This window comes from Phaseolus vulgaris, chromosome 10 (assembly GCF_051622355.1).
Source record: "Phaseolus vulgaris cultivar YP4 chromosome 10, ASM5162235v1, whole genome shotgun sequence".
Classification (NCBI taxonomy): domain Eukaryota; kingdom Viridiplantae; phylum Streptophyta; class Magnoliopsida; order Fabales; family Fabaceae; genus Phaseolus; species Phaseolus vulgaris.
Window position 1 is genome coordinate 42,406,461 of NC_143507.1, and position 72,089 is coordinate 42,478,549.

Sequence of the window (72,089 nt, forward strand, 5' to 3'; positions counted from 1 at the left end):
ACCAAATATATAGTTTTTTTTCTCAACTCGATAAATTAATAATTTACACTACAAGAAAATATGAAATAGAAATCAATTTTTAGATACCAAAATAATTAGTTGTAACAGTAACTAAATTAGAAACCATTTTAGAGACTAAAAAAATTTTGATTTTTAAATTAGTTTTTATTATTGTTAAATAGTTTCTAAATTGGCATCTAATTAATAAAAAATGTTTTTTTATCCAATTTAAAAACTATTTAACAATAATAGAAACTAATTTAAAAACCAAATTTCTTTTTAGTTTTTATAATAATCTCTAATTTAATTACTATTGCAACTAATTATTTTAATTTCTAAAAATTAGTTTTTATTTCATAATTTTCTTATTTTAGTGGTAATTCTATATAAATTTGGCTTCCATTCCATCTTATATATTACATGTGGTTTTAATTATATATGAACTTCAGTTTCAATTCCATCTTATATGAATTTATTATAAAAGTATTATAATTAAATTTATTATTTTTAAAACATAAAAACTTGGAAAAATTAACAGAAAAATAAGTAAAAATAAAAACACATTTGATCTTATTTTATATCACCTTTTGAAGACTGGTTGTTAAAGGGGGCATAACCTGACCTTAAACAAGAACTTGACCTTAATGAAAATGAATTAAACGATTCTCAATACACTTTTGCTTAGTCAGTGTAATTAGTTCAATATTTTTCATTATTATTTTCCTCCTTTTAACTCTTTTTTTAAACTTTATCTTTTCACCCCACCCACCCTTTGTACTGAGTCAATAATTTGATTCTATATTTTCAAAGTCAAATTGTTGTTATAAAATATCTAGGTTAAATTTGTATAATATATTTGATATTAGGTTACTTACGTCACTAGTCCTACAACTATGCTATGACATTTGGTCATGTAATTATAAATTAATGAATGTAGTATCATAATTTGAGTATATCTTCTATTTGTTATTATTTTCTAAGTCTTCTAAAGTACCAAACTTAAGCTGAACTGTGGAAGATTGCTGATATTTTGAGATGGAGTAGGTTTTCCAAGGTTCTTAAATGGAGGCAAATTAAACCATTTCAACCTTCGTATGGCGTCGTCGTTTTGGACAACCCTAAATTATTCCTAATTAATTACTGTATTAGTCAAGATTATGAACTTATGAAGGATCCCAGACTTTTCATGGGTGATAATACGTGGGTTTTCTTTGTCCTGAATATAAACCACAATCTTATTAAAAAAATATTTAATATGATTCATGTTAATATATATTACACCTATCTGTATTTGATATATATACGAACATACATATAATAATATAAAAATTTAATTTAATTAAATGCAATTCAATAAGATTGGATATAATCTAATAAATCATATGTAATCATATCTCATATTTATATATATTGTGATGATCAATGTATATTTTATTTATTTTATATATCTTTTTTATATTATAATTTAAGTATAATATCAATTTTGTAAGGGTAGTGATTTAATTTTCATACTTACTTATATATTTATAGTTTTCTATATTCTTATTAATTTGAGTATCAAAAAATCTTTTATAGGTAGATCGCTGGACGACTTCTTTGATAAACTCGATAATTCTCTCTTCGAGTCATAACTTAACTTGCAAGGTAAATCACCTTCGTCCACCTCAGGAGACTGTTACTCTTTTTTTTTTGTAAGAATATTTGACGTCCTCCATAACGTTAGATAAAGTTTTTCTCGAACCACAAGTCTTATGATATTAACTATAAGCAAAATGGTTTCCTCCTCATCAACAATCCTCAAGATGAATTCACTAACAAATGCACGAGATTTTTCTTTGAAAAAACGAGGAAAATCTCCAAAACACTATAACTAGAATGCAGAGCAAGTTTGATGAAGACCTAGAACTTTTAAAGGAACAACACTGAGCCAAAATGTTGAAAGAAGAAATAAACTTTTCTATGGATTCCCTAAAAGTAAAATCGGAAGGGTAAGCAACTACCTCTCCAAAACCCAAAAGTACTTGAGGTCTAAGATTAATGAAAATTTGTTTTTTTTTCTTTTCCTTTTGACAGGGAAGGCCCATCAATGTCTGGTTCCTCACAAGAGGAAACCTTCCGTTTAATAGCCTTAGACTGGGCAACCACCATCATCCCTGTCGGAGGAACGATAGGAGACAACAAAAAAGAAACTTCCTCGGTGACATTTTCCTCTAGAAATGAGTCGGTGCGACTTGTGACGAATCCTCCCTAATACTAATATCTTTCTTACTCACTAAAGTGTTATTCATAGTGAAAGAATGAGAAAATGAAGAGAGAAGGACAATGAGAATATACCTAGGTAGAGATGGCAGGAAACGACAATGGAAGACGATGAAACACTAGTAGAAGCTTGAATACTTAAAAGGATGGAAAGGAAGAAATGACGAGACAAAATGTTGGCCAAATATAAAAGCAAAATGAAATTCTTCAAATGTTTCACAGGAAACAGTGACACTTGAATTGTTGCTACTTAAGGTAACATATCATGAGAAGGCAGAACGTCGACCATCAAAATGATGAAACACCTAGAAAAAGACAAAAAATCATCATTACTATTAAAAATCCCTCATTAATGCATATTGAAAAACACAATATTATGAGTCATGTCATACCGACTAAAAAAGCCAAAGCAAACTCGACTTTACAAGAGTCTTGCAAACATTAACCTTAACAATTATCTTTGAAAAATCCAAACGAGTTAAAACTACAAACTCGTTCATCCTTCAAAACGGTCCATTTGCACCTCTTTATGGATTTTGAACTTGGGAAGCTTATATACCTACTAGTATTCCAGATATATGGAGATACACATAATAATATAAAAATTCAATCAAATCAATTGCAATTTACTAAAATCGAACATAATCCAAACAAATATATAACTTGAATATTTATAGAGTAATAATTATTTAATGACATATTTCATAATCAAATGTATCTCTTATTTATTTTACATATATTTTCAACATCACAACCCAAACATAAAATGACCTATAAATACATATCAATTCAACAAATAATACTTACTTAATTTTTGCACTCACTTATATACTTATATTTTCTAATACTCTTACTGACTTAAACATCAAACAATTTTTTGCAAGTGAATGTTTACACATAATCTTTATAAAACTCAATAATCATAAACGTCAAACAATTTTTTGTAAGTGAAAGTTTACGCATAGTCTTTATAAAACTCAATAATCATAATCATAATTTGACTTACAAAACAAACTATTATTCACCTCACCCGATACTATAATTTGTTTATGATAATAAAATATATTAGTATAATTATTGATAAGTTTAGCGCAAGATTTCTACCAGATGAAATATGTTATTTATTTAATTTTGTTAAAAAAAATAAATGTTACCTTTTTGTGAAAAAAATATATATATACCCTCGTTTAATGTGCTTTCTTTTCTAAAAGTAAGCTATAAAACTAAAAGACAACTTTATGAATGAAAAAAAAATGTTGATTAATATGCAAAGTATTATGCGTTTTAGTCAATGATACGTTAGATTAGATTCAACAAAAACAAGTTAGATTCAACAAAACAAATATAAAAATAGTTAGGAAATGTTAATGAAGTTTAAAACATGATCGAAAGTGGAAATATATTATGTGAAACACTATTATTAAAGTGTATTATGGATTGTAAACTGGATCAAAATTAATTGTTCAAGATGGCGGCGGCGGCGGCGGCCACTTTGGGTTATGTTGATGAGTTTATCGTCCTACTCTTGCACCCAACTTGTGGAATATTAATGGTTAAAACAAACAACAAAAATACAACAAATATCAAACAAAACAGATCATGAGTGGATTGGGTGGAGTAGAAATGTTCAAGTAATCATTGCAAATTTTAAGTAAATTAACATTCATTTTAAATAACAAGTTATGCCACTTGGAACCATGCAAAATATTAGGTTGTGTTTGGTTATGATTATAAAAAAAAATCATTAAATACGTCTCTCCGTATATTATAAAACAACTTTTACATCAACTTTTTTTTATTTCTGTTTTTATTTTAATTTAGAAAACCTATAAGAAATATAATAAATGCTTTAAAAGTGATTTTCTTCTCGCCCTTAATTGGGTTCATATACGAATTAGGAACTTTTTAACCGTTAACCTAACCCACAATTTACAAATTTAGTATTTGTTTTGTTACTGTGTATAAGATCTAATTGTCTGATTCGTTTGAATTAAAGAAAATAGCTAGTTTAATTTATACTATTAAATTTGTTTTAAATTTATATTTATTAACTTATTTTTGTCATGTATAGTTTAAATGTACCATATTTATTTGTAAGAAAATCCCCATCCTTTTAATTAAGGATATTTTGATCTAAGGGTCTTATAAATAAGAATGCAGAAAATATTTTGTACTGGTCAAACTGAATTAACAGTGTTCGGGGTGAATTGAGTTAAAATTTGTAATCTTAGTTTCAAATCTCTTACTACATTATATTTAAGATAAAATAAAATAGTTAAAACATCTAAAATTATAAGTATTGTGACAACTCCTCTACGTAATTTATGATGTTGGTAGTATTATATATTTAAAAGACAATACAATAATACCATAAGGGTGTTTTGTTGAAAAAACTTGAGCACTTTTAGGCAACTTTGTTAGGCTAGTTTAAATTCTAACTCGTAATGATGAAGTGTATGTATTTATTCTGGGTTATTTTATGATAGTATACTTTTTTTTTTTCAAATAAAGATGCACAATCATTTTTATTTGAATTTTGTGATTTCTTCAAGTGTGTGACACCAAAATCTGAGTTTGAATTTTATTCCTACATTTTTTTTTCTACTAGTGTGTTCAAACTTGTTTCATTCCACTAATATGGTCTAAACATAAAACTAGTTTTTACTGATTTTATTTTACTTTTAAAAGTTAGTGTTGGAGAGAGATTTAAATTATTATTGCTATTATTATTATTATTATTATTATTATTATTATTATTATTATTATTATTATTGAAAATGTACATTATAAGAAAAATATTAAATAATAATAGATCTGGAGGCAAAAATAATTAATCATTATATTAACTAAATTAGATATTAATTTAGAAATTAAAAAATTATTTATATTTAAAATAATTTTTATTATTAATAAAAATTTATAAAATAATTTTTAAATTTATATCACCTAAATTTTAGTAACTAATATTTTAAATTTTAAATTAATTTCTAAAAGATTGATAATTAATGGTTAGATTATTAATTTAGACAACATTTTATAATTTTTTATTAATAATAGAAACTACTTTATATATTAATAATTTTTTTAATTTATAAAATAATTTTTAATCAAATAATAACTAATTATTTTAACCTATAAAATTAGTTTTTATTAATGATTTTGTTGCAAACTGGTGTCAAAAAGCAAAACGTACTTATAACAAATGAAAATCGGCGAGAGACATTAATAAGAAGAGAATGTGCTTGAGGGGAGAAGAGATGTGAGATATAAGAGGAAAAATAATGTTGAAAAGTGGTTTTTGCAATTTCTTTAAAGTATAAACAAAAACTCTTTGATTAAAAAGTTAATCATTAAATTTTAAAATTAAAGAGTATTACAATAATTTACGTAAATGAATTTTATAATTACAAAATAAATAAGAATAAAAATATCTTAGAAAAAAGAGTACGTCAGAAAATAATAATGAATTTTTTAAAAAAAAAAGTGTATAGTTATAGTTAATGAAAAACATATGGTTATAGATTTCAATGGTCCAAATTTAAAATTGTATTTTGTCTAGCAAATTTGTATCAATGATTTTTTTTTTGGATATAGTTAATATTTTAAAAAACAAGATATTATATATATATATATATATCATCATTATTATTATATACATATATTATAAAGTACATTTTATTTTAAGATCAATAATTTTTTATTTTGTGATTTAATTATGTGTATGATATTAAAATTTATATATTATGTTAATAAATAGCATTTACTAAATTTTGCCTCATATATTATCAGGTTTTGTCCCATATATTATGTTAATAGATATTTAATGGTTATACATTGAGTAAATGTTTTTCATATGGTTAATAAATAAAAAATATCTTTATTAGTATAATTTGTTTGAAATATCATTGTAAAAATTAATAACTTTATCTCGATTAGGTAATAATATAAAACATGTTTAAAAAACATATACATTGTATTTATGACGTGACTTTTAAAATTATTTGTATTTTATTATTCGTTTAGCTTTTATAATTCACAAATTTTACTCTTTAGTTATATACTTAAAACACATTTATATAACTTTCTGCATATATTATTTGTATTTTTTAAATCCTTATGCATACAATTTTTTCATTTCTTTTAGTTTCTTCCGTTTAAATTTACAAAGATAGAAAGAAAATAAAAATAACATAAGCAAAAACTAAAAGGGATTGTTTTTAAACAGATAAAGAAATTAAAAGGTGAAATTTGTATAATTCATTGATTATACTGATTTTTTAATCTTTTAAAAATAAAATTATTTTTTTAATTATGAAAAAAAAAAACAATTACAGGCTGGATTAGGATTTTGTTTGCAAAAAAAAGGTATTCCACTAATGTTTTGAACAGTAAAAAATTGCGTGAAAGTACAAATTTTATTTAAACCATGTTTTGCATGGGCTGTGACTAGAAATTGGGTCCATTATTTAACCAACGCACTAAAACGCGCTTTTATACACTTATTTTGAATTCTCGTAACTTTGTCTCTTTTTTTCTTTGTTTGGGAGAAAGGTAAACTAAAGCATGTCGGAAATCGATTTTTTTGTAAACTTATTACTCATATTTCAATTAAATAAAATACATTTTTAATGTGTTTATCTTTTACTAACAAATAATGCAAAAATATTATCTTAATTTCAGTAGTAGTAATAATAATTTACATTAATTAAAAGTATATCATGTTATTTTTTTTAAAATATTTGAAATTCTTTCATATCTTAAATATAAACCAAGAAAATAGCTATAACTTAACTAGATTTAAATCTAACATAAAAAAGGGAAAAAAAAAAGTTATAAAGCATAATATAACACTTTGGCACAATGAGAAAAAAAGACTAATGAAATGTGGTTCATGAACTTGTAAATATAATGTCTATTCTCTCTAACATTTGTTGTGATAAAATATATTATTTTAGATGTATAGTAAATTTATTTATAATGTGTAACCTAATTTTTTTTATTTAGAATATATTAAATAATACACATGAGTATGGTACATTTCCCGTGTCAACTTAGTAAGGTAAGTGCTGTTTTAATAGATTTTTTTTATTAAGAATTCAAAAAGTAAAAGTAGAATAATTTAGGTTTGCCTATTAAAAAAACTTATGCATATGTTAATAAAATTTCATTTAACTTCAGAGAAAATTAATTTGAATTTATAAAGAAAAACTTGAATAGTTTTTTTTCTTTTATTTTGTTTCTCTATAAAGGAATTTTATTGAAAAGTTTGTCGAAATGTTTCGCGTTTACCAAAAATCACTTTTAAGGGTTTATTCGATTTAGAAGTACGCCAGAAAAAAATGTTGGGCCTTCAACCCAAGTCTTTCGACTAGGTTTGATTGGATTTAAGAAAAAAGTATTGCCTGATGCTTTCTGCACCCAATAAATTTAATATTCTAGAATTGTCCTTTTTTCCAGAATTAAAAATTTAGAATTGAAACATACATTATGAAAAAGAAAATTCAGAATATAGTTTTTTTTCTTCGAAAATAAAATTCTGGAATAAATTTGAAAAATCAAAATTACGTTCTAAAAAGGAAAATCTGGAATACAAATAGAAAATATATTCCAGTAAATAAAATCCAAAAACATATTCCTTTAAAAAAACAAAAATTTAGAAACATATTTTGGAAAGATTAATCCAAAAGCATAATCTAAAAAAATGTTTCAGAAATTCAAATCCAAAAACATATTTTGGAATAACAAATTCAGAATGCATTTTGATCTCTACTCCACTTCTATTTAAAAACTTACTTCACTTCTTTAAAAACTAAAGAAGACATTCTAAAAATCTTAGTTCATAATAATAGATCTTATTATGAAGTATTGTAAAGTGAAGAATCCAAAATAATTAGAAATTAGTTATACATTACACAGTTTTGAATAATATTTTCTATAGTGTCTCTGAAATGCGTAGTCCTAAAAATTTTAATACAGTCCAAACAATATTTTTCAGAAAGGGTAAGAACTTTTTTAAAGATATTTTCTTTATTCAATTTTAATAGGGAGATGCATAAATCAATTATAAAGGTGTGAAAAGCAATTGCCAAATTCTAGTTTGTTGGGACTTTGTGGCCCAGTCCCTCATGACATGAAAGCAAAAACAAGAGATTTAGCACAGGCCTTGATAACTTGTTAACGACCATTTATTCAAGCTTTTTACAAAACTATATATAAAAATATAATTGTTTTAACCTCAATTATAAAAACGTTTAGTTTTAAATTTATATTTAAAAATTATGAAAATTAGTTTTTTTTATAATATAATATTAACTTCTTCATTGGATACCACTACTTAAAAAATCTCAAAATAATTAGAAATCTGTTTTTTTTTTTTTTTAAATTGAAACTAAAAAACTGTAAACTTAGTACTGCGGTTTTATTTTCTTGGTATATTTCCTTTTTAAAATAGTCTTTGGGCTTCGGCTTTGAAAAAAAAAAACCTTATTTGTGCAATGAATTTTAAAATTTGAATTTCTCAACAGATAACATAACCAAAAGTAAAATTCCATTTTTAATACTTAAAAATTGACATGAATAACAAAAGTACAATTCCATTTTTAATACTTCTAAATTTGACATGAATAATAAAAGTACAATTCCATTTTTAATACCTCAAAATTTGACATGAATAACAAAACGACAATCTATTTTAATACTTCAAACATATAATAGTATAACTTACTTCAAAAATATTTAACTATTGTTTAGAAATTTCTGTAAATAATTACTTCATCAAGATAGCATAAGTCAACATAAGGATAATTTTAATCGCTTAAACTAAAAGTAAAACTATTTACTTTAAACCATATATATATGATTTTAAACAACTAAAATTGAATATTTCCCATAATGACCAAAAATTTAGCATAAATACATTAGGATCAATTCCAAAAAATAATAATCATCGTATTCAAAATATTGTTTATTTTGTCACAATTTTATCTTTAAAAAACATCTCAATATATTAAAAATATATATATATATTTAAATTATGATTGACGAATTAAAAATAGTACTTACATAAACTTGGGGACCAGTTTTGTAGACAACGTTTAATGCAAGTTCTTAGAAAGTTCTTTCAAATGACCAAACGAAGCTGTGGAACGTTGATACTAAATAGGTAGTTGTAATTGTAACCAAACAGGAACATGAATTGTCAAAGTTTGAAGCACAGTTGTTGATTACTTTGTCTTTTACTGGACTTATGTTTTCTTGGCAGGAAGAGTGGTGGAACACAACACTCAACTGTCATCATCTTAAACTAATAACAACACATAAATAAAATTTCTATTTATAATAAGAATAAATAATTTAAAAATATATAAAATTGTGGAAATATTAATTTTTGATTGATTAAAGTAAAATAATGTGAGAGAAAATATAAAGAGAGAAACGCCCCCACATTTCTCTCTTTGAAGTGTTGTTGTAATAATGAGAGCATGCGTGGGGTGAGTGTCCAGCGTGTCACACATTCGAACGCACACGCTAATGTCTGCCTTGCACGTTTTTCCTAACTGTCCTCTGAAGTAACCATGCTCATATGCATGCCAATACTCATTCATCATGCCCACCTAGTCTTCTCAATATCTTCTACTCAAAATTACTAAAAAAGAAAAACTAAAATTTCTTTTTGTTATTATTATCATCATAAATAATGACATTTTATTGAGTAGCCCATTTTATAAACTTATATATTTAAAGTTTTTTTTATAATAATAAATATTATGATATATTAAAAGTTAGATAGTTTAAGAGTAAAAATTAAGAACAATTTAAATATATATTATTTTAATTTATCGAGATATTTTTAAAATAAAACTGTAATAGAATTTTGAGTTTTAAAGCTAATAATATCTAAATGATTATATTTATTAAAAAAATCATAGTAATGTAACTAAATTTAGAGACTCACTATTTTGATTAAATTATATACTAATTTATAGAAAAAAAAAAATTAGTGATATCTAACGTGGTTTCTATTATTAATAAAATATTATAAAATAATTTTTAAAGTGATATCTAAATTAAACTACCAAAGTTTTAGTTAATACTATTTTAGATTTTAAATTAATCTCTAAAAGACTAATAGAAATTAATTTAGAAGATAAGTAGTTAGTAGTTAATATTAGATATCAATTTAGAAACTATTTTATAATCTTTTATTAATAATACAAACTACTTTATATATTAATAATTTTTTAATTTATAAAATATATCTAATTTAATTAAATAGTAGTTGATTATTTTAGTTTTTAAAATCAGTTTTCATTTAATGTTTTTTTATTTTTATTTTCAGACTAAAAAATATATTCTTATTTTCTCTTCAATTTAGAGTTTTACTCAAAATTTCTCATCTATATTAGAGTATAATAGTTAATATATATTTTTTCTGTGAAAGATCTTTTCTTTTAGTTTCGAGCAGTGGAAAAATACCTGTTTAACACCATATAACCTTTTAATTTTAATTTTGAGTGCAAATGGAGAAAACTATAAGGGAGATCAATAAAATACCCCTCTTTACATATGTTTAGAATAATTAGATTGAGGCTGTATATATAATATTAATTTAATTAAGAAACTAGGTAAATTATGTTTTTTATTATGCTTATAGTTCTTTTAAGAAATAAAAGTCAACTAAATTTAAATTAAAATTAGCTCATAAATAAATTATATGAAAGAGTCATTATAAATTAATTCATTAAAATGGTGGACTTTGTTTTCATTAAATACGGTAGGTAGCTCATTTTGACAAAACAGTAGTTGACAATACGGTAGTGATGTATCAGATCCATAACCTCTTATTCTTCAAGGCTAAACTAGTAAATATAACAAAAATCAAATCATAAATACAATTTTTTAAATAGAATATACTCAAATTGAAAATAAATTGTATTTGAAGTATTAGTGTGTATTCTCACTCGATACACCATTCTAAAATATTTCTATGTTTAAATTAAGATAATTATTCTTAATATTATATGTTAAAATTATTCAAGATAGATGTTTCAGCAGTATATTTTGGTTGATTTTATTTTAATAATTAACATTTTTTAAATGAAAATTAAGTAAAATTATATATTTGTAAAAGATTTTACGAATACTTAATTTAATAATTTTTTTGAAATACAAAAGTAATTAAAATGTACCGGTTATTGTGATCGGGTTTTAACTCGATCGTGTGGATCATATTTAGGTCGGATCTAATAATCATAAATAGATTAAATTTGATAATTAATGAGGTTACATTGTTTTACTTTTTTAGTTTATTACACTCTAAAGGAAGTGCACGTCTAGTAACAAGAACGTCATATAAAAAGTATATTATGTTTATCAACACCCAAATAATGAAATTATGATTAATAAAGTTGTTATGATTTTCTGAAGAAGAATCTACGAATGTTCTACATGGGATCACGAGTTCAAATCACTATTCTATGCAATACATATTATACTTATATTTTATACTCTTATTGACTTGATCGTGAGACTATTGCTAATTCGTAAGTTGCTCTCACCTGTAATCTTCGAACAATCTATAACTAAAATTACAAAAAATTATCTTAAAAATAATCTTCAAACTTACTATCTCCATTTTAGCAAGAACGCACAATATTTAAAAAAATTAAATATTTTTTCGTAAAATAAATTTTTTAATTAACCATTAATCTTCTATTCATTATAAAAGAAATTTTAATGATAAGAGAAATCGATTGTTCTTGTCTACTATATTAATGTCTATTTTTTTTTTATATTACGAAGTATGTAATTATATATATATATATATATAATTGAAAAGGCTTGTAAACAAATTTGTTTTTATTATTGGACGGTGTTGAATACTAATTTTGGGAAAAAAATTGTGAGAAAATGTGTAAATTTGTCTTGTAGCGTTGCTGTTGACTAGGAAGAGGTGGGTTATGATAATGGTGGAGAAGGAAAGTGAGAATAGAATTGTAAGGAAAGGAAAGGAAAGGGGTGTGCCAAAGAGTTCGGAGGTGAATGGTGACGGCACCGGCACGTGGAGCGAGTGCGACATCTTGTGCTGTCACTGTGTCCACAAAAAGAAGGGAAAGGTGTAGAAGATTCATTCTTCATCTCAACTCACCCACACCCAATGCACCGGTGATAGCCGTCACTCATGACCACGTGTCCACCAACTCAATCCAACATGCTTCTAGCCCCTCTCTCTCTCTTATCATCTCCACTTCCCAATTTCCACTTTTGCCCCTCCCTATTTTTCATTCTAAATAATAAATAAAAAAAATATTATCTTTATTTACACGTCTGTTCATCCTCCATAAATTCAAATTTAAAACCACTTCTACTTTAAAATTAAAAAATGAAAAACTCGTGAAATTGAATTTTTGTATACTATTTGCACATGACAACCCTTTCTCTTGTTCTCTTGTTTCTTTCTATTATACGTTTTCAATGTGTATTCTACAAGTAAAGTCATGCGCGTCGGTGTTGAAGTACACGTAAATAGTTTTTAATCCAATATTTTTTAAAAAAAATCAGACTTTAATTTTCACCCTTTTAATATTGTAACTCAATTTTTTTTAAATCTTATTTGGTCTTGTACACACGAGATAAAAATATACCCTGTGGATAAGATAGGTATCTTTTTAATAAATAAGGTAGGCGTTTGCACGATATATTAAAAATATTATTAAGTTGGAAATATTATGTCGGACTGCAAACAATCATTATGTGCATTATGATTTTAGGTGAAATATTTTATAAATATGTATATTTTATAAAAAATCTTAATTTAATAATTTAATTTTTGAAAATTTAATGCATATAAAGAAAGCTTTGTAAAATAACTTATAATCATGATGGCATGTATGGAAGGAAGAGAAAACTGAAACATGATCTTATCATATAAAATTTGAACGACACACAATATCTATTTCACTGGTTACTTGTCTGTGTGTGGAAGTTTAATTATGATGTCTGCAACAACTGTGTGAAATTAAGATGCACATATCTAATTGAAGTGATACCAAATACAAATGTTATCTTCACACACTATGTTTTAAGTAAATTGGATCTGAATGAGTGTGCTTCACTGAGTGGAAGTCAAAGTAAAAAAAATACAGAAAAAATAATTGTGATGTTTCGTACAAAAATATAAAGAAAAAATTTAAAAAAATAAGTGACATAGAACATAAAAAAATTATATTTATTTGATAATCTAAATCTCTTATAACTATCATTCATATATTAAAAAATTCATTAAATAAAAATTAATTTTAAAAATTAAAATAATTAATTATTATATGAATTATTTTAGAGATTATTTTATAAATTAAAAAATTATTAATATCTAAAAATAGATTTTATTATTAATAAAATGTATAAAATAATTTATATATTGATATTAGTTAGATATTAAGATTTTTTTTCTACTAATTACTTATATTTTAAATTATTATTTTTTTAATTTTTTAGAAACTAATTTAAAATTTAAAATATTAGTAATCAAACCTAAGTTAATTTAAATACTAATTTAAAACCATTTTATAATATTTTATTAATAATAAAATTATATTTGATATTAATAATTTTTAAATTTATATAATTGAGTTAATATAGTAATTAATTATTTTTTATCTCTAAATTTAATTATTATTTAATAATTTTTTTAGTTATATTTCAAATCTATTATAATTAATTAAACAATTATCATTTACATTATTTAAAAATTTTGATATTTTTTTTATTTTTTTCTAAATTCAAACAATTTTTTTTCCCATTTTTTTTCCAGAAGTTTTTCTTTTCTCTCAAATTCATCCCTCAATTCAAACCACTAATTAAAACATAAATGACACCCAAAAGTTTTTAATCACAAAAGCATAAATAACACCCAAAAGTTTTTAATCACCAAAACATAAATAACACCCAATTTTTTTTAAACATGTGCATGAAGCTATAATTATAGTGTTTAATTAAACTCTTTTATGTATTTTGGTGTCTTAATCATGATCTGCCTGAGATGTTTGCTGTTTGTTGACGGTTTCAGAAGCTTCAGAAGCTCCATAAGCCAAATCATATACACTTATGGAAATATTTCTATATTTTTTTATATAAATAATTATTGAACAGTAAAATATGCAAGTAAGTAAAAAAAATAATTTGATAATTAAATATTAAAAGATATAGATTATAGAAGATAAGTACAAGATATAATAATGTTAAATGAAGAATTTGGGTAGTAGAAGATAATAAAGTGTGAATTGATTGGATATATGTCTCAGTTGCGTAATGCAGTGATAACTGTCCCCACTTGTCCTTCCACATTCATCACACTACCAACCTTCTGCAGATTTTTTATTTTCAAACAATAACATTTTCTTGCAATTTTTTTTAAATATCCTAATCTTTAGTTTAGTTGATGATGATCTCATAGTAATTTAATAAAATTAATAAATAATGACTAAAACACGTTTGAAATTTTTATAAATCGATTTATAAAGTTTATTTTTAATATTTTTTTTACTGTTCTACGTGGTGATTCGTCACAATCAGAACCATTAATTTAATTTCAGGTATAAAAGCTAGAATCAATTCATCTATAACACCAATATTTTTAATCCACTTGAGTTTAAAGTGTTTGATTGTACAAAACACTTAAGAAGTGCATGTTTAATTTTTAATTGTGTACTATAGAACAAGCTTTATTTTCGAAAGCATAAACTATTGCAAATCAATGTACTTGCACACGTTTTCTTTTGTAGGACCTTCAACTTATGTTTGGATGGATAAGAAACATATAACATTAACTTTTATCATTTAAATAGTTTTATATGAAAACTAAAATGATAATATGGTGTATGTCGGTAACACTTATGATTCTTCTATTATAATTTACACTTAAATTCTAAAGCATGAGAATTATTTTTATTTATTTTACTAAAATAATTACTTTTTATCAATAATTAAATAATGAGGTTTGGTTTTATTTTAACCCGCTGCATTTTAACTTCCTTAACATAACTATTAGTTTGGGTGTTCATTAATAAGACATCATTTAAACACATTTCTTATTAGTTTCGAGGTTGACCATTGAGTAATTCCCAGAGGAGTTAAAAATAATATTTAATTTTGAAATTAACATTTTTCTTAAAATTATATTACGTTTTAGTCAAATTTGTAGACTAACGGCTGTGGTTTTATGTTAGTAACAATTAAATAAACGCACATATACTTTAATACCAATACAATAATATTTCATAATGAAGTCTACAATAAATTAAATAAATTAATAGTATAAAAGATATTTTATACATTAAAAGAGAGTATGTAGTTTTATGAGAACAAATACAACACCCCCTTACAAACGCTAATCATTTTTTTCTAATGATTAAAATAAAATGATAAATATTCATAAAATGTGTTTTCACTAGCTTATTATTGAAAAAAATTAACTAGTCATTTTTAATAATTTCCCCCCCTAAATTTCAACAATGTTCTTTAACTAGTAATATTATTAGTATTAATTATATATTATTATTATTAAATTATCAGTTTTAATTATATATCGTATTTAACAATTTTTTTTAAAATATTTATATCAATGTTACATTAATAGCATTAAATACTTGCATGCACCAAATACTATCACACTATACATTAAAATTATTATTTTTAGAAATAATACGATTTATATATTTATTATCTTCTTCATATAGTTATATGATTTGTTTTTAGAGTCACTTTAATATCAGTCTGGAGTTTTCATTACTTCCTAAATATTAATATTTCTTAACATATAAAAAAAAGACTACTAAAATATATAATAATAAGTTATAAATAATTTTTGATACATTTTTTAGTTCTCCATAATACTTTTTACATGTTACGTACGTGCTATAACCTTAAATGCTAAACAAAATAAGGGTATCGTTAAATAATGAAAAAAAAACCTTTTATTATAAATTATACGAGAATGTATTAAAAAATATTTTTTTAATATGTTTTTACTTATAATTTATTAACTTGTGTTATCGGTTAATATTTTTTTGGATAAAAATAATTGGGTACTTTGAAAAGATAATTGTTTCAGACAATATTAACGGCAAGTTAGAAAAAAAGACAGAGAGACTTTAAATTTTCTAGAGAAAAGTATTTAGCAATAAACATTGTGAAAAATAATGTCCTAAATGGAGAACAAATTTTATGTCTAAATACTTTAAAAATTAATGTATACGATAAATACGGTGTCTTAATGATCACGTTGTTTTACTTTAATTAATTAATAGTATCAAAATTCGGTAGTAAATATTAGCGACAACAAAGAGCGAAAAAAATGTTAAAATTTAAAAAATTCAAATTGAGATATATTTTAGAAAATTAAATTAAAAAAAAACTATCATTATATATATAAGTATAAATATAGTTGAGTTAAATAACTGAACAAATTATCTGGATGTTTTTTTGTTGTGAGATTCCAACGAGATTGAAGCAAAATTAAAGATAATGATGTGTTTAGGAAAAAAGAAAATTAAGTCCAGATTTTATTGTGATAAATATAGAGTTTTTGACGGTATTCATGGCGTGGATTTCTCTGAACAAAATAACCGTCTAGATTCAATGGGGGCCGCATCAATCCCAAACTGGCCATAACAGAAATAAATATCTTCCTTGTCGACAATCTCTCATGTTCTTCTTCTACGTTAAATCAACCAAAACTAAAACATTAAAAAACACAATTTTATCTAAAACACTCCTTGCCATTCCTATAATCTTCCGAGGACAAAACGGTCATTTCATCTCTCCCTTCCTTAGCCTCTCAGCCATTCACCTCACATAAACAAACTCAGAAACCAGATTCTGCGAAAGTCTTCCAAGAACAACACCTCTCCTTCTCTCTCCTTCTTCCGTTTCTAGACGTATTTGACTCTTTCACCTTCAATCCCAGTGTTATTTCTTGTAAATTCTTATCTATTTAGGGTTCTTTTCTCCACCCCTCCATCAAAAAGTTCTGTATATAAACAACACCCATCCCTATACAAAGAAAAAGTTTTTAAATTCCTGAATTCTTCAAACCATTTCCAATTCTTTTTTTTTTTCTCTCTGTACAGACATAGGGAAAACTGTTCCTCTGTTTGAGTCCTTTGGTTCTCTCTTTTTTCAAATTGGCATCCCCAAAAAAAATCTAATTATCCGCTTATTCTTTTCTCCTTAGATTCCCCAAAGGGTACTTGAAAAATTGTGACTTCGCCATTTGTTTCTGTGTTTGGGATTCAAAATCTGAAAACCCCAATTGTGATTTAGCGACCTCTTTCTTCATGGCGGTTTCTACGATAGCGTTGTACGCGAGTCCGCCGAGCAGCGTGTGTTCCACGCCGCACCCTTGCCAGATCAACGCTCACGCTTCGTACGACTTCGAATTGGGGTCGCGATCTTCGTCGCCGGCGGCTTCGACGGCGCCTCCGTCGACGTCGCAGAAGCAGGTGACGGGCGGCCTCTCGTGCCTGTTCTCGTCTCCGGCGGTGAAACACGCGCCGTTGACGTCGAACTTTACCGGCGAGGAGGACGATTTGAAGGAGTTGGGCAGCTCCTTCTCGTTTTCTCCGAGCAAGTTTGGTGGGTCTTCGTGGAAGAGGGATCAGAGTCCTGTTTCGGTTTTTCATGGGCCTGTTTCGTGTAGTGGTAGCAGCAGAAGTTCCATTAGTTCTACCTCTGTGAGAAGTGTCAGGGGTGGGACTAGTGGGTTGTTTCATGGGTTTGTGAGGAATGCGTTGGGGTCTTGTTTGGATTATGACTTAGATGCGGGTGATTCTTCTGCCGCGCTTGTGGATGAGTTGACCTTCAATTTAGAGGATAATTTCGTGGAGGGTGGGTTTCATTTTGAGCCCTATGCTAAAAAGTTGCTGCTGGGGGCGCAGTTGAGACACAAGATCTTCTGTGAGGAGTTTGTCATCAAGGCCTTTTGTGAAGCTGAGAAGGCACACAGAGGGCAGGTACACGGAATTATGGAATGGAACTTTATTTTGTGTTTTGGAGTTGGAAGGTGTGCTACGTGGTTTTGGACTTTTGGTAAATTGATTTCTTTGTTTGTGTTTTTTTAGATGCGGGCTAGTGGGGATCCTTACTTGCAGCATTGTTTGGAGACTGCTGTGTTGCTGGCTCTGATTGGTGCCAATTCCACTGTTGTGGCTGCGGGGCTCTTGCATGATACCTTGGATGATGCTTTTCTGAGTTATGATTGTATATTTGGAACGTTTGGCGCTGGAGTTGCTGATTTAGTTGAAGGGGTGAGGAACTTGTCTTTTGTTGATTTATGAATCCACGTGGTTTAGGATTTTGGAAATTGATGCTTGTGATCTGCAGGATCATTTTGAATCAACCCGTAATATTGAAGTTATTAATAAACTTTACACATCAGATCTAATCTTAGATTTTTATGGCTTAGTGTAATTAGGCTGGTAGGACTTTTTTCACAGTTTAATGAACATTGATGATCTTGGAGAAAATATAGTTGTGTTTAGTTCTACAGGCCTTGAATGATAGTTTTGTTGTTTTGTAGGTTGTAGGTTGGTGTCTTGTAGTTGGCAATCTAATAACTTAATAGCACTCATCGTTTGTGTTTTGGTCGCTCAAATTTTATTTTCAATTTTATAGGACTCTTTTGCTATAATACCCATTTGATGCCCTGAATTCCAATAATATAGGCATATCTGATTTTTTTTTAATGGTTTTTCCTTTCAAGGTTCTAACTAATTGTTATGGCATTTTAGGTATCTAAACTGAGCCACTTAAGCAAGCTGGCTCGAGAAAATAACACAGCTTGCAAGTCAGTTGAAGCAGACCGTTTGCATACTATGTTCCTTGCCATGGCAGATGCAAGAGCTGTCCTCATTAAACTGGCAGATCGGTTGCATAATATGATGACACTAGATGCATTGCCAGTGACCAAGCGGCAGAGGTTTGCAAAGGAGACTTTGGAGATTTTTGCACCACTGGCCAATCGCTTAGGAATCTCTAGCTGGAAAGAACAATTGGAAAATTTGTGTTTTAAGCATCTCAACCCAAGCCAGCACGAGGAGCTTTCATCAAAGCTTGTGGAGTCGTACGATGATGCAATGATTACTTGTGCGATAGAGAGATTAGAGCAAACCCTTAAAGACGAAGGCATATCTTATAGTGTCATTTCTGGGCGGCACAAGAGCTTGTATAGCGTTTACTGCAAAATGTTGAAGTATGCTTTACCTTCCCTTACTTTTTATATAATTTCTGAATATTTTTACTTCTGCTTTTTTTTCTTAAATGCAAATATAGTACTAGAAATTTCTTTGAAGGTAGGGGGAGGTAAGATTGTTTGATTGAAGACTATTAATTACACAAAAATGGGTGTCATATCAAAGGCAGTTTCTGTTACGGCATAAACACACGTAAACATCAAAATGGATGTTGAGTTGTTTTAAACTAGAGATGGGACATCATCGTTGCTATTTATTTTTTCGATGATATTGCTGTGAAACTACTAATGAAGCATTCTTGTTTAAAACTACTAAAGACACAAAGTATTGCATTAGTTTTACTTGGCGTGGATTGTAGTGTTTGTACACTTCAATTTCTCACATTTCCTTATTCGTCTGTGTAGGAAGAAACTTACCATAGATGATATCCATGACATTTATGGACTGCGCTTGATTGTTGACAAGGATGAAGACTGTTATAAAGCCTTAACAGCTGTTCATCGGCTATGGTCTGAGGTGCCTGGAAAGCTGAAAGATTACATATGTCGCCCCAAGTTCAATGGGTATGTTGTGGCTCTGTAGTTGGGATGTATATTTTTCAGTTTGCAAACGCATATCGTCTGATTTTGGTTTTATAACTATTCACAGATATCAATCTCTGCATACTGTGGTGATGGCCGAAGGCAATGTTCCCCTTGAAGTACAAATTCGAACAAAAGACATGCATTTGCAAGCAGAATTCGGATTTGCAGCTCACTGGAGATACAAGGAAGATGATTGCCAGCATTCTTCATTTGTGCTTCAGATGGTGGAGTGGGCTCGATGGGTTGTTACCTGGCAGTGCGAAGCAATGAGCAGAGATTGTTCCTCTGTTGGATATGCAGATTCAGTCAAGCCCCCATGCAAGTTCCCTTCCCATGCTGCTGATTGCCCATACTCCTATAGGCCTGATTGTGGTCAGAATGGACCCGTGTTCGTTATCATGATCGAGAATGACAAGGTTTGTGCTCGTAATTTATGTAATATTCAATTTTCTGATTCTGAGTCTTCGATCCATACTCCCACTCTTAAACTATTTCAAAAGTTTAATTCAAATACTGACTACAACTCAGACAATGCTATTTGATAAGTCTTAAGCCTTCTCCACATGCATTCATAAGACAAGAAATTATGAAGGTAAAATGAATTAAAATTTTTCCACCACAAGTTAAATCAATCAACTATACATACTTATACTTTGGAATTCATGTTTTGTTGTTGTTGTGGTGTGCAATGGTCGATAAAGAGTGGTGTTAAAAATGTGGGAAATAGAACATACATTGTCATTTTGTGCAACCAAAGTTGGATAGTGCACTGTATTAACTGTGGATGTGTTTGAATGGACATGCAGATGTCTGTCCAAGAATTCAGTGCAAACTCAACCATATTGGATTTGTTGGAAAGAGCTGGTCGTGCAAGCTCTAGGTTGACAGCATATAGGTTCCCATTGAAGGAAGAGTTGAGGCCAAGACTGAATCACAAGCCTGTGAGTGATCCCAATAGCAAGTTGAAGATGGGAGATGTTATTGAACTTACACCTGCCATACCTGACAAGTATCTTACAGAATACAGGGAAGAAATCCAGCGTATGTATGATCGAGGGCTAACCGTATCAAGCATGGGAACTTCTGGAAGTACCATGGTTGGCTCAAGAAGTTGACCCCACCTTGGATTTCCCTTCTCATTCATCAAAAAGTTTAGTGACAGCTATGTATATAGAAGAAATATTTGTACATAACAACTCTGTTTCACTACTATGAACTTGCTAACTCGATTCAATTATGTGCTGAAATGGTTGATTTTATGTAATTGGCCCTCATGCATTTATTACATTCCACCCACTTCGATTCTAGAGTTTTGGTTTTATGGAGTCTTGAACTCTAGTCGTTTCTTCCATTTGTGTTCATGGTTCTGTACTTCCAAGGAACTTGTTAGCAAGAGAGAAATAAAATAAAATTTTCGAGATTTTTAAAAAAATCAGTGACTTTAACTCTAAGCAGATTCTGGTCAATAGTGTCATGCACATGGAGAATGACTTTGAAAAATTGAAGTTTAAGAAAATTGAAGAATTTACCAGTGAAATGTAAAATTAGGATGGAGGGTAATTCTTACATTACTAATAAGGACACTATGAAATTAATTGTCTTTGAAATTTTGTTTTAACTTTAACTTTCATTTTCATTAATATTTATTATAAGAAAATCATGATACATTATTTATATATTTTTCTTGTCCTTTAATATTGGATTTATCTCCTTTTTGGTTAAGTGTTGCTTCAACATCCTTTGTCTTTGATAATGAACAAGTCAACTTAAAAAGAAAACACGTTGTAATAGCGTACTGAGAGCGGCATCTACAGTAACAGTTGTTCATGTATATATAACTGTCGTATTCAATTTAAATTCCACTCTATTTAACAATTTAAGTTTTCTTATTGAATCCTTTTAAGTTATGTTGTTCAAGTTTAACTATTTTTCTCGCATTTTTTTAGTGGTCACATCTCAATAGGCAAAAAGATGACAAAAGCACATCATGAACCAACCAAAATGAACAAATTTACATTTTATTTTTCACTAGATTAACAACAATGCAAGTTTTTTTTATTAGGGATTATTGGATAAACTTTACTTGCAAGACCAGGAATTTAAAACCTAGTGAAAAACAAAAAAAAATGTGTTGGACTAAAGTATGTAAGAATATCAATTTTAATAATTAATACTTTACTTGGGAAACCAGTGCCGAATCAAGTGCCAAACTTTATTTTATATTATTGTAAAGGCCAAACTTTAACAGAAGAATAACAGTTAAAGATATGCAACTAAATATCTAAGTCTTATCTTAACATTAATCATCTTAAAATTAAGCGAATAGCACTAGGCCCAGCTATTCTTTTAGATAATGGTAGGCCTGCTTTAATTTTATTTAAATTTTTATAGAAAATACTATTGAGATCCTTGTTTAATCGATCATATGGTGAAATGGTCTTATTGTCTATGTAGATAATGATTATGAACTTATCAGTTTCATTGACTTATGTCTGAGGTTAGGAGATTAATGTTTATTTTTGAAGTTAATGAAAAAGATTCCATTTATTTCTCATAAAGAACGGATGACGTTAATTATGGAAATTGATCGTATATACGTGATGGTAATAAATTTGGAAATATAACTCAAAACAAGACCAGATACAAGAAGAAGGAAGGAGAACACTACCCTATATAAAGAAAAAGAAAAAAAGATGACCTGATAAACACAAATCATAAGATTAAAAATCACTATTTTTACTATTAAGGAGACGTAACTTTTTGACTAAAATAACTTTAAACCAGAATAATTATAATATTTTGTTGAAATATAATAAAATAAAAAATATGCAAAACAATTTTTTTTTCATATACCAAAAGACAAATCATGATAAAACTGTGTTCGGAAACTAGAGTGGTATTAATTTTTGATGACATGCAATGTGAGAATTCTGATTGTGGCATGAAATAAAATTCAACGTTAACAAGAACATTATTATTAATAATAAATGATGTTAAATACCCAAATGGGGAGTGGTTGGAAGAATCTTGAACTTGACATTGAAAAGTAAACATAGCATAAGCAAATTGTTGAGTTGTGAATATTTTTTTGGCGTGAAAGAGTGACGTAGAGATTCCAAAGCTCTAGAAACTGAATAATAATCTAACCTAACTCCACCTTCAAATTTCACAAGTCACATCAAAATCTTTTCTGGATTGGGATATTCTTTTTCTATCTACACTCACTTTCATTCCAAATAACTTTTTACAACTTAAAAAACTGTGAGTTTTTATTTATTTATTGAATTATTTATACCATATATAGTTTATTTGTAGTCTTATTTAGTGTTGAAATGCTTGTTAAATACTAAACTCATATGATTATTATTTTTTAAATGTCATAAAACCAAATTAATTGTTATAAATAAATTGGACTAGTGAAGTTCAAACTTTTTTTTTAAATAAGTCGAACTCAAGATTTTAATAAATTTATTTCAGTGTTTAGGCTAGATGGGTTAAATCATGGTTAAGGCTTTTTCTTTCTGCACCTGATCAATTAAAACCTCCACCCTATCCATTTTTGAAATTTCGTAATTGGAAATTGAGAAATACGTTCTAGAAAAAAAACCTAGAATATGTTGTTTGGAGTTTTGGAAATGAAATTCTAAAATAGAATTAAAAAATATTAAAATCTCAATTCAGAACGACAAATTCAGAGTACAAACAATACAATCGAGAAAAGATATTTCAGAAACCAAAATATGGAAACATATTTCAAAAAAAATATTTTGAAAAACTGTACTGAAAATCCTAATCCAAACAAGGTTTTAGAAATCCAAATTCAGAATTTTATTCTAAAATACTAAATTCCGTATACATTTTTATCTAAAAGAGCACATTTTTGTCATTTGACATCAGTGATAGGGTGCAAGTTTGAATTTAATTGGGTTCAAGAAAGCAAAAGCCCATGAATTTAATTGTAGAAATCCACTTCATGGACCTAACAATAAAAACAGGTAGTTTCTTCCTGCACCCCTATAATTTTGTAAATTTCGAAACTGATTCCCATAATTTTGGGATCTGGGAGTGTGCTACGGATTCATCAATTCGAAAGTGAATCATGTTGCATTCCGGATGAGGGGGTGTTCTGGAAGTAAAGTTTGCATAAATTATTGATTTCCAGATTGTTGAATCCGGAAGCCTAATTTCTATTACGGATTGGTGGATCTGGAATAATTTTTTTCAATTATGGATTTCTGAATCCGGAATGCATATTTTGAATTACGGATTGGCGGATCCAGAATGATTTTTTCAATTATGGATGTTTTGCATTTTTTTTATTTTTTGGATTAACACTATCATTCATGTACTACCGGAAGCATTAATCCAAGAGATTACCAGATGCGCCAATTCAAAAATTTACCGGAAACGCCAATCTGAAAATTTACTGGATTTCATAATCCAGAATAAAAAAAAAATGTACAGTTTATATAGGAACAATTTTATCTTTTCGTAACTTTGTGGGGTGCAGGAAGAAACTACCATAAAAACATTGCACTCTTTCGGGTCGTTGCTTCCTATACCGCATAATTTTTCCCTATATCCCATTCATAAAATGACTACTTTATCCTTTTTCTTTTATAACAACAATTTTTTTTATCGCCTAATCCAAAAAAGTCTTTTAAATTAAAGATCTTATGCAGGTGGGAGAAGAAATAGCAATAAGTAATTGTACTCTTTTATACACTTTTATTATTAAAAAGTTGTTATAGAGTGGTGTTCACAATAATTTATTTTAATTACAAAACTCCAGTTATAAAATAGTTTTGAATCTTAATATATCAGCAACAAAATGAATAATGCACTGATATAATCATAACAATAAGAAAAACTAAGCTAAAAACACAATATATTGTCATATGTAACTTGTTTATTTCTACTATCAGTTTTTTAAGATATCAAAATACGATATCAGAAGCTCAAAATTCTAAGATCATCCACTTATATACTACTATAAAGTATTCTAATCTTTGACTGATATGGATCTCGAACAAAAATATAATACATATACAAAAATGCAACACACAGAAAAAGTACAGAGTATAATCATTTCATGCTTCTATTTCCAAAAGAATTCTTGAACTGAGGCCTGCCAGTGAAGAACAAGCATGAGCATAACCAAAATCCCCCCCAAACCCCAAGAAGAGCTTCCAACTCTGAGCACCCATGAAGGCTCAGGAGATGGGAGAAAGGAGGGTCTTGTTGCTGATGATGAAGATGACACAGATGAAGAGGTTGTTCTGATGGCAATTATGAGAGCAGCAAGAAGCATAGGCAGAACAAAACCACCAGAGCTCCATTTTGACTCATAGTACCTCCTATCGCTCCTTGAATTCCCATATAAGGGAGACAAAACCACTGCTGAGACCAAAGCCAACACCATGGCCAATGATCTTTGTGATGATGATGATGATGAAGAAGAAGCATAGGTGGTGTTGGCCATAATTTGGAGTTGAAGCAAGTAATAAGAGTGAGTTAGTTTTTGTGTGTGAAGAAAAAATGAGGTTTTGAGGAAAGAATTTATAGTGGGAGGAAAAGGTGATAAGGCTAAGGAATGTATGTGTGTATGTGAGATTGAATGATGGAGAAACAGCCGGCCAAAAAGTGAGGAGGTTTAAAGAATGGAGAGAAAAGAAAAAAAGAAGCATATAAAGTTGAAAAGGATGGTAGAAAAAGGAGATTCAGGGTATGGAAGTAAGGTATTTTTGTTGTGTTCACACTGTTCTGTGTTGTTGATGAAGGAACTATAGCTGTAAGTCATGATTTTTGGAATGGAGATGGAGAGTAGCTGTAATCACAGTGACATGCATAGCATCATTGACAACAATTTGGATTGCTTTTTGACAGTGTTGTCAGAAAGAGAAACTTGGGTTTTGCATTTTTCATTTCAACATTCAAGGTTTTTGAAACCAAACCTTTATTATTATTCATAAGAAAGAAAGGAATGCATAAAAAGGATCCCATAAATCCTTCCACAAAGTATGAAATATTATAAACTAACTTATAATTTCAACCACTTATAATATATATTATCAGAATTCATGATATAGGATTTCTAACATATTTTTTACACCGAGAAGCCTCATAAGTTAAACAACAAATTCTTCTTTAAAATAAATTCTAAATAATTTTTATATAAAAATAAATTTTAAATCTAATTTAATCTTATAAAATTAGTTTATAAAATAAAATTTATACTCATTTTTATATTATAAAAAATCATTATCTTTTTATTTGAGGTATGATATCCCACGAACAAAAGCGAGAGAACTTTGAAAGTGATTTTATTTATTTATTTAAGATTTAAAATAAAAACTATTTAGATATTATTATGAATATAATATATATATATATATATATTATTTTAAATAAATAATTACTGTTTAGTTGTTATATAATAATAATAAAATAAAAAAGAGAGAAACTTATTCAGCATATGTTATATTTACTTAAAAAAATAATAATTTGTAATTAGGGAAATTAAATTATGCCTAACATATAACACCAACATATTACACTATTATTTCATGACATGCCATAATTGAATATTCTTGAAACAAAATATGTGTAATAGTTTTATTCCTTTTATTATAGGTAACCATCTTTTATTTTCTTTATTCTAACAACAAGTTATTCAAGTCATCAATGACTTCTTAAAAATAGAGTCACAACAAGATTAATTAATTAAATAATAAGTGATAAGTGGACATTATAAAGTGAGGGATGACAAAAAATGATACATAAGGCTCAATTAAGTAGAGTCAATTAATTTATAATTTTTTATTATATAATATATATTTAGCTATATTTTTTCTATTTATTAATAAATTAACTATTTTTATAGTGTTGTATAATTATATTTATAATATAAATATATTTTTAAAAATGAAATGCCTTGGGATTATAGAAGCCTAAAGAACGACGTGGATTTAGCGATATTGCGAAAAAACGCAGAGTGCGTGTTGGTGTGAGGAATGAATGATCAATGTCTCATCAGGAGCAAGCCTTAGTGTCCCTTCTCTCCCAGCTCGCCCTTTCCTTCGACGGCGCAGTTTTGGGCTTCGCCTTGGCCTACGCCGCCATCCGCACCCTCGTCAAATTCTCCGCCACCTCCGCCGCCCTCCGCAAGCTCCGCCGCGCCCCTTACCTCTCCGTTTCCGACCTCCGATCACTCCTCGCCGATACTCCATCTGACGCCAACTCTAACTCCGACGGTGGCGCAATCGTAATTGTCCGCGGCAACGTTGATGCCAAGTCCGCAGTCGATGGCTCCTGGAAAACCCTCAGACCCGGCGTCTTGGTTTCTCGCGAGTCCGGTGATAAAGGCGTCATCCTTCAAAGAACTCAAACGGTAATCTTTTTTTTTTTCTCTCGAATTTGTTGAGATTAATGTGCGATTGAGCAGATGGATTTGCATGTTTGTCCGAAATTCGCTATCGTAAAGTGTTTTATTCGAAATTTTGGGGTGTGTGTTAAGTGGTTATTAATGGTTTTAGAACACTGGTCAACCTGTAATTTGAATTTAGGTCAGTGAAAAGTTGAAATTGGGGAGTGCAGTCACTTCGTACTTGATTCAGAACAAAAATACGTGAAGGTGGAAAGTAAAACGGAACTTAGTTTGCTCGTACCTTCAAAGTTGGTTGATTGAATGCCAATCCGACATTTTCTTTCTTCAACTATCAGTTGCACGCTATTAGAGCATGTTTATTGGTAGAGGTGTTAAAAAAGAACTGAACTGAACCAAATTGGTAACAATTGAATTGAACTGTAAAAGTAATTTGTCCAAACTGAATAGAACTGTAAAATGGACCATGCAACTAAATTGAACTGCCTATTAGAGCAGGTTTATTGGTAGGGGTGTTAAAAAAGAACTGAAGTGAACCAAATTGGTAACAATTGAATTGAACTGTAGAAGTGATTTGTCCAAACTGAATCGAGCTGTAAAATGGACCATGCAACTAAACTGAACTGGTTTTTCTTCTCTTTAACTGCTTTGAACTGGACTGTTTTGGACTACAACAAACTGGTTTTAAAAAAAGAAGTTCAAAGATAGATTAACAATGCATATAATTTTTTTTTAATATTAATTATTTTAACAATAATCATGCAAAATACGATATACATATAGTGCTTATTAAAATATTCCACTGTCCATTATACGTCAAGTCTGCAGAAATAATTAGAATAATTGGGAGTTTAAAAAATCCTATCTTAGTTTGTAGAGTTTGCCATCTCCAATAATATAAAATCAAGCCTAAAAGTTTCAACTTCCATATTCCAGAATGGCTAGTTAATCAGTAACGAAAAAAAGCTATTGAACCAAACGGCTTGTAGTTTAAAACAAAATTGAGTACAACAATATTGCATATATCAACATAAAGATAGATCTCATACAGAAACGCGACAAAGTAAGTGGGAGAACCAAATAAAAAAGTGGTTGATTCATTTCAGCATATCTGTTTATTTTTCATAACTTGAAATTACACATCATAAGTTGGACACCAAGTCATGAACGAGTGTGCTTTATAAAAATCAGCAAAAATTCCGTGAAACCAACAACATAAGCACTGAACTCTTTTCTATAATAGTTCACTGTTAAAAATGATTTTGGTGGACAGTTTAGATTCAATTTATTTTAAAATGGTTTAGTTATGTTGAAGTTAATTTAGTTCGGTTATTAAAGTTAGTTACTTGTGAACACCCTTACATATTGGATTGGCATTCGGCACAGTGAAAGGGTTTATCTAGCGCATCATCAATTGTTTCCTACTTTTCGGAAACTTAAGTCCATCTTTGATGGGTTGTTGGCGTTTAGTGTGTCTGAATGACTTTTCAAACGCACTATTACTTCCACCAACTCAACCCAAGCCCTCAGTGTGTGTCTATGTATAACTGCACTTCAAACACACTATATGTGTATGTGTTCTAAACTACAAAGTTGTTATAATCTAACTGTTATAATTATCTATCATAATAGTAATTGCACTTCATCTTCTAAAGTACGACTTCAGAGTGTTACCTATAGAGTTCTCCTTTCATTTTATGGATATAGGTGTACTTTTGATGTTTTGACCATAAGGTGTTATTGGATATTGACATGCCTCCTCTTTTTCTTGATTAATTTAGATGGAAAGCTTTTATGTCTTAAAGGGGTAATATCTTTTTCATTGTCGTAGAAAATATAAATTTAATTTCAGCTTAAATGTCCTGCAACTTAGTAAGTTATTTGTTAATTAGAAGTCTAATTTATTTATTTTGTGTTCATTATCATGAAGTGTATATACAATGAATGGAAAGGATTATTTGGATGGACTTCTGATCTTCGAGCCATATTTGCAAGATCTTGGAGACAGCAAGAGTCTACATCTTTAAGGAAGGTAATGGGTGCATAACTTTGTTACATGTTGAGGTTCATAATGTATAAAAAGAGTTCTGGTATAATGTTGTCAATTGATTTGTATTTCATGAGGTAAAATTTGATATCGGTTGGTTGGTATATATAATTGAGTAGGGTTGACCATGTTAAAACTAAGATAAAATGAAGGAGAGAATAAAATACTGCTGTGAACTTCTCTGCTTTATTCATCAAGCAACAACCTTTATATAGGCAATACATCAGTAGAGATAGCCAAACAACCAGAAAACAGAATTTGAAGCCTTATGTATTGTAATGGTGTTTTACAAAATGAAAAGCAGTAAGTTTCATTTACACTGGTGTACTGAACTTATATAGTATTTTATGTTACCAAAATGAGGAACAAATCGTGAAATTTATATATGTATATATCTATACAAACACACATTGAAATATGAAAATCATTCCATGTAACAGTAACAAGAACAACTAAAGTCCTGCCCACTAAGAAAGGATCATGTAAGATACTGTAAAATATTTTAGATACAATAGTGATAATATGAAATGTTTTCTTGATATTCTAACTATCTTTGTTGTAGGTGCCTTTTGTTCTAATTGATGTTGGATGGCGGCCATCTACTGAGTATGTTGTTGTCAACATGGATGGCTCAAGACATCCGTTGCCTCTGACGACAGTTTATCATAAGTTGCAACCAATAAATGCTTCTCCTTATACTTTCTTGCAAGCACTTTTTGGACATGAGTATCCGGTGAGTTGATATTCTCATTGTGTAATTTTATTGCTCAATACTTGTACTATTTCACTCCAATTAGTCTATTATGGTGTTTTGCATCTTTTGGCTGTCTCTTGTGAAATTGTTGATCTTTGGTGTATCATATTTGCTGAAATGTTATCTTATGTTTCTTTTCTGTAGGTCGGACTGCTAGATGAAGAGAAAATACTTCCAGTGGGGAAGGATGTCACTGCTGTTGGCCTTGTCAGTCTAAATAATGGAGTTGCTGAAATTAAGTCATGCAAAGATCTACCGTATTTTCTGTAAGTTTGTTTTAGTTGCAATAAACTATTGTTTATCATGAAAATATCCCCACCATTTGGTATTGTTCGTTATAAAGTTAGTATAATAGAGGGGATTGTTTCATTTGGTGATAGCATAACCCTACTTCTTTCTTTGTACCTTCAGTATCCAGTAGGATACATTCTAGGGGAAATGTCACTTTGCTGGTAGAAATATTATGGCTATTTTAATTTTATGATTAATTAATTCACATTGGTAACCAATAATGATGAGTTGGGCCATGAATATATGGTTTTGATCAAAGTTGTTTGAATTTTCGTGACAACAAGTAGAGGTGTTGGTGCCATTTGTGAAGTATAAATTATTTATAATAAATGATAAACCTAAGATTTTGTTTTGGAGGCGCATTGATGAGTGATACTGAATTTCTTATTTCTCCCCTTCTAGTTTATTATTTGAGTGCATATATCTCGGTAAATATTAGTAAATGATTCAGCCTGTGGAAGTGCTGCTTATGGTTGTTATCTCTTTTGTAGATCTGACTTGAGCAAAGATCAGATGATAGTGGATCTTTCCATCAAAACGAAAATTCTGTTTTGGGGTGGCATTGCTCTCGGTTCAATGTCAGTTGGGATCCTTGGCTATGCAGTTGTGAGGTATGTTGGTTTGACTTATTTGTCCATTTATTATGTTACTTCTGTGATGTTCTGCATTTTGTTAATTGTGGCTGGCTTTAGAATTTCCTGAAACAAATAGATTTTCCTGGTTTGATAAACTGCCTTCATGATTATGTTATAGACTGGCTGTTTGTTTAATATGGTTGGCTTACCTTGATAAACTTAATTTTGATAATAATCAGAATAGTGGAAATGATTTGCAGTAATATTATTTGTAATTTTGGGTGATTAGAGACACAGTTGTATTGAAGGCAATTACCTGCTGATTTTCAGGAACTGGAATAAGTGGAAACAGTGGAAGCTACAGAGGCAGCTCCAGCAACAAAGGCAAGCAGTGAGTGATGTTGAACCTCAGGTGGATGATGAGATTGAAGATGTTCCAGATGGACAATTATGTGTTATATGTCTGATGAGGAGAAGGCGTTCTGTCTTCATCCCCTGTGGCCACCTTGTGTGTTGCCAAGGGTGTGCCATATCAGTTGAACATGAAGTGGCACCTAAATGTCCTGTTTGTCGTCAGGAGATTCGAAATTCAGTGCGGATTTTTGAATCATGAACAGACACTGCCTGAAAGTTCTGCTCACTCCTGTGGCAGGAAACTTAACACCTGCTAATGAGAAAAATGTGCTTTTTATTATAAGATCTGGAATATGGAGTTTTTTGGGAAAACTAGCCTTGCTCTTGTTTCCTGTGAACTTATTACTTTATCTGGGGTAGATATTTGGACATGGCGTAAATAGGTTGGTCGAGGTTAATTCGTAGCTTCCTCACTTTCTCACTCTGCCAGGTCTTTTTGGAAAACCTTGCAAGTTTTTCCAATTATTTCAGTTGCAGTGTACGTAAATATTTAATTTTGCCTAACACCTATAGAATGAAGCTCTGTTATGTTCTTGTGCTTTCTGGACTAGAGGTAATCTCACGAGTAAACTTGTAAATCCTATCTTAAAAAGTAAAAACCGATGCTGGTAGGTAATAACCATGTATTCAGTCAACTCAGCCTCTTGCTCTCTTTTTTCATCAGCAAATATTAGGGTTTATTGATTTTATAAAATGATTTTTTCTTCTAATTTTCAAAACATTAAATGCAGTATAAAAAACAGTAGAAGTGATAAAAATAATTTCTCATAAATTTTTGAAAATTAGAAAGGAAAAGAAAAATGAGATAATAGTTTAATGATTAGAAGTAAAATAAAAATGACAATAAAATGTTTTTCAATTTAAAGTTGGTCTAGAAATAGCAGTTGATTGACGTGTATACTCCATGTGGATTAACAAAGTGTAATTAGATAAACAGAGGAAGTGATTGTTTCTTAGTTTCAAATTTTCATTCTAATAAAAGTGACTACGAAACTTGTTAACCTTTTCATTTTAACTAATGACTAAAATAGTTTCATTAAAATAAACTATTAAGAAGTAAAGAATTAAAATAAAGTTTATTGAAATAAAGTATTAAGCTCAAATGGACTCTGAAGTTTTTCGTATACCCTATGTGCAATGTTTGTTGGCTTATGATCTAGATCTAATTTCAGATTTGTAACTGAAGAACAACAGATGCTAAACTCTGAAACAGCACTATCTTCTTAACAGTTACCAGTCATTACAAAGCACATAACCAAAGAAATAATTTGCATCCTTCTTCGTGTTACAAAATGTTATATATAATCAAGAATTTTACATGGTGGAGAAAATTGGCAGTGGAAGAATTTCCCCCCTCCCATACTTGTTTACTGTTAACAAGCAGTGGAAAATGTTTTCCTCACTAGAACAGAACCTGTTTGATATAAACTTGTATTGAATTCTTCCAAGTCATGATTCCTCATGATGTGAATGTTGAGCTCTGATCATTCCCATCCAGCTTCCACAAGGAACAGAAAGAAACAGGTTGCCCCTTCCACCACAGTCCTACACTTCTATTGTCACCTTCGAGTTTCATCTCCCAATTACTATCATACTTTCTCAGCAAAGCTCTACCTCCATCTATTGCATCCTCACCAAGTACTTCTCCCACAAACCCGGCTTCTTTCATTCTCTCACACCATTTTTCCTTCCCTTCATTCATCTCTCGTTGGTTTATCAATGCCTTTGCCGCCTCACCTTCCATCACTTTCCTTTCATCATTGTCACGACCCTTGAAGGCTGAGCTTGTTGAGTCCAAAAACCTCCACAAGTACTCCACCCTTCGAGAGAATCCGGTGGCAAAATCCCCACAACAATTGCAACAACATTCCATGTTGTTGTCACTTAGTATCACCCCTTTGGGCTCCATGTTTCTCAGAACTTTCAGAAACTCACTCTTTTCGTCACTGGTATTGTGACTTAACTGATGCAGCCTAAACTGTGCACACACAACAAAGATTTCATCCGGGGAGGTGTCAACACTTTGAGCACTCAGTGTATGTAATGGACAATTATCTAGCCTTTTAATCTGCAAATTAACGTTCATTAACTGAGCAAAACCAAGGAGTCTAGATGGGAAGTTGTCACCAGCAGGACCAATAGAAAATGGGGTGTCAATTTCAGTGGAAGAAGCAGTGACCACAGTGAGGCGAACCAGTGGGGGAGGTCCACCAGGTCTTCGACTCAAGGCCTCTAGAAATGTTGGCCATTGCATGCCATGAGAGGCTCCAATGTCAAGGATGTGAAGGGTGCGTGAATTGTCATTGTCTTCCCCAAGAACCTGAAGGATGGAAGCATTTGCTATGTTGTTCGGAAAAGAAAACCAAGGGCTAACCTCATAGAACTTGAGTAGTGTCTTTTGGAAGAACCGTGGCTCAGTAGATGCAAAAGTATGGGACCCTGAAGAGGTAGATGCTAGAGAAGATGATAAGTGGTGTGTGAGTGCTTTAAGACCATGTGCTGCAAGCCTGTGGTTAGCATCACCCGTAGGTGATGCTAACTCATGGAGAACATACAAGAGATGTTGCACACGGGTCAGATTTCCACCAGTTATGGCTGCAGCACAAGGGTTGAGCAACTGTTCAGCCCACCTTCCTTCCTTGTTGTTGCAGTTATTTGCCACACCCTTAGCAGCACCTTTCTTGTTCCCACCAGCTTTTCTAACTGTTGTTGTCCCTTCTGCTTCTCCACTATCTGCTTCATTATTCATTGGTTTGCTCTTGATTTTCTTGTGCTTGTGGCTTTGTGGTGGTCTGAGACTTGAATCATCAGTGGAACTTCTTTTCTTGGGCAAATCAGAGAGTTTAAGGTTGTTAGAGCCACAAGGCTCTGGGGGTGGTATGCTAGTAGCAATGTTGGTGACATTAGGGGAGCTGATATTAGCATCAGTTTGATACTGGCTGCTTATGTCTTGATCCCACAGCTGATACTCTTGGATGTCACTAGAGTTATATGGATCGTCTAAGAATGGTGGAAGTGGAAAGAAAGAAACAGAACCTTCAAACCAGTCCAGACTATGATCTGATGTTGGATTTGGTTCCATGATCATTGTAATGGAAAGGGATGTTGTGAGATACTGAGCAAAGATTGAAAAGGGTTTGGAAAGCTTAGTAGCCTTGGATCATTGACTATAAGGGGAGCAAGAGGGTATAGGACATATCAACCATAAAGTTTCACAAGTTTTTCCCAAAGAATTTTAAAATAAGGCATGGTGTAGTGATGCTTCCTAGTAGTGACAAATGAGGGAATTTTCTAATTGTTTGTGTGCTGTTCGTTTGGAGGATGTGATGTTTTATTGAGGTTTAATATTGGTTGCATAGGCAACTAGGAGACGATAATGTCTCTTGTTTATGTTGGGTGGTTAACTTGTTCCTTTGTATTATATTGGCAATTGAAATCTGCACACTGTTTAAGATTAATAAAGGAATTTCAATGAGTTTGAGGAATGTGATACGTTACTCCAAAACTCTGGCCGGCACATACTGTTTGACTAAATTGAAATTTCCTGAAAAGTTTGTATCTGGCAAGGCCTTAGCAACTTTTTGTGCTGTATTTTGTTGTTATTTGTTTTCCTTTTTTAATCATCTTCTCCAAGAGTAGTTGTTCTTTGTTAATCATTCACTCACTATCTCCCATTGATAAGATGCAAAGGAAAATGTTCAGTTTCATCTTGTTAAAACTCTGCATATGTCAATTTTCTCCAATTCTGCTTCTGTTTCATTAATTGGAACATCACTGCTTTGAGATTATTATCAATATTAAACTAAAAAAGGTTTTGTGAAAATTCTTTATCTACAAAAAAATATGAAAAGTATTAGTATTCTGCACATAGAAATGTATCATAAACTATGAGGCTCGAACACTCTTAAATGGGTGTATTTCGAACACTTATCTTAAATGGGTGTATTTGTGTCAGAAGACATACGGTGTCGACACTCGTATGACATTCGTATGACACTTATCGGTGAAGTGTTCAATTTAAAAAATATTGGTTGGATTTCTGAAAATTCTTGTATGATTTTAACACAATTTTAAAAATGATAAATACAATAATTTTCTAAAAACTCAAATTTATTGTTAAATTTTTATTATGATTATAGAAATAAGAAATAAATTTATTTTGAACCAGTAATGAAAATCATTTTCCTGCTCCCAAAAAAATCTGAAATATATTTTTACACATAAATATTTATTGTCAATTTATATAATTCATAATTATATAATATATAAATTCGTGTCTTCGTTTCTTACATTTTAGAGATTATACGTATCTCCATATCCTTATCAGTGTTATGTTATCCGTGTATCTGTACTACATAGATCATAATACTTCATTTTATATAGTAAATAAAATTATGAGTCTCTTTTAAAGTTTGAAAGTGTAAATTATTTTATATTTATCCCTTATATTAATTTGAATATATCTGATGTATGTTATAAAAATAATATAAAGGCATAAAACATTTGATGTCCATCTCTGAGTGTAGTTTGGTCGCCAAAAAGTATTAAATATTCTTCGAGTTAAATAATAAGAAGGTGATGGCGTGTTAAAAGTAAGATCCTAAATAAAAACAAAGTCTCCATTTCAAAATGTTACAGTAAGACAAATCCTTGTCATCAGGGTGCCAAATAAATCCTCTGGCTTGTTATATATTTAATATTTTTTATTCTTCTTTATAATTATTTAATCTTGATGCTTTTTTATATTTATATAATTATAATTCTTTTTATATTTAATATTGAAGAAAAGAAACGGTATATGCTTCTGACATGAATTACTTTATAATATCATACTTATGTTTTTAATTTTTATAAAAAAAATTATTGAATTATACGAATTATACTAATACAGATATACTCGTTCTTCAGTAAGATGTAAGGATGTGAATAAGATAAGGATGAACTTTAGTTTCAGGATTGGAATGAAATAGTCAGCAAAATAATACTTTATGTCAAAATTGGACAATTTAATAAATACATTAAAATTAGTAAGAGTTAGGATTATAAGATAAATATACAAATAAATATTAAAGTAATATAAAATTTAAATATATATAGTATGATAAATGTTGACATATTAAAAGAAAACAAATAATATTAGTACAATTTTTTAAGTTCATTAATTTTGTTTTAACTTGGTTGAAGGATTGAGTTCACGTGTTTAATCTTTATAAATTGTCACATATGTTTATTTTTAAAAAATAATACTAATATGCAATTATTTTTAAAGAGAGTTTCTTATACTTTAAAAAACTCACTACTTTATTTTAATATTATTGTATATTAATACTAATTTTTTTACATCTTTTCTTTTTCATTTTATAAATTTAAAATATTTCTTGGTTTCTTCAACATTAATTACATTTTTTTTCTTAATAAGTATACATAACAATTATAGAAATCAACATATGTTCAATTATTTCAACCATCAGCAAAGTTTAAACAAATTTAACAAAGTTAAAGTTTTTATATTTATTTTTTATTATATTTTAATAAAATAAAATATATTAATATTTGTTAAAATGAAACTATTTACCTTAAATAAAGTACGTATAACATGTTTTAGAAAAAAAAAAACTTTTTTAAAGATTTCTCTAAATTGTACATTGCTTCCCATTCCTTTACACAATTTTACTTGTTGATTAGGGAAATGATTAATTTGATAAATAAATGGTAATTTAGCTATTAAAAGACCCAAAATTCTGATTTAGTTTTCTGCATGTAAAAAAATAAAATACTTATGCTTTATAATTCATGACAAATTATTAATCCCTAAATTTTATACTATTATATTGATTATTTAAGATTATAACTGATTAGTAAAGATCATTAATCACGTTTATTAATCACGTTTATATAAGTGCAACATCATAGAAGAAACACTACTTTCCGTGAGAGGAGGAGATACTAATTCAGAATTGTCAGAGTTTTGAATTTTCAATGAACCACAAAACCAAAGAGCTTCAGAATTGAGCACTCAGAAATCAGGATTCAGAATGGGTCAAATTGAAAGCGCAGAAGCTGCGGCGGAGACTCAAACCACCACCACCACCACCACTACCGACACCTCCAAACCCACTTCCTTGAAATCCGCGATCGCAGGTTATTTTTCCATATTTCATTTCTCACGTACTTCACGTGTTTGTGTAAATGTGTGGCTGAAACGAAATCTCAGTTTGTGTCGTTTTTTTTTTATTATTGCAGAAGCTGCAGAATATGGAAGTCAACAAACTGAGGTTTGCCCTGAATTGCTTCGGTATTTTGCTTTCAACTTGGAAATCGAGTGAATGAATGAAAAAAATTTAAAAATTTGGAATTTTCAGTCTGTTGAGGCAATGGCTCAGAAAGCTCTCGAATGCCCCTGCATTGCTGATTTACGAACTGGTTCCTGTGGCTCTCAGTTCTCAGAGGCATTTCTGTGTTTTCTCAAGAGTACCTCTGAAGAAAAGGTATATCTTACTTCATACTTTGCTTTCATTAGTGATTGCATAGCATAGCTTTGTTTCCTGAAGCAAGATGTAGCTACAATTACAAGAGTGAAGTGAACTGATTTAGCTGTTTGTAGGTCACAACTTCAGCCTATATACTTCCCACGTAATCTGTTTGGTATTATATTTGTGAACTGTATCGTTGTGTTCTTTCAACTATTTGTAGTGTTGGAAATCTCACATTGATTTGAGTAAAAGACAACGTTAGCTCCAGAAAAGAGGAAAGTTTGAGTAAAGCTTTGAAAATACTTTAGAAAACTTTTTCCAAGGCAGCCATTAGACATTGAAGGGGTCGTCTGATTGTTATAAAATACATTCAAAATGTTTTAGAAAAGACAGTCAAGAACAAATGCTGATGGGTAATAGAAAACAACATGAATAAACAGATTTTATAGTGGTTCATTCCAAACTTGAGTTACTTCCAATTATCCTTTGCAAACTGCATCATGTTCCACTAAGCATTACAAGTATTTGTACTGCCAATTTTAGCTTACTACAAGTGCATATATCTAAGTAAACAACACCTTTCCAGGTTAAGTGTACAAAACCTCTTCAAGCTACATGCTACTCTCCCATTGTGATTAAGGAGGAGTATACAAAGCCTTTCCAGGCCACATACACAAAGTCTTTCTAAACCAAGTACACAAAGTCTTCCTAAGTTAAGTATACAAAATATTTCCAGGCTATACAACAGTAGTTGTTTCATATAAGGTTCATACTCAAAACAGTGGATATCAAATAAAAGTTCCTTGTTCTAGAGATATAATTTCACAACACTGAAGGATATACAAAGAAGATTCACTCTCTAAGTTGTTTAGAAGATGAACTATATCTAAGCACTTAGAAGCTTTTTCTGATTTTTTCATATGCACACAAAAATCTCTTCTTGTATTTTGGATTCTTCACCTTTATTGCATGGGAAAACTTTCTTTTATAGATGTCTAGAAATTAGCTTTGCAGGTTGCATACTTTAGAGGATCTTGTGTTAGAGCTTTTTCAGAAGGTATGACTACTATGGTAGTACAAAGAGATATGTAAGCCACATTTTTTATTTGTGTAAGGTATCTACATCTGCTTACAATACCATATTGAGCATATACCCATTAATAAATTATACTTTATGTCAGACTCTTTGGAAGATGTTCTTGGTCAACTTTGTAGTCATTAGATTATACTACATCATGGAGATGTGAGTTGCGTTCATAACTCGTAAACAATGTCGAATTCTACTTGATGTATGTCTTGAACACTTCTTCACTAGTGTATGTTTGCTGTCTTAGGCTTTCATAAGAATCTTCTAGACTTGCACACTTTGTCTAGTGCTTATTCAAGACTCTGTATGGTCTTGTGTACATGCGTTAGCTTAGCAATACTTGTGTCTTGCGCTGCTACTAGTTATGTCTTATCTTATAGAACTTGCGTCTAGTGGTTGGAACTTCATCCAAAGCATATGAAACATCGTTTAGCCTTTACTTGGTGTGCATTGAAGTGAAAGATGATCATCATCTAATACCTGTTTCACACTAGGTAGATAAATTAGATGTACCAAATTGTTTATTTGTTATCATCAAAACATGGGTGTCTTAGACATGACTTCTAGATCAAGACTTGCATCTTATCATAACTAAATTCGTCTATGCCTTAACGTAGACATATGATTAAATTATAGTATATAAAGTTGGATCAAACACTTACTCTTAGGCCAAAAGTTATAGTTGAAAGTTAGAGCACAATTCTTTCTAATTAAAAGCGTACCAACCCAAACACTATGATTTGATTATGACTTGGTCTACCTGACTTCTACCATGGGATGATTGATGCATCTTGAAATAATCTCCCCTTTAGTAATTGTTCCCATAGGAATCAAACTCTTCGATTGTGACTTGGCCACATGACCTACACCATGAGATAATTGATGCTACCTGCAACAATCTCCTTCTCAACAATTGTCTCATTGGGAATCAAACTCATAATTTGGCTATGATACCAATAGTTGGATCAAACGTTTATCACTAGGCCAAAAGTTATAGTTGATAGTCAAAGCTCAACTCTTTCTACTTAAGAACGCAGGAGTCTAAACGCCACTATTTGATTATGATCTGTCCTACCTGACCTATGTCTCAAGACAATCGATGCATTTTGCAACATATAAGTGAATGTAAATCTAACTTTGTAAGTTAGTTTTGTAAAGTTGAGTTAAATTTAAAATCCACTTTTTAAGTTATTATGAGAGTCTATCTTAGATCCATGAAAGACGGTTACTCACCAAGTTATTTTTATACCAAACACAATAGTACCGAACGTGGGAGGTGCGTTGGAATCTACATCATCTAGAAATATGTTATATAATATGTAAATAGGTATAAATTTCATTTTATAAATTAGTTGTATGATGTTGTGTTAGACTTAAAATTCTCTCTCTTGCACCTTAAAACCTCTTTAGGAAGATTACATGTGCCCTTTCAACTTAATTTTTTGTGATTAAGAATTCAGTGGTAATGTGGAAGTCTGTATTAATGAATGGTCGCGTATACTTTGCAATAGCAATTAACAACCAATATGGGCAAATTTAAAGTATTATATTTTTTAAATCTTGATTTCTGTATTATTGTATGGGTTGGAATAAATTTGCTCCAAATATGTAGGGCTCGGACTGTGTACATCCTTTTGTTGCTCTGCAGAGCTGCATCAAGGCCAATCCAGATGCATTCTCTAAGGACATTTTAGGCGAAGAAGAAAGCAATGAGTTGGGACCAGACCTAGAATATGAAATACTTTCTCCCAGATGGGCTAGGGAATCTGGAAGTCCAAAATCCAGTCTTTAAGGGAAAAGTTGGTCTCTCGTTCGGGCAACTACTTGGAGAAGGTTGTGCTAACTTAACATTGTATTTGTATTAGTGTTGCCCGATTAGAAAAGTGACTTAATTTATCTCTTCCTCAAATCACTTCATCTCGTGCACTTGCTTATATACCACAAAAATACAATTTATTTTCTACAAAGTTTTGGGAATGCACTCAAATGCATAATGAAAGAAAACTACCTTTAAAAGAAAGCCCCTTTCTGTTTCTAGAAAATACTTTTATATGCAAACTACCCAAATTTTAAACTAATCCCTCCTTTAGTTATGTTTAAATGTTAAAATAAGAGGAATATAAGTAATATTCAAATGATGAGAAGATGCATAAGAATTTTTTTATGCGTCATAAAATCTAATTAATTTTAACCACTGTAGCATGTTATTTTTATGTTTTTACTTTCTAGTTTTGAAGGGAGAAGAACACACTTAAGAGTCGATGTCTCAGCTTCACTCCTCAGTATCCTTCATTGGTTACTTTTTCTAAGACATGATCAATTGATAAACATTCAATTAATTGGGAAGTTCACTTTTGAAAGATAGCCATTAAAAGAAGAGAACCAAGTATCTAAATACTCTGCTGAGTATCGTACACAATTGAGTGAGACTTTGACAACACATAGTATCCAAGTCCTTATTACTTACATTTTCTCCACTATTCAATTTTAAATTAGACTCTTACTCTTAGATGTTTTGGATCTCTTAACAATGAAGTAATCCCAGACGGAAGTCACAGTGGTTCCTAGCATTATGAATGTGAAAGGCGTAGTTGAATAGTTGAATTTCTCTCTCCTTTTCATTTGATCTCTTGAAAGGTGTGGCTTTTGAGTTGCTGCTAATAATCCTATGTATTTTCCATCATTTCCCTTAGAGACAAGTCCAAGATAGTTAGTTATCCATTTTTCTAATAATTTCATCAATATGTAAATTAACACTGGGAAACAGCACACCTCTCAACTATTTTGATAGAAGATCTACTAAAAGTGAGACTGTCCTTAATGTGAGAAATAATTGAGAAAAAATATCTGCTAAAGCGAGATTGTCCTTAATGTGAGAAAGTAAGAGTATTTGTATTATCTATGTTTGAATTTTAATAGAGTAGACGATTACGACTCCAAATGAAGAGCTGATACACCTTTATTTGTTTCTACGATTTGTTTGCTTTAAGATGGTAATCGTGCTAACACTTCAAAAGTAACAATGCAATTATTCAGTAATCAACAGAAATTGTTCCATGAATGGTTTATAATGCAGTAGCCATGTGAATCAACACTGTTCCAAGATAACAACGCAATTTTTTGAGAATACAGAAATCTAAGTGCGGTAATTTAGGAAGTGCATGGACATCCTTCATAATGTTAACTTATTCTGAAACTTTGAAGTTTGGAATGCTTGGGAAAGGCATCAAGCTCCAAGATAACTAAAACATTAATTCACCAATACCATCAGCATTTTTCATCTGCTTGAATATCTTAGCACTTGAAGTTGTGGAAAACTTCATGTGGCACAAAAACATGCTTCTCCCTGTAGAAGAGTCAGCGTAGAAACACAATGAGTTAAGTTTGGGCAGGCTTTGCAACTCTGTCATAGGACCATCTCACAGTTTTGATTCTGACAAGGTGACACGGGAATTCCTTTTTTGCTAAACACGTCAACTGAATTTGCATCAAGACCACGATCATCAAAACATAGGCATAACACAGTTAGTCATAGTTTCACCCAGTTCTTGTCTGAAATAAATTGCCTTTGCGAGAGTTGTTTTCCCTACACCTACCATCCCCACGATGAAAAGTGTTGAATTTTAAAGAATATCACTGCCTATGGTCAATTTCGAGACCAAATCTCGTATTTCATTTTTCAATCCAACTGCTTTGGTTGACTTCTGTCTTTCAATACTGCAATTTTTTATCATGTTATGAAGACGATCAATAGCTTTTTTTGATCTCATCAACACTGAGCTCAGCTTCATTTCTATACCTCTCTAGGAAATTTTCCACCTCGTTAGCAATGGCCTTTAGTTGGTCTAAACAAGCATTTCTCCTTGCTGTCTCTTCTGCCTTCTGAAGCTTTTTATGCATTTGTTCCAAATCACGAACCACCAAATTGATTTCAGCTACCTGCTTTGAGCTTTGGTCCACCTTTCTCAGTTTGCTTTAATGGCTGATGTGATTGGATCCTCATTTATAATATATGGGAATGATGACTTCTCTCCAGCTCTATCATTAAGAGCAAAGTTACACCTCTCCTTCATTGCTAATGCAGACCTTTGTCTCTGCAATTAATTCTTCTGCTTCTGTTTTCCACAGGTTTTCTGTTTCAGTTTCTAGCTGAAGCTGACTCAAGTCCTTGATGAAGCACTCAGTGGAAGCAGCAGATATATGGACCAGAAAATAGTTCTCTTCCCATCTTCATCAATACTTGTGGGAAAGATATTCTGAATCCCAGAAAAGACGTGCTAGAGATTCTACTTTGCCACCTTTCTCCCCAAAACTCCTACTAAAATTACTCTCTATCTTCTTGTGATGAGACCATCCATCATGCCTGATGCCTAATGGTGAGATTAGGTTCCGAACACATTTGCTGTTAAGGACAGAAAAACCATAAAACGTAAGAAGGAAGCGTGCCAAATGCTACTCAAAGAACGCAGTGAGAGTGAGAATGTTCGTCCTTCACAGGTGAAAGGAGATAGATAGGAGCAAGTCCATATTTTTTTATGCATGCAGGTTGGCCATGCGTATAAGAAAGCTAAGACACCATTGTTGGTTATGCTGCTAGCCACTGTCAAGGGATTCATCATGCTCAGTTACTAAGACATGGTGGAGAACTCCTCACTCATGTCACTCTTAACATTTAATGGAGTGTTTGTTATTGTTTTGCCATTATTTTATTTGCTATATCATTAGTGTTTATGAGTAGATCAAAGGGGTAAGATCTTTTGAGGCATATTGTCACCAACACTACAAGAAAATCATAAAATAGAAACCAATTTTTAGATACCAAAATAATTAATTACAATAGGAACTAAAATAGAGACCATTTTAGAAACTAAAAAAAATTGGTTTCTAAATTAGTTTATATTATTTTCTATTATTGTTAAATAGTTTTTAAATTGGTATCTAATTAGCAACTAAGCTTTTAACTACCAATTATTTAGTTTCTAAATTTGGTAGCAAAAACATTGGTTGCTAAGTAGATACCAATTTAAAAACTATTTAACAATAATATAAATTAATTTAAAAACCAAATTTCTTTTTAATTTCTAAAATTGTCTCTAATTTAGTTACTATTGTAACTAATTATTTTGGTTTCTACAAATTGATTTCTATTTCATGATTTTCTTGTAGTGAAATGTTATATTTAACTCTGGGTGATGATATTTTGACCCTACTCCACTTACCACCTACAACAAAATATTAATATTTATAATAAAAAAAATTTAAAAAAAATAAAAAAACAGCATGACTCATATTGAAGAAATATGCAGAATAAATATCATGATTCATATTCATCATGGCTCATACTCGTAGCAAAAAGAATTGTTGGAAGGACGACATAAACACACAAACAAGTTTATATTGCTAACGATGAATGGATTTTGATGGTACAAAGGAATGCTCACAAGTTGAAGATAAAAAAGTTATCAAGAAGCTACTATAATGTAAGTCCTTTAATAACTATTTTTATTTTCTTATTATTTAAGATAGCAAATATTACATTTTAAATAGGGAAATGAATAAAGAAAAATACGAGGGAAATATATACAGTAAGAAATCTATATACACCGTGTATATCATATTACTAACATTAGCATGATAGTGCACAAATATAATAAAAGTTTAGATTTACATTCCAAGGACACGAAATCGATTAAATTATTAAATACTCTATGCATCGAAATAAATAAATAGAAAAAAAACAGAAATAAACGCAAGTATATATTATTTGACGCACACAAACTGAATGCTTGACCTAATTTCTGCACGATGCCCATTTAAGATTTAAAAACACAAAATTGTTTATTTCTATTACTCTAAGTATTATTTTTGTTATGAATAAATTTCTAGGTTTAATAGTCTCATTGTTTTCTTAGTGGCTATCTATGTTTTGATTACTTTTGTTTTTTTTTTTTTTTTTAGCACACTACAAGAAAATCATGAAATAGAAATCAATATTTATAGACCAAAATAAATAGTTATAATAGGAACTAAAATAGAGACCATTTTAAAAACTAAAGAAAAAATTGGTTTCTAAATTAGTTTATATTATTTTCTATTATTGTTAAATAGTTTCTAAATTGGTATCTAATTAGCAACTAAGGTTTTAGTTATCAATTATTTAGTTTATAAATTTGATAGAAAAACCTTGGTTGCTAATTAGATACCAATTTAAAAACTATTTAACAATAATAGAAACTAATTTAGAAATCAATTTTTTTTTTAGTTTCTAAAATGGTTTCTAATTTAGTTACTATTGCAACTAATTATTTTAGTTTCTACAAATTGATTTCTATTTCATGATTTTCATTCACGGATTGATATTTTCAATAATGGCCAAATATAAGGCAAGTCATGGTCATCTATGAAACAAGCATGAGGTGCCTAACCTTCATCACCACAACTTCAATGCAATTAGAGGAGAATGTGCCAACCATTTTTTTTTATTCAAATGTACAGGACATTCAACTTAATTTAATATTATTTATAGTTAACTTACTGAATTAAAGAAGTAGAGAAAATTTATGTTATATTTTGTTGCATAAATCTTATAAAAACATAAAATCAATGAGTTTAATCACTATGAATTGACACTAAAAATAATTTTTAATTATCAAATAATCAAAACAAAATGAAAAATAAGAAAGAAAGAAGAATTGACTGTGTTTTTAAAAAATTCTTTATTTTTCACAAGTATCATGTGATGTATTAGAGAGATTCGAATTTTAACTAAATCAAAGACTTTTATTTTTGTTATAGTTCTTTTTTAACAGTTCATGCTCTTTAGGTTAGTTATGGAAATAATATGTAATATATAGAAATAAAAAAAAAGTCTTTATATAGTGTCTTTATATTCATTCGTTTCTAGTAAGCATATTATTTAATCAGGTTACTCTAGTTAATACTTAGTATTCTTGATACCAGTGACCCACTTATTAATGCATACTTGATAAAAGAAAATATTTTTTAAAACGAATGTAAGACAAAATAAAGTTGAAAGAATTAAGTATAACTCAAATTTATCTTGAAATAAGATAAATATAATTTTAAAACTAAAATCTATTTTTTAGTTTATCTCTTTTGATATATCATTTTAACCTTTACTTATAATTAAATCATTTTTAAAAATCTGACAGTAATTAAAAGTAACATTATAGAAATATTAATTATAAATTTAAAATATACTTTATATGTTCAAAAATATTTAATTTTCATAATTTTTACTTATAAAAAATAAGTATGTATAACGTGCGTGCGTTCTAAAGGTAAAATATAGTTAAATAAATTTATTTAACGTATAACATAACTTCTTAAGTATAATAAGCAATTGTCTGATTTTGTAAAAGTGTTAAATAAATAAGTTCAAGGTAACGTTTTCCTTGCCCTTGAGCAATGAACTTGGTAGAAACATGGCCAAGGAGATTTTTCTTAATAATATAAATTATTTTAAATATTAATAATTTTTTAACTAATTTAATTAATATAATGATTAATTATTTTTATTGTTTGGTTGGTATATGATGATTTTGTTTGTTTAGTGTGTACGTTAAAGTACTGAAATGATGTTTAAAAAGAATATGTTCACTAAAAAAAATCATTAAATAGAAACCAATTTTTAAAAATAAAAAAATCATTAAATAAAAATTAATTTTTAGAAATAAAAAATAATTAGTTGAAATAGTAACTAAATTAGAGATCAATTTAAAAACTAAACAAAATTTTGGTTTCTAAATTAATTTATATTATTGTTAAATAATTTTTAAATTGGTATCGAATTAGCGACCAAGGTTTTAGAGACCAAATTTAGAAACTAAATAATTGGTAATTAAAACCTTGGTTGCTAATTAAATATTAATTTAAAAACTATTTAACAATAATAGAAACTAATTTAGAAATATTTTTTTTTAATTTTTAAAATAGTTTCTATTACAACTAATTATTTTGGTTTTTAAAAGTTGGTTTTTATTTTATTATTTTATGTTTGGGTGTGAAATGATATTTTTTCTTTATAAGATCTAAATACTAAGATTAAAATTGGACATAAAAAAGGGAAAAGTGAAACTGAGTTTATTGATGACGATGATTATTGGAAGGAAGACATAACTGTTCCTTCAGTTCATTTTTTTTCTGATAAAAGTAAAAAGCAAAAACACAAACAAGTTCAGTGCAGAAGAGGAATAATTATGAGAAGTTGGGAATCCTAGTTGGTGCCACCGAAACGAGCCTTGAGCCTCCTCACTTGGGGTTCTTCAAGGAAGGTGGTTTGGGCAATGGTGGCGGTAGAGACGTTGTTGGCAAATAATATTTGATAAAGAAAATCGATACGAGGGTTAGGGCTACTATAAGTGGCATAAGCAACGGCTTTCTCGTTACCAGAATTCACAAGATAATGCTGCAGTGCATCTGGAATAACTACAAGTTCTCCTTCTTTGACTCTGTTCACAAAAGCTCTGGTAGGTGTCAAGATTCCAACGGTCATTTCACCTTTAACCATGATTAGTATTTCATTGGCAGCATGTGTGTGCACTGGAAACGATCCACCTTTCTCAATCTCCACACGTCCTGCAGAAATGCCAAGACCATTCAGAGAATGAACCTGGCGAACAGTGCAAGGGTATATTTTGACGTTGTCTGGGATTGAAATGCCTGGTCCTAAAGTGCACTTAAAGTCTTGAGCTGTTACTCTGTTAGCAGGCTTGCATTGATACCCAGAAGGGCTATCTGGACCCTTGAGGTCTGCTACGCAGAATTCTTGCAGATTAGCAGCATGGGAAGTGGATGAAACAAGAGCACACAGCAAAAGAATCACAATGGTATTCATGATCTCTTATGATGAGTTTAGGGTTTAGAAGATGAAGAGGGAATGTGGCATTGGATTTGCTAGCTAATGAGCTATATTTATAACCAAGCAAAGATAAGGGTTTTTGAAGAAACTATCAAATCAAATGGAATGTAACTCTTTTTTTTTTTTTACACATGAATATCAAAAGTCAACTCTTTACCATCTTTCAAAATTTATTCATCCTTTTACATTTTAGTCATTTTTTTTAAATAGTTGTAATATTGTTGGTGATTCCACGTTACTAGAGATTATAGTATTTCATTGTATATAAGTAGATGCAAACCTCACCCATGAGGTGCCACGCCCCCTCACGCCGAACATGACAGTTCGTGCGTGAAATAACATATTCTGGGTAGTCCAATAGTGGGTGACCGAATAAACATTCGTTAGAATAAATTTTAAATGACTCTAATATCATATTACAAAGTGGACTTAAAACTTAACTCAATCCCATCAAACCGGCTAGATATACTCTAAATCGATGTCCACTTTCTAATAAATATAAAGCTATTAACCATCTAATAGGACTCAATAAAATTATATATATGTATGGTTAAAAAAAGTTGGTTAAAATATTAACATATTGAATTATTAAATGGCTATTTTCTAATGGTATTAAAATATTATTTATTTTGTTCTTTGAACTAGTTTGAAGGGAATTTGATTTAATACTTAATTGTTTTCCAAATATCTACCGAAAACTATTGTCATTTTTGTTTTGGTTGAAATTTTTATTAAAAAGTACTAAAGTAATTGGCAATTTGATTCTTTTTCTTATTTAATATAAAATCTGAATCAAATATTGTTTTATTTGTTTTTATATTATAAAATTATTAATATTTTTAAAGAGTTCTGAAATATTTTATTATAAAAATTTATGAAATAAATTATGTAGTTTTACTCTTAAAAATTATAATATAATTTTTCTATTATATTTTGATAAATATAAACATATTTATTAATAATACAATTAAGTCGTAAAATAATATTTAAGAGTTACATTTATATATGTTTCTTTCTTAATAACAAATTTAGAATTTTTTTTTTCGCATATCCTACACAACTAATTAACTAGGTGCTCTGGTGTGTTCATTTATTTTCTTGTGGTTTAGTTTTATATAGTTTTAGTTTTTTTCAAATCCAAATTAACTTATATTTCACTTTTAATAAAATATTAATGATGGGTTTTTACCCTTTTCAAATAAATTATATTGATATTTTTATTTTTGTCTATAAAAATAACACGTTTATTGAGATAACATAAATATTTTAATATTTATTGTTTATATTGTGCTTACAAAAATATTAGGTTGCTGTCATTATCAGAGATATAACACAAGATGTTTTTACATAACAACAATAAATATAGTAATATAGTGCTGCTGATACCTTGGTACTCCAAATAGTAAATGCACTCATTTAATAACTCAATGAATTGATATTTTAATTATATTTATTTTATTTTTTAATTTAAAATATTATTATATTATTATAAAGAGTAAATGAATGTTTTTTATTATTGAGGATGCCAAACAATCTTTTTCCGAATAAATATTACACTTTGAAATAACTTTATAGAAATAATTTACTTTTTTTAATAAATATATTAGGCGGAAGAATAATTAATTTCGGAAAAAAGACAAATAAAACAATTAATATTTTACTAAAATTAAAAACATCAATGAAATTTTTTTAAGTTAAATTTGTTATTGTACGGCTGCATTATATTGGTGGTAGAAAGTACATGAGTATGTTTCTAATTTAAGTTTCTTTTTACATCTATTTTCTATGTTACTCTTTTACAATTTTTTAATCACGTAATTGATCGCATCTTTTATTTATTTTTTATTTATATCTTATTCGTTTTTCTAACCATATAAATCACTCAAACTGGTGGGGAAAATTATATATGCTTAATTTTATTTGTATTCAATTATTTTTGAATTAATTATATTTTTTAAGTTGATAAAAAAAATTAAATACTATTAATTAATGGTTTTTTTATTATGTAACGAATTAAGTTTGAATTTTGGTTAATGTTCTAATTCAATAAACAATTATGTCTTAAATAAGATTACCTTAAGAAAGAAGGAAACTTGATGTGAAAAATAAATTAAGTACCACCAACAACGGTAACTATTAGTTGGTTGTATTTAATTTTTTTAATTACAAATTTATTGTAAATATTTTTTAAATTTTTAGATAATTAATTAATATTTCTAATGAAATAATTTTTAAAATAATTATTATCTTTATATAATAAATTACTTTATTATAATTAATAATTAAAACTTAATTTATAAGTGTCACTTGTATATATTATACTACATCATTAAAAAAATATAATATAAAAAAGAATTAAAATATTTTATTTTAACTAGCGGAAATACAAGCACAATAATATCTATGTATTCGTATTTTTTTATTATTATTATATTATATGTATATTCGTTTCTTTTAAACAAATTCAAATTTATAACCTAATGAACATAATTATATCAAAGCAATTATATTATTTTTTTCATTCTCAAGATTTGTAAATCACATCATTTTGATTTGTTATTAATATAAAATTAAAAAAAGGAATATAATAATAAAAAGAAAAATAAGAAGAATAAGATTTGAAATCCAGTAACAAACCCTAAAAAATATAATCTCTTTTATCTTTTCTGTCGATAACAATGTTGTATTCAGAATGCATTCATCCTCCCCGTCAACGCCCAAATCAACAATGGCATCAAGATAAATTTGTACCTATGCAAAAATGTGAATGTTCTTTATTCAAGTAACGGATTGGGATATTTTGTTTCTCTATCTTCTTCCTCTTTCGCCTCCACTTGCAGTACAAAAATAAAAACCAGAGTAAAAAAATAATAATGAAGAACATTAACAATTAAGCAATCAGAATTTATACAACCTGTATTGATTCATCAAAACAAAGTAAACGATAATGACATTCTTTCAATATGAAATATCTTTAGATTGACGAGAATGAAAATAAGTTTTTGTGATTTACATTATTTTTTTATTTTTGTTCTTTTTTCCGTTTCAATCTCTTTTGCTCACACTAACTCTATCAAAACCACATTTCCATTCAAATTTTTATTTCACTTATTTTTTTCTAATAAATATAAAATATGTCTCTCTCAAATAGTTTTTTTCAAATTTAATATTAACTTTTTTTAATTTTAAATTTAAATAATTACAAAATTAGAAAACAATCAAAATAAAATATTAATATAAAAATAAAATAATAATAAATTTGTATACAATCAACAATAGTTATAATAGAAAATCCCTATATATAAATGTTTAATTTTAAAAATAAAAAAAAAACGAGTTACCACTCTCGTCTTTAAACCATCAAATTAATAAATTAAACGGAACCCAAAGTTGACTGACCTAAAATGTGGAATAAAAGAGAGTAATAAGTTCACAAGTTAAAAACACGAGACTATTATCATTTTCAACTTAATCGTTTTGGCTTCACTCTATCAATCTCATCATTTATATAAAATAACTAAATTTGTTTGACAAATTAAGTTAATTGATTATATATTTTTTACCATAAATTGGAATTAAATTAATTATAATCGATTGAGCCATGGGAATTTTTTTTCCTGACGAAATAAGATATCTCAGTAATTTTATTTTATAATTGATATCTTCATTAGAGGCAAACAAAACGTACCAAAGGGTAGCATTTATAACTTTTGTAGATTACTAGATTTTAGACTTTATTACTTAATTTATTTCACACTCTTCTTCGTTTTTAATTCATCTACCATCTTATACCTAACTTTACCGAATTGCTTTTCACCACGTTTTATGTACTTTTGTATCATAATATATAGTATTTTACTCTCAGTATATCACACAATTTTATTTATATAATTAAAATTTATAACAAAATAATATTTATGACATGCTTCAACGTGTTAAATAATTATTTTTAATCCAATCTCAACGAATTAAAAATATTTCATAATATATAAATAAATTAAGATCTCATATTATAAATTAAAATTACAATTTATTTTTTAATATAGTATAATTTTTTTATTTTAAAAAATCATATACAAAATTGAAGAATTAAAGCTAAAATTTATTTGAAGGAAAATAAATTTATCCTAAATCAAGTTACCAAATTTAAAATTTAAATAATTAGACGCTAATTAAATAATAAAAATTGTTTATTAATAATAAAAACTAATATTTTTTTAAATAGTATCTAATTTAATTAGTATAATAATTAATTATTTTTATTTTTAAAATTATTTTTTATTTTATGATTTTTTTATTAATGGAATAAAAAGGTAAAATCTTATACATAAGATTTCGTGAACCACAAAGGGCTCAATACATATACTCAATATATGAAAATTCAAAACTCGAAATAACCTTTACTCAACGATATTATAAAAGAAGAAAAAATATAGAATATAGTAACAGTGGAAGGCATTTCAACCCATTAACAAAGTTTAATGAAAAAAAAAAGTGGAAAAAAAAGAAAGAAGAGGAAGAGTTTTTAAATTCGACCTAGTACTTTAAAAGTTATTTAAAAAAAATATAATTTAAAAAACCAAAAATATTATTATAGGAGACGTCTATATTTTTGTTATTTCAGCTTTCTAAAATCATTATTTTGTAAATGATAATAATTTTGACGGGCTTCAAATTGTAATTTTGGGTTCTACTTTTGACACTTCCTAAAATTTTACTTACACTTTCCTTTTCTTTAGTTTTATTGTTACTGTCAAAAGTACCCTACGTAGAAAAGTGCATGAACCTTAAAATTTATTCTTTTCTCTTTCACTTCTTATATCCAACGTGAATTGAGAAAGTTTTATTTATTTAATGGTGTTGTAAGAGAAGTTTTTAGATGACGTAAGTGATTTTTCTAAACAATTGAAGAAGAAAAGAAGAAAAATGAAATTTAAAGAGAAATATTTAGTTGAATAACTATCCGGAGTAACTAACTATTGCTTACTTTTTTTTATATAGATATAGATAATTATATTTAATACTAAAATTAAATAAAAAAAATTATTATTCAAACACTTATATTAAAGATAATAAAAAAATTTAGTACTATATTGTTATTGTAACATAGTCAACATAGTTATATATTATAAATTCGCAAATATTTGATTTTTGTTTAGAATATTTTTGGAAGATATATATATACCTATCAATATATATTTTAAATTTTCTTATACTAAAAAATATTCATTCCAACATAACAGAAGATAAATTATAAATTATAATCATTAATCAAAAGTTATATGTATAATCATTCAAGATCAAATGAATCGTGATTAACATTAAAAATAAAATATATTAAAATTCAATAATAAATTGTTACATAATTAAAAGCTCTTAATTTTATAATAATTTCTTTAAAACTATTTTTGTCTTAATTTTTAGTTTAAGTAACATTTTCTAATTTTACCATTTCAAAAATGTTATAACTATTTTTAAAGTAATTATAAAATAATAAAATAAAATAATAAATTTGATGTGGTTATTGGCGTGCCATGGTTTGATCAGTGTGGTGGTGGTAGTTGTTTTTTTTCCTCTGCAGTTCTTCGAAGGCACTTTCATCCAATGCATACACTACTTTCTCATTTTCGGACATACGATTATGTCTCTCTTTCTCTCAAATTCGCTTCCTTCAATTTCAATTGCTTCATCTCTCACTCTCTCTCCATGCCATCGTCCCAATCCTCTTCTATATGTACTACTGTTCTTTTCTATTTCGTTTCATTCCTTCAATGTGTTGTGAAGAATACTCACCATCAAATATTAATTTAAAGAAAATAAAATGTTTAAAAAAAAAAAAATTTTAAAAAAAAATCTTATAAAAACTATTGTATATCACAGAAAAATAATAAAATAACTGAAATGTTTAAAATAAAATGAATATTAATATAAAAATAAAATTAAAAAATAATTTATAAAAAACATAGTTAAAGAGATGAATCCTTTTATATATAGTATAAACTAGTAATAACACATTCTCGTGCGTGACTGTATATCTGCATTTTTTATTTTTATTATTACAATATATGTGACACCATTAAACAATAAACCAAAAATTCATCCTCAATTGTTAATCAACATTAATCATGAAAAATATTATATAAAAAATAAGAAAATATAATGAAATATGTTTCTCTTTTATTTGTCTTGGACCCGCATAGAGACTTAGTCAAATCCTTTACCATCACCGTCAACCACTTTTCCTCCATATCCTCCATCACCACCACCCCCTTATTCTTAACCCTCCCTCACTTCCCCTCTCCCGATCCATTTTCTCACTCTTTTCGCTCATATACTAACGTGCCTCCCCTTTTTTCCCAAATCTCTTTCTTTCTCATAGACTAACCTCTCCCACTTTCATCGGCGCACTTTTATTTGGTACGATTTTTTCCATGTTATTCTTTTTTTAATAGTTTTGTTATAAATTTGATTAAATGGTTGTTTTCGTGTATTATGATGTTATTTGTGTCAGCAAGCACAATAATAATAACAATGTTGTCATCATACAATGCCAAAGACATGCATAAATGAATAAAAAAGAAAAGTAAATTCAAACATTGCATTTTCATCTTCTACCTTATAATTAAAAAACAACACTTATTGGTTAGTTTCGTGGTTTTGAACGAAAATTACGACTTCTCATATTTTGAATTTTGCATATGAAAATAGAAAACAAAAAAGGTGTTTGATGAGATAAAAGTGAAGATGAGTGGTAGAAAATGTTTAGTTTTGAATTTAAAACGAATATAGTATTTTTAAATCATAAAATATTTTTTATACTTATAAATACTCATTGACTTTGAAAATTTACACACTTTTATGGCGGAAAAAACAATGTCTTCTACTATCTCAACTGCGTCGTGGACACGACCGTCACCAGCGGAGCCGTGAAGGGAGTGAGGGTTCAGAATATCACGGTCTCACAGAATTTGAAGAGCGAAAAATATCGAAATAATGAAAGCGACACGGTGAACACAAAGAAAATTACAGTACAATATATAGAGAGAATTCTTCAAGATTCTGAAGATGATAGTGATGTCTTTGAGATCTTGATGATCGTCGCCGTCGTACTAACTGGTGAGGTGGGTTAAAGAAGAATGCCAGTTATGTCAGTTATGTAAAATTGAATCTCTACAAAATATAATCGTGTTCGTACATTACAATAATTAGATGTATAATTTAATAATCCTTATTTTCTTAATAAATTTTTTATGATAGAGAATAAAAAAAAAGAAAAAATAAGGATGAGATTAAAAAAAATGTCGACTTTTCGTTGAATGAAATTGAAAATGTAAAATGTTTTAATTTGTAATTTTAGAATTTCTTTCATATTTTTAAAGATTTATTTATATTTAAATAGATAATCCATTTGAGAAACCTAGCAATACCTTGAACCGTACTTTTTATTTAAAAGATTTTACAAATTCTCTTTACAAAATTGTTTACCTGTTTATTACAAAGTTTATGTTGAGAATTGAATACCTTTGTGGAATATGTTCACACATATCTGAAAATTTCTTTAAAGATTTTATCTTGACATGCAAAGTTGGTAAAATTGTAAGGAGTAAAAGGAAATGAAAAAAACAAACAAACATAAAGAGTTGATAAAATTTTACGAACCTCTGGAATTATTTATGCACCAACAAAAGTGAAACCCTCAAATCATAAAGCTTCAGATCAAACATAACATAAAAACAAAACACTCAAACGCACAAATTTATTGTATTTTGACGATTAACTGGTAGAACAAACACCAGCAGTGAGTTGATTCTTCCTAGCCTCTGCCACCAAAACGTCTCTTAACCTTCTTGACTTGGTCAACGTCAAGGAAGGTAGTTTGTGCAATCAACTCAGAAGGTATGCTGTTACCAAATAGTAGAAGGTCAAGTAGTTGTGCTCCAGGGTTTGCGCTACTGAAAGCCAGAAAAGCAGTGGCTTTTCCTTTTCCAGAATTCACTTGAAAATGTAATTGTCCTTGTGGGAAAACCATAATATCTCCTGGTTTCAGTGTCTTAGTGTAAACTGCAAATGGTGTCATAAAACCAGCAGTGATTTTACCTTCCACCATTATCAAAAGTTCAGTGGCAGCAGGGTGTGTGTGCATTGGGATTGATCCTCCTTTCGCTATGTCTAACCGTGCTGCTGATACACCAAGACCATTCACACCTGGAAAATCAGTAACAAATGCAGAAGTTAATGCAGCATTGAAAGTGTTTGTGGTGTTTCCAGCTACTAAGCCAGAGAACACAAAGTCATCCACCGTCACTTCTTTAGTTGGCTTGCACTGATAGCCTGAAGGGCTATCTGGACCCTTTAGGTCTGCCACACAGAAATCATTCACAGCAGCATTGGAAGTGACTGCTACAAGAGAGAAGAGGAAAAGAATGTAAATCATCTTTATCTTGAAACTTCGATAAAGGGATTTGGTGTGAAGATAATGTGGGAAAAGCTATCTATTTATAGCGTTATTCGTGTATTCGACGACCAACTTTATATGCAGCTAACAAAAACGAGTTCAATTTTATAATATATATGCAGAATATTTTGCTTGTATGACTTGTCTCTTATGTATCAGTTTTACGTTACTTCTTTCTGTAATGAGATATAAGATCAATACACCGTTTATATAAAATATATATCTACACTATATATATGTTTCTGTCAAGATATACGATTAGCACGTGGAACAGCATCCTGTACGACATGCAAACTATTTAGGTGATAATGAAAATAACATAACCGACACGATCAGAGAATCTCTATAATGTTGAATATGAATTTCATGGAATAGGTTAAAATGTGTAAGTGATGCAGGAATACTACATCGTTGTTAAAATTATGTAGGATGAAAATAGTTGTAGTTTCTACTTGAGTAAACAATGATCTTCATTGAAGACGAGTTATCTGGAATAATAAGGAATCGGGGAACAACAATTTAGCACTTACCAGAAATATTACTATGCAACGCTGATACCACAACTGATGAAAAAAATTACGCAACACATAATTACGAATCAACTGCAGAAAATAAATAACACTAAATTTAACGTGATTCGGTTGTCAACTGCAACTTACATCCACACGAACAACTATTAAGTTTTTATTTTATTCTGTTGCACACCAATTACAGATATAATAATCTTTTTTAATAGAGATTATAAAAGTGACACAATGATTAAGCTCATTCACTAAACATGGTGTCTAGTCAGTCCAACCCAATTAGTTTTGACTTTGTAGCCAACAACATCACCCCTTCATTATTCCACCTTCATGATCACAACACAACCTGGCATGCGATCTCATCGCTCTGAACTTATTTCCTGTTTCTTTGGATTTTGTTAAAAATGGTATGAACGTGATCATTTTCGTAAAAGTTTATCTTCCATAGTTTTGGCTTAAAATAATAGTAGTTTAGATGATTCCAATGGGAATCCAAAATATGCAAAATATTGAGATAACTTCATATCAAGCAATAATTGAGATTTTCCCTCGATCATACCGTGCTTCACGTGTTGTGCTGCTATTCTCATCATAGCAAGTGGCCCATCACATGATCTTTATTTCTCTTTTCCTTATTTTGGCAAGTCTACCAAACTTATGATTGAATATAAATAATGGAAAATGATGCATGCACAATATTATACTAGTTTGCAGAGACGAAAACAAAAGTTATATAATGTGATAGAATATAATAGGTGTCAATGAAATATTTTTTAGGTTAAGATAATTTTTTATAATATAGATGGATGGATTCGTCTATTGAGTTATTACATGTTTTTTACATCATAACAGTAAGTTTAGATAGAAAATATGTTTGGACAATATTATTTTTATAGCTAAGAGAGTTGTTACTAAGCATGCATGGCCATACATGTGATTTGAATCGAGAATAAATAACTTAAACTCAATAGTATCAAAATAAATAATATATATCAACAACATCATACTATCATTCAGTTATAAATTCGTGAAGTGTTATGTTTATTCATTTTCAATGTACACTTACTAATAATAAAGGAAATATACTCATATTAGTGTATACATTTTATTATTAGTTAATTTTACTATTTACCTACTTCCTAAATTATTTATTACACTTTTTTAAATTGCATTAACTACCCCATTACTCCATGTAATATGCTGGGTAGGGTAGATGGATTGACATCAGATCCATGAATGAGAAAATTTTAAAAAATATAACTTTGCTATTTTTTTAAAAAAAAATACGTTTTTTAAATTATACTTTATTATGTTAAAACTAAAATTTTGTATACATATAATCCTTATGTATTAAAAAAATTAAATATTTTTAAAATGTATATATTTAAATATTAAAATTAAAATGTACATACATACAAAATCCTTATTTTTGATTTTTTTCATCAACCAAAAGCTTCTTAATTAGTTAATAATATAAAAAGTTTTAAACAAATAATGCAATTGTATATATTAAACTCTTTTTTTATGCCGAATGATGAGTCTATTGTAAGACTCCTTGATACAAAATGCATTTATTTTTTACATTAAAACTACATGTCACTTTAATTTTTTTATTTTTTTTAAGCACCATTAATATAAAAAATATTAGAGATAAAAAAAATTATAAAATGGTTTAAAACCATTTTAAAATTATTGATTTAAAAACCAAATTTTAAACTGATTTGAGAGACTTTTTTTTTCTCATTTGGTGCTTAATAGTTGCAATCACTAAATCATCCTGGTATAATGTAATCTAGAACCAAGCATATAATTAGTATATAACATTTTATAGAACATACATTAATGTTGATAAAGAATATGCATAAATACATTAAAGTAAAACCAAAACATTTGATAAGTTAATACATATGAATATATATATATATATATATATATATATATATATATATATAAATTCGGAAACTTTTTATATGGGATATACTAAATTAAAGTAACAGGTAATGATACAATTAATTTAGTAATATTTAAGCTTGAGGTATAATATGTGTTTGCTAGATCCGAAGCCCCAAGATTAATGTGGCTTAAAAGGGACGTAATGATGAGTTTTATTATAAAAAATAGCAGGAAAAAATTGACTAAATCTGTCAGGATCTGAATCACATTTTATTTCAACAATAATTATCAATACGAATTAAAATAGAGTTAAGACTATTTATTCCGATGTAATAACTTAAACGTCACTCTTTATTGATAAAACAATTAAATGTTTCATTCTTGAACTTTGTATTTTTCTTTTATCAGAATCCCCTTAATTTTTGTTTATTTTCTTTTTATATTTTCACAAATTCCTAACTATTTTTCTTGTCAAATAAAAATTGAACATTATTAGAAAATTCATATATATTTTCTTTGTTAAATTTTTTTTTCTCAACAATGAATAAATTAAATAATTGAGTCATTTAGGAATGTCTCAATCCCATTAAAAATATTTTCTTTGTTAAATATAAAATATTTATAGGTAATGTAATGCATAAATTTACTATATAATGTAATATTGATGTTATTAAAGGTTAAATAGGTTTATTTATTAAATTAAAGTACATTTTTGAAGTGATTTAATCTTACAGTTTATTATCTGTTAAAAGGTTACACATTTCTTCAATTTCTCTTTTAATTTTAAAACCATATTTTCAATAAATATGCATGTTTTATACATATTTTTAAATATTTAAAGTGTTTTTTTTAAATTGATTACACATATTTATGTATGATTTTAAAATTTTAAAATATTTTTAAATTTATATTTATGAATCTTAAAATAAATTTAAAAAGGTATGTAATAATACGGTTAGGTTTACGTGCCCGAGTTATTTAATTTGTAAACACTAAATAGTATTCATTTTTTCGCCTCCTTAATTCTTAGAATTTTATTTAAAACGGGTCGATATGCAAATACACTATTATCTAATTTACCAATTGTCATGTAAGTTCTATCATAACTATTCTAGAACTCTATATAGAATATTTCAATTAGTTGATCATTCAAAATTCTTGGCATTGTTGTCTATTAAATTATAAATTCTTACTTCTTTCTTTGCTACAACCGAAAAAAAAAAAACAAGGCAAATTCTCCCTTCACGTCCGAACTTCCATAGGTAAAAAATTAGTTTTTTTTTTTAAAAAAATTTAAATAATTTTAAATAAAGTATATTCATATTTTTAAATAATGTTAGTTGTATATTCACACCTCATATCTTCTTCCTAACGGTAACACTTCCATTGTTCTTCTAATTTGTGTGTATAAAACGATTGACGAAAAGATTTGTTGTATTTGATATTTCCTAATACGAGAAGATTTGTTGTACTTTATTTATGCATCTTGCTAAATTTTTTTACTTCCAAAAAATGAAAAAAAAACAAACAAAAAACACAACCACTATCACTAAAAATACCACAAAACTTACATCAACCATCAATAACCATCACCAACTAGTATAAACGAACATCACCACTAGAAAATAAAGAAGAAGACATCACATTCTTCACCATCCTCAAAATAATATATTAAATTTAAAAAAAAAAGTATAAAGCTAGAGGGAGAATGTATGAAGAGGGAGGGAGAACTTGCCAAAAAATACTTAGAATTTATAGTTTTCTTTTTTTTTGTGTTGTGTTCTTTTTTTCATTTTCCCTTTTCGGCTAATGCATGTAAATACTCAAAGAAATAAAACAGAGAAAATAAATATTTTGTATTTGTTTTCCATTTTCAAAAACTATAAATAAAATAAAAATCCTGTGAAGGGTGAAAACGACTTTCTCCTTCTTTGTTCTTCATTATACCAGTTTTATGATGCCATTACATCTTCCCTTCCAAGAAGCTTGTGCTATTTACACTTTAGTGACGTCTTCTTTTCATCCCCAGAAAATTGCCTAGAAAAAAGTTTTCTATCTCTATGAGCTACTATGAGAAGGAAAAAGAAAAATATCTCCAAGCTTTTATTTTAAAAAAGCATTTACTTTTGAAAAACTATAAATGATATGATTGACAAGTAAAGTAAAATTATTTTAGAAAACAGTTTTTAAAACAAAGAAACTTTTCTCGTTTTTAAAACAAAGAGATGAAAAGTAAATCAAACATGCAAACCCTTAAATTTAGACTTCTTCCCTTTATTTGGTTTAGTTGCAAATCACCTTCACAAGACACATCTTGGTACAAGTGATATTACCACATCATTCTTGAATAACACAAGTAACACTATTCCATGAATAACATAAACAAGTAACACTAAAGAGATAAACAAGTAACATGTTCCATGAAAGAGATAAACAAGTAAACTAATCAAGTTTACGTAGATCTCAACCTACTACTATTCTTAATTACTCTACTTTCGAGCACACTCCCTCTTTTATGAAATCTTCAAACATCAAAATGCAAATACAATGAAATGCATGCACAACATTATTATTGACTGTGATTAGAAACAAACATATATAGGAAAATGATGAGTTCATGAGCAATCCTATCCTCTGCCACCAAAACGAGCCTTGAGCTTCTTCACTTGTGCATAATCAAGTAAGGTAGTTTGGGCAATCAACTGAGAAGGCAAGTTGTTGCCGAATAAAAGAAGGTCAAGTAGTTGTGCTCCTGGGCTTGGATTACTGAAAGCAAGATAAGCAGTGGCTTTTCCCTTCCCAGAATTCACTTGGAAATGCAAGAGTCCTTGTGGGAAAACCATGATATCTCCTGGTTTCAGTGTCTTTTGATAAGCTGCAGCAGGTGTGATAAAGCCAGCAGTGATTTCACCCTTCACCATTATCAGTATTTCACTTGAAGCAGTATGTGAGTGCAATGGAACAAATCCACCTTTGGCTAGGTCTAATCGTGCTACAGATAAACCAAGACCATTCACACCTGGAAGTTGAGAGACAAATGCGGGGGTTATTGCAGCATTGAAAATGCCTGAGGTGTTTCCAGCTACAAAACCAGAGAACACAAAGTCATCCACTGTCACTGTGTTAGGTGCCTTGCACTCGTACCCTGAAGGGCCATCTGGACCATTTAGATTTGCTACGCAGAAATCATTGACAAAAGCATGGGAAATGGATGAGAGAAGAGCCAAAAGGAAAAGAGTGTAAATCATCTTCATCTTAGAATTTAGATGAATGAATGGATTTGGTGTGAAGGTGGTATGAGATTAACTAATCATTTATAGGGTAATTTTTACAAGTTGGAGACTAAACTAAGAGATGAACATGTAGTAACACAGTTCCACATGACAATAACTTAAGTCAAAAACAAGTTTAAATTCATGATATATATATATATATATATATATATGGAAAATGTTAAACAATGACTGAAAGAATATAAAAAATATCATAAAAGTGGTAAATCTTCTTGAGAAAAATACTACAAGTTTTAATTGAGGGATTTTTTTTTATAGATTTTGCAACGAAATCAAATACAGTGCTTTTGTAACAAGCAATAATTAATTGTAGATTTTCCCTACATAATACTCTCCATTTTGGCATGTGCAATAGTTGTGATTTTCTTTTTGTTTATTTAATGAGACTGTATGTTATAAAAACAAGAATAAAAAACGTGGTGGTTTTCTAATAATTTCAAATATGTATTTTTCAATAACTTTTTACATACAGAAAAAATACTTCAGTATTTTTCATTTCAAGAATTATATGTGCTAGATCCAAAGCCCCCCAAAAAGTGGCTTAAAGAAGCAGGAATGGTTGCCATTGGGGTCATGAATTATCATTATAAAAAATTAAAATAGTGATTCATGTACGACTAATATTAGACAATAACATGAACTGTTATTAAAAAAAGTACTGATTTGCCCAATAGGACAAATTATTCGTTTTTTTATTTTATTTTTAATAAGTGACTTTTTAATATTTTTTGTCTACTATTCTCCACAGTAGAAAGTAAGGAACGGTTTGTTTATTTTGGTAATAAGTAAATGAAAAAAAATGAATTATACATCTAACCTTTTTCATGAATTGCGTCTAACCTTTTTCTTTTCCATGCCACTCTAAAAATGTTCTCATTAATTTTTATTAAGAATTAGGTTTTGGCTATTCTCCCTCTACGCGATTGGAGTTACTGTTTCAACAGTTATATGTGTTCCTCTTAAGTAGTTTGTAAGAATTGTACGAGGTTTGTAGTGATTTGTGTTCGTTTTGTAAGAGTTTATGGTGCTTCTTTAGAGTGTTTTGAGGCACGGTTCATTGGAAAGGCACGGTTATGTTCACATAAATTGAGGTTTATAAACAACAATATTGTAATTTTTTAAAATAAAATTGGTTGCTATCAAGTTTAACGTGATGTTTTACATTATTCAAAGTAATATCAGTTATAATTATCGCAATTTAATTTGAATTTATAACATATATGCAAAATTTGAACATTGATTCAAAATATATGAAAAATATTATAAGAGTTGCAATTTTTTTTTTTATGAGAAAATAAGAAACAAAAGAAATATTATAAATTTTTTAAATTTATCTATATAGAGATTATTATTTACAAATATGTATTAATCAATAAATTTAATAATATATATATATATATGAATTATTAGTCATAGATTAATAAGAAATAATAATATTATTATTAATATTAATATAATTATTAATATTACTATTATTATAAATATTACTATTAATGTTATTAATATTATTATTAATACTATTACCATTTTTATTAATAATAATATTATTAAAATTAATATTATTCATATTAATATTATTATTATTAACATTAATAATAATAATAATATTAACATAGTAGTTATAATAAGAAATAATAATCATAATAATAATTATTGTTATTATTATAATCATAATATAATTATGTATAATGCTTATGTCTAGTATGAATCAGAATTTGACTCCTCTAACACCATATTATTATTATTAAAAATAATAATAATTTATAAAGTATTTATTATTAAACTTAATAGAAGTTTGTAGCTTAGATGATAATTAAAAAATTATATATATAATTTTAAATCATCACAATTGAGGGAATGTTCTATAGATTTTGAACGAAATCGAAATACAGTGGTTTTGTAACAAGCAATAATTAATTGTGGATTTTCCCTGTATAATAAGTGGCGTGGTATGCATGTGCCATAGTTGTGATTTTCTTTTTGTTTATTTACTGAGAGTGTATGTTATAAACAAGAATAAAAAAATGTGGTGCTTCTCAAATATGGTTTTTTCATTAACTTTTACATATACAAAAATTTCTCCAGTAGTTTTCATTTGAAGTATTATATGTGCTAGCCAAAGTCCCCAAAAAGTGGCTTAAAGAAGCAGAAATGGTTCACATTGGGATCATGATTCATGAATTATCGTTATAAAAAATTAAAATACTAATAATACAAAAAAAAAAAATTATTATTATTTTGAATAAGTGATTTTTTAAAAAAATTTGTTGTCTACTATCTTCGACCGTGTAAAGTAAGGAAAACGGTTTGTTTATTTTGGTAAGGAAATGAAAAAAAAATAAAAAATTGTGCATCTAACTTTTTTTTGTCCATGAATTGCACTCTATAAAAATTAATGCGTACTTTTTTCTTTCTAGATAAAATACACTGAAGTAAATAAATTGGGTCTGAATTCTGTAGCCCAGCCCAAACTTTGTTCAAAACATCAAACCCATTAAGTGGCATTCAAAATCCACATCAACTAGGCCCGGTTTTCAATACTTCAAAATCTATACTTAATATTGTACCAAAAAAATATTATATACTTAATATATTTAATGCAAATTCAATACACTAATAATGAAATTTTTTATGCTTTTAATTTAGATATTTTATGAAATCCTTAATTTTACCATATTCGTATAAATTGTATGTATCTCTCTTAATAGCAAAATTATAGAATTATATTAATGTAAAAATTATCTTTTTATCACTTTTTATATATTTTTTATTTTTATCATATAATGTATTTTATATCACATTTATCTGTCTCGTTCTTCCTATCTATTTTACAATTGTATTATTTTATTGCAAAAATAAAACACTTGCCTGTAATTTTATCCTTATAAAGTAAAACAAAACCAACAATTGTTTTGAATATATGACTAAAATCATGCCATGAAAGTTTTTATAAAAAATAATATGTCACTAGAGAAATATGGAAAAAAAAATGGGTTTATTTTCTCCTCAACTAAAACCATTTTTTAAAGCGATTTTTTACAACTTTTATTTTTTAAAATAATTTTAAAACTAGTTGAAAAATAAATTTTAGTTTAAAAGTTAATTAGTCTCAAAGGAAAAGCGTTTTTAAAAATTTGATTTTGAAGCAAATTTGACTTTGTCTACAATATTTTAAAACAATAACTTGAAATGAATTTAGTAAAACCAAAAAGTAGTTTTACAAAAGAATGATTTAATTTTGAAGATTTACATTTATAATTCTAAATACATTATTTTAATCTTTGAAAAAAAGAAATCAGCAAAATGAGTAGTTTGCAGCCTAGCTTTTTATAGAATTCCAATTTCGCATGTGATACCTTTATCTTCAGTCGCATTCCAAGCTACAATGGTCCATAACCATTATCACTTCTCCAAGAAGATAAACAATGGCATTCATACATTTTTTAAAAGAAGTTTATGTTAAAATTTAAATATTTTACATTGGACATGATAATGTTAACTTTAGAGCACTACAGAAAATCATGAAATAAAAACTAATTCTATAAATAAAAAATAATTAATTGTTATAGTGATTAAATTATAGATTATTTTATAGACTAAAATATATTTTGGATTTGGTAGAAAAACCTTGATTTCTAATTAGATACCAATTTAGAAATCATTTAACAATAATAGAAACTAATTTAGAAACCAAAAATTTTTTTAGTCTCTAAAATAATATCTAATTTAGTCATTATAACAACTAATTATTTTTTATTCCTAAAACTGGTTTCTATTTTATAATTTTCTTGTAGTGGAGAAATGCTAATTCTATTTAGTTTCCTAGTTTTCTTCAATTCTTTTAAGTTTAATTTCTTTAAATATTTTTATATTAACAAATATTTGCTTTTTGTTGACAGATATTCAAATTTATAACATGCATAATTCTTTCTTTTACTTTTACCACCAAACCAACTTCCGTAGGGTTTTTTGGAATATTTTATATACTATTACTTAGTTTTATTACATAGTTTCATCATATTTGGTGTAACAAATTGGAAGATCCCTTAAACATTGTTCAATAATATAAAAGAGAAATTATTTATTTTATCTCAATTTACAATATCAACTATATTATATCTTTATCATCCATATAGTATACACTCCATAGATATGTACTTTTAGGGTAAGAAAATTGCATTCACATCAAATGAAATGTAACAATGTAATCCTTACAAGACAAATGTAATCTTCTAAACACAGCATGCTCAAGTCTCAACACATTCAGCTTTGGAGCAGAAATGGAAAAACAAAGTCAATTACAGTCTGCAAAAGTATAAGGAATTGAAACAACACAAGGAATGAATTAAGCAAAATAATAAACAATGCATAAACCATAACCATGAGACTGCCCTAGCTTAGCCACTGCCCCCAAGGACACTCTTAAGCTTCTTGACTAGGTCAGGGTCAAGGAAAGTAGTCTGTGCGATCAAAGGTGTGGAGAAGTTGCTGGCAAAGAGTGCAAAGTCAAGGATTTGGAGGCCAGGGTTTGCACTGCTGAAAACAGCAAAAGCAATGGCCTTCCTCTTGTGAGCTGCTATTTGAAAGTGCAACAATCCTTGTGGGAAGACCATAAGCTCTCCCCTTTTGAGTACCTTCTGATAAACAACGTTACTTGATGATATGAATCCAGCGAGGATGTGACCCTGGTTCACTATTAGAAGTTCATTGGCACCAGGATGAGTGTGCAGTGGTATAACTCCTGCAGGACCAAGGTCTAACCTTGCTGCAGAGAGATCAAGACCATTAACACCTGGAAATTGACCAACAAATGCAGGGGACACAGCAGCATTGATTATGTTTGTGACATTTGCAGCTTCAGATAAGCCAGCAAACACAAAGTCATCTGAAGTAACTTTGGCAGGTGGCACGCAGGGAAAGCCTGCAGGGCCATCTGCACTTTTGAGGTCTGCCACACAGAAGTCTTGAACAGTAGCATGGGAAGTGGATAAGAGAAAGGAAAGGAGGAAGACAATTTGGAGAAACATCTTAACTTGGTAGTGTGAAACTGTGAATGGGAGTGTGAGAATTGTAGGCTCTAAGATGGTGCTATATATATACAAAGTTTCTTGCAAGTTGGAGGCAGAACATATACCATGCAACTAATAATGACAAATGCAAAATTAGAGCCAGAGTTACACTTTATGGATTCTTTAGAACATTCCAGCTGAAGAGGTCCCCCCTTGTGGCATCAGACAGAGAAAATGAAAAGCTCTTTTCATAATAATTAAACCTTTTTTGTAAGATGGCCCTTATTAATTATTGGCTTTTTTTACTCTAATGTTGTGAGGCTAATCAGATAGGAAACAGTGAATACTAAAAAATTCCAAAACTTTTTTTAAGAAAAAGTTCATGAAGTTTTATTTATGTTGGATAATGCTAATTAACGAAGCTTCCTGTCATCCTGAAAAGTAAAGCTTCAATGACTACTATGCAAGTCTTGCTTTGCTGGTAATTAATTATCAGACATCAATCAATCCACATCATGTGGAAATTACGCCCACCAAATTTGTCATGTCAAGCAGGTAAATTATCTTGTTTTTCCCAATTTTGGAGAATCCGAAGATATTTTGAGTGTGTTGATGCAAAATACTACATCAGATGGAGGAAAAAAACTAGTTAGAATGTGGTCCAACGTCATGTGGGAAGGATAGGAAGGCCATGAATACAGACATTTGACAGCTAAAAGCTTTGCTGTTCTTTCAATAGGAACCAAGTAAATGTGTGGAAAAGAGAAAGCCCTTTCCTGCTAAGATTTCTTATCAGAATCATTTGGCAGATATAGAAAACTATGGCCTAACTAAAGTGCACAAAGAAAGTTTACATTGTCTTATTGTCCTTTGTGATGTTAGCTTTTGGCATTAATATATAAGATTTTTCTTGAGAAACTTTTACATAAATATCTTTAAGAAGATCAAAGTCAAAAGTTATTTAAAATTTATGTAAAAGTTAATTTTAGCTTGTAATTAAGTTTAAGTTCATTTTTTTAATTCTTTCTTAACTGTAAAGTAACAGTGGAGAGTGTTAATAATATTAAGAGAATGAGGGATCTAAATTAAACATGATTAAGGGTTTAAAATGCTCAATGGTTGGTTGGTATCTTAAGTTTTTATTTATTTACTTTGAACTGTTAATACAAAACCAAAAACTGTTATTAATATTTATGTGTGCAGGGTTTGTTGAAGACATGGTAGAAGTGAACAAATGACTGCAAGATCAAGATCTTGTTTCTGATACATGGAAAGCAGAATCTGAGATTCATGTTTACTGAAGTTTCCTTTTCACTATTCACTCGAACCTGCCACTGTGAACAAGATCTTCTTCCCTGGATTCCTTTGGATTTTATTGGACAACGACTAGGCCATAAATCTAACCATGCAAGATGAATGATGGATCTGCATCACACTGAAGCGTATAGTATTTGTCTTCCATTAGATTCTGCAGTTACACTATTTCTAACAGTTTCGTTGCTGTCCCTCAAATTCTTTTCAATTGGAAAACCGAAAAGGAAAGAATAGTAAGGTATTTCACTCTAACACATATATAAAAGTACAAAACCTCTGGTGAAAATTGGACGAGAGTGAAACTGCAAACAAGTTACTCTGATACAATGTTCCTTGTTACTTCAAAAAAATATACACAAAATGTTAACTTCTTATGTAAACAAAAACTACACTGACAGAAAAAAAAAATACTACTACTACATGACTATGGAATGATTGGTCCTTTTTGTCAGTCTTGGCTTAATACATGCATGGAACTAGCATAATGTTTGTAGCATCAAGGTCTTAAACTTTGCAATTTTGTTCAGTTTTATTATATATTTTAAAAAATTGCAAACAAATGCAAATTGATATTTAAAATTATGGTGTCAAACACTTACAGCACTTTGACAGATTTGCAAAATGCTATAACTTGGGCAGAAAGATTTTATTTTGAGATAAAACTAAATAAAGACTTATACCACGATATCATACTGAAGAATAACGTATGCACCAATAATTATTGAACAATAATTTTTTTCAACTTAATTGATTTATAGTTATAATAATGAAAGAATCTAGATTAATATGGATATTTACTTAGAATAATATTGAAATAAAATTGTAATTAAGAAATAAATGATAATTAATTTTGAAAAATTATAAAATACTTATATGGATGGAGAATTATTAGATGAGTTGCAAGAAAGGGTTGCATGAAATTTAGAACATAGAAATCTATGTGTATATACTTTAGATGAAAAAAAGAATGGATAGGAAAGAAAAAAAAGGAAAAAGAAGGTGATCATGCAAGATTTAGATTATGAAAAAAAATTGAAGTTACTAAGTGCTAGTGTACCTGTCTGTGATTACACATGTGCTCTCTTCCTCTCTTACACGTGTGCTCCGTCGGTCGGTGGGTACCAGGGATTGCACTCTGACGCTCAAGTTAGTGCTAGTGTTTTTGTTTTGTTCTCTCAGGATATGAAAACGTATCTTTTCCCTCCTTAGAAGTCTTATTTATAGGTTGACTTGGACCTCTTTCCGTGCAGGCCAGATAATCAGTTCATTAAGACGTGTGCAGTGGTCTCCAGGTCGTGTGTAGTGGCTTCCTGATATCACGGGAGTGTCTTTCGAAGTGTGTCTTTGACTCATTCAATGTTAGTTGTAACTGCTTTCTTGCCACGTATTTATCATGTTGTATTATTAATTCATGCCTCCAGTCATCCGGGTACGACAGGTACACTAAGAATATTATAAAACTTGTCAATTACATAGGAAAGGAAATATAAAGCAAGTTAGTTTCCAATAATCCATTTACATTGAGTTTAATTGGTGAATTTCTTTTAAAGAGTTAAATAGTAGGAAGTGTAGTTTAAGTCTAACTCAACCTTTGAAAATCGATTTAGAATATCAAGTTTGCACACTTATATCTTATGGGACATCCTTATCTCTAGTCGATATGGATCACCAACACACCTTCACACTGGAACCTTTCAACTCATGCGTGAGACTATATATTTATGGATGATTTGATAGCAGCATGATAAGTCCAACAAATTCTCGCTATGATAGACTGTAAATGACTTTGATACTATATTAGGAAGTAGACTTTAAGTCTAATATAACCTTACAAAATTAATTCAAAAAGTGAGATTTACACCCACTTATATATTATATACTATGAATGTCCCTTAGTAAGTGGCATGTAAAGAAGTAAAGACCAACCAATTAAGAAATAAAAATCAAGGTTTTTTTCTTGTTTTCTAAATTTTAATATTTTTTTACTCCTTAGTTTTTGCATTTTCTATGTCTTTGGAAAAATCTATCCCTGGAATCAAACAGGCTTCAGTAAAATATCTTATCATTAAATGAATCTTCACTTTATAAACTAAAAAAAATGGATATTTAAGGAGGGCACTTTTTTTGTATCAATAAAAAAATAGATTGGTTACACATCTTATCGTTAGCGTTCACTTTATGAACTAAAAGAAATGAAGATTTGGTTAAGGAGAAGATTGCATCAGTGAAAAATAGATAGGTTACATACTATGAACGTCGAATGTTTGGGAGGGACGTTCATCCTCATCCTTCACAATTTCTTACTATTTTTTTCTGATCCAAATGTCTTTAATTAGCCAATATCCCATTCACTAGACTAGGATGTAATAAATATTGAATTTAAGTAATTTTCTTTATATTTTAATATATTTTCCCTTAACAACTCTTTCGTTTATTCTCCATGTACATGACGTAATTGCAATTATGTTTATACAAAAAGTAGGATTCAATTTGAAAAAAAATATCTAATATATTAGAATTTTGTGTTATAACATATACTATTTGATAGTTGTGTAATGTGCCTCTTTCGGTAAATGAGGTTTGGACAGTGATTTAGATTGCAGTTGTCAATGAGATTTGAAAGCATAGAAACAATGTAATTTTTAAAGGGTGTAATAGATATATTGGAAGTGTTTGCTTTGGTTCAACTTAAGACTTGGTCTTGAGTTACTTCCAAGTCACATTCTACGCATTCTTTCTTCTCTAATTGGTGTCTTGATCTTTTGGTTTGTATTGAGATGATCTCATTATGTACCTTTTTAGGTGTATGAGTGAAAGTCTTAGGTGATTTTTCCCGAATTTAGATAAAAGGAGGAGGTTAAAGGTTGAGTTTCATGTATAAGGATTGGATCACCTCTAAAATGGTTCATATTTATTATTTTTTATTGCCGATAAAAAAAAATATTCGATGTTAAAATTATGATTAATGACATAAGGAATATTATCTTGTTAATCCCTTAATAAGGTACTAATTAACAAACAGGTATTAAAATTATTGAATCTAGTTAATTTAAGTGTGTTTAGGTAAAAACTTCATTAAAATATCATAAATAGATTGATATTTGTGGTGAAATATGAATTATTTATTTATTATAATTTGTATACTTATTATATCATTAATATATTTTGTTGAATTAAGTGTCAAAGTTTATTTGTAGACATTCAACTTTCTTTTGATCAAGAAAGCAAGAAAAAAAAACATTTCCACTTATTTAAATAAAGACATGAGAACAAGTTGAAGAGAAGTATTGATCTCGATCCATCTTGAATTAATAGCATAAACAAAATTATGTGATTAATCATTTAATAAGACACTAAATACTTTAAGGGATTAAGGTTATTGAATTATTAATCTAGATATGTATAAGTAAAACAATTCATTAAAATATTATATTATAAATAGGTTGAGATGTGTGATGTATATATTATTCATTTATTATATATTTATTACACCGTCAATAAACTTTACTAACTTGATAAGGAAGCCAGAAAACATTTTGCATGTTAAAAAAAATAAAATTATATAAGAACAAATGAAAGAAAATTACTAGTCTCGTAAAATAA

General features: G+C 28.7%; 9 protein-coding genes across 10 annotated transcripts; 3 read left to right on the plus strand and 6 right to left on the minus strand.

Annotated features, from left to right (window-relative positions):
• Positions 1-16,862: 16,862 nt before the first annotated feature.
• Positions 16,863-21,399, plus strand: LOC137819631 (putative GTP diphosphokinase RSH2, chloroplastic). Its single transcript, XM_068623534.2, has 6 exons — positions 16,863-18,269; positions 18,378-18,563; positions 19,047-19,507; positions 19,913-20,071; positions 20,157-20,508; positions 20,899-21,399. Exons 1-6 carry the CDS (start codon positions 17,595-17,597, stop codon positions 21,205-21,207), a joined length of 2,142 nt encoding a protein of 713 aa, XP_068479635.1. The 5' UTR covers positions 16,863-17,594; the 3' UTR covers positions 21,208-21,399.
• Positions 21,400-24,983: 3,584 nt separating this feature from the next.
• LOC137818566 (uncharacterized) lies at positions 24,984-25,643 on the minus strand. Its single transcript, XM_068622065.2, has one exon. The coding sequence runs from the start codon at positions 25,572-25,574 to the stop codon at positions 25,191-25,193; it is 384 nt and encodes a 127-aa protein (XP_068478166.2). The 5' UTR covers positions 25,575-25,643; the 3' UTR covers positions 24,984-25,190.
• A 1,370-nt stretch (positions 25,644-27,013) lies between these two features.
• SPL2 (E3 Ubiquitin ligase family protein) lies at positions 27,014-32,096 on the plus strand. The gene is made up of 6 exons (XM_068622141.2): positions 27,014-27,482; positions 29,407-29,508; positions 30,086-30,256; positions 30,422-30,543; positions 31,060-31,179; positions 31,474-32,096. The coding sequence occupies exons 1-6, from the start codon at positions 27,117-27,119 to the stop codon at positions 31,754-31,756; spliced, it is 1,164 nt and encodes a 387-aa protein (XP_068478242.2). The 5' UTR covers positions 27,014-27,116; the 3' UTR covers positions 31,757-32,096.
• A 658-nt stretch (positions 32,097-32,754) lies between these two features.
• Positions 32,755-34,921, minus strand: LOC137819569 (GRAS family transcription factor). Its single transcript, XM_068623452.2, has one exon. It carries the CDS (start codon positions 34,643-34,645, stop codon positions 33,017-33,019), a length of 1,629 nt encoding a protein of 542 aa, XP_068479553.1. The 5' UTR covers positions 34,646-34,921; the 3' UTR covers positions 32,755-33,016.
• A 2,512-nt stretch (positions 34,922-37,433) lies between these two features.
• MIA40 (Cox19-like CHCH family protein) lies at positions 37,434-41,137 on the plus strand. Of its 2 annotated transcripts, none has more exons than XM_068622701.2 (4): positions 37,434-37,698; positions 37,801-37,832; positions 37,920-38,045; positions 38,617-41,137. In XM_068622701.2, exons 1-4 carry the CDS (start codon positions 37,593-37,595, stop codon positions 38,716-38,718), a joined length of 366 nt encoding a protein of 121 aa, XP_068478802.1. In that variant the 5' UTR covers positions 37,434-37,592; the 3' UTR covers positions 38,719-41,137. The 2 variants fall into 2 exon arrangements, with proteins under 2 accessions (XP_068478802.1, XP_068478801.1); XM_068622700.2 differs by having other exon boundaries at positions 37,449-37,698; positions 40,730-41,137.
• Positions 41,138-47,353: 6,216 nt separating this feature from the next.
• On the minus strand, positions 47,354-47,974 carry LOC137818066 (germin-like protein 8-13). The gene has a single exon (XM_068621288.1). The coding sequence runs from the start codon at positions 47,972-47,974 to the stop codon at positions 47,354-47,356; it is 621 nt and encodes a 206-aa protein (XP_068477389.1).
• Positions 47,975-55,638: 7,664 nt separating this feature from the next.
• Positions 55,639-56,530, minus strand: LOC137818777 (auxin-binding protein ABP19a). Its single transcript, XM_068622386.2, has one exon. It carries the CDS (start codon positions 56,430-56,432, stop codon positions 55,812-55,814), a length of 621 nt encoding a protein of 206 aa, XP_068478487.2. The 5' UTR covers positions 56,433-56,530; the 3' UTR covers positions 55,639-55,811.
• A 4,593-nt stretch (positions 56,531-61,123) lies between these two features.
• LOC137818778 (auxin-binding protein ABP19a) lies at positions 61,124-62,173 on the minus strand. Its single transcript, XM_068622387.2, has one exon. It carries the CDS (start codon positions 62,122-62,124, stop codon positions 61,498-61,500), a length of 627 nt encoding a protein of 208 aa, XP_068478488.2. The 5' UTR covers positions 62,125-62,173; the 3' UTR covers positions 61,124-61,497.
• A 4,143-nt stretch (positions 62,174-66,316) lies between these two features.
• LOC137819186 (auxin-binding protein ABP19a) lies at positions 66,317-67,245 on the minus strand. The gene has a single exon (XM_068622960.2). It carries the CDS (start codon positions 67,188-67,190, stop codon positions 66,561-66,563), a length of 630 nt encoding a protein of 209 aa, XP_068479061.1. The 5' UTR covers positions 67,191-67,245; the 3' UTR covers positions 66,317-66,560.
• Between the last annotated feature and the right edge of the window lie 4,844 nt (positions 67,246-72,089).

Bases quoted from the DNA above. Each gene is read 5' to 3' on its own strand.
- LOC137818066 (XM_068621288.1), bottom strand. From the start codon at position 47,974: ATGAATACCATTGTGATTCTTTTGCTGTGTGCTCTTGTTTCATCCACT.
- MIA40 (XM_068622700.2), top strand. From the start codon at position 37,593: ATGGGTCAAATTGAAAGCGCAGAAGCTGCGGCGGAGACTCAAACCACC. The intron at 37,699-37,800 runs GTTATTTTTCCA...TTATTATTGCAG, and splicing joins CTTGAAATCCGCGATCGCAG to AAGCTGCAGAATATGGAAGT. The intron at 38,046-40,729 runs GTATATCTTACT...CCAAATATGTAG, and splicing joins AGAGTACCTCTGAAGAAAAG to GGCTCGGACTGTGTACATCC.
- LOC137818566 (XM_068622065.2), bottom strand. From the start codon at position 25,574: ATGGCCAACACCACCTATGCTTCTTCTTCATCATCATCATCATCACAA.
- SPL2 (XM_068622141.2), top strand. From the start codon at position 27,117: ATGTCTCATCAGGAGCAAGCCTTAGTGTCCCTTCTCTCCCAGCTCGCC. The intron at 29,509-30,085 runs GTAATGGGTGCA...TCTTTGTTGTAG, and splicing joins AGTCTACATCTTTAAGGAAG to GTGCCTTTTGTTCTAATTGA. The intron at 30,257-30,421 runs GTGAGTTGATAT...TCTTTTCTGTAG, and splicing joins TTTTTGGACATGAGTATCCG to GTCGGACTGCTAGATGAAGA.
- LOC137818777 (XM_068622386.2), bottom strand. From the start codon at position 56,432: ATGATTTACATTCTTTTCCTCTTCTCTCTTGTAGCAGTCACTTCCAAT.
- LOC137819569 (XM_068623452.2), bottom strand. From the start codon at position 34,645: ATGATCATGGAACCAAATCCAACATCAGATCATAGTCTGGACTGGTTT.
- LOC137819631 (XM_068623534.2), top strand. From the start codon at position 17,595: ATGGCGGTTTCTACGATAGCGTTGTACGCGAGTCCGCCGAGCAGCGTG. The intron at 18,270-18,377 runs GTACACGGAATT...GTGTTTTTTTAG, and splicing joins AGAAGGCACACAGAGGGCAG to ATGCGGGCTAGTGGGGATCC. The intron at 20,072-20,156 runs GTATGTTGTGGC...AACTATTCACAG, and splicing joins TGTCGCCCCAAGTTCAATGG to ATATCAATCTCTGCATACTG.
- LOC137818778 (XM_068622387.2), bottom strand. From the start codon at position 62,124: ATGAAGATGATTTACACTCTTTTCCTTTTGGCTCTTCTCTCATCCATT.
- LOC137819186 (XM_068622960.2), bottom strand. From the start codon at position 67,190: ATGTTTCTCCAAATTGTCTTCCTCCTTTCCTTTCTCTTATCCACTTCC.